The sequence below is a fragment of the Lepidothrix coronata genome, unplaced genomic scaffold (genome assembly GCF_001604755.1).
Source record: "Lepidothrix coronata isolate B3197 unplaced genomic scaffold, Lepidothrix_coronata-1.0 Scaffold107, whole genome shotgun sequence".
Classification (NCBI taxonomy): Eukaryota; Metazoa; Chordata; class Aves; order Passeriformes; family Pipridae; genus Lepidothrix; species Lepidothrix coronata.
This window is the reverse complement of record NW_016690287.1, coordinates 2,974,965-3,047,053: the sequence shown is the minus strand read 5'-3', so window position 1 is coordinate 3,047,053 and position 72,089 is coordinate 2,974,965. Positions and strand designations below refer to the sequence as shown.

At 40.2% G+C, this 72,089-nt stretch overlaps 1 long non-coding RNA gene across 1 annotated transcript; it reads left to right on the top strand.

Moving 5' to 3' along the window:
• The first annotated feature begins 20,088 nt into the window (after positions 1 to 20,088).
• LOC108501743 lies at positions 20,089 to 60,323 on the top strand. Its single transcript, XR_001876270.1, has 3 exons — positions 20,089 to 20,373; positions 55,573 to 55,638; positions 60,240 to 60,323. It is a non-coding gene; the product is annotated as an uncharacterized LOC108501743 (long non-coding RNA).
• Positions 60,324 to 72,089: the final 11,766 nt, after the last annotated feature.

Sequence of the window (72,089 nt, the reverse complement as noted above, 5' to 3'; positions counted from 1 at the left end):
CTCACTACCTGTGCTTAGTCCTCATGAACTCAACAGTGACATTTTTGTGTCATGGGAGGCAAATGGAGCCTTAAAATGGGCTGGTATGAAGTGGTGCCAACTTGTGACTGTAAATCTCACCAATGCATCTGGTTTAAATTGTAGCTTGAACTGACCTAAAACCACATCACAGAGAATGAGGGATGTCTCAAGATGGTGCTTACTCTGTACAGCTGAACACAGGCCATGGCTTGATTTCCTTAGGAAGATAATGCTTATAATGTGTCACTGAGCCTAAAGTATGTTTGCAGGTCTGCCGGAAGCTACAGAAACATTTTCTCCTGTTTAAATAGGTATAACCTGGAGATATTGAAACACAGTAAGTATGACTCCCTGGTACAGCTGCCTCTTGATCCTACCCCTCCTCTTGTTTTTTCCAACCGGATAGCTGAGCTGATTCTGGAAACAAGTTTGATTTGAGTCTAGAAAAGCCAGGCTGGCTAGAAGAATTAAAAATTGACTGATCTGCATGGTCATGCCCAAGAAAGATCAAAACTGAATTTCAGGGCCTTCACTGAATTGAATTGCACTTACATAGGTTAACACAACTTGTGACACTGACAGTTCTTAAATATTTCAGCTTTTTATCAGTGAATGTCTGACCTTGCTCATGATCTATTTAACATGCTTCTGGTATGCTGTAAATTGGTTTAAGAAGCATAAGCCACAGGTTGTAGATCTCTCTCCCCACCCACTGTAAACACTGGTTGAAGTGTGCAATCCTTTAGATTTTTAGCCCTGTAGTTGCAGCTGAAATGGTCTGTAAAGGTGGTCAAGAAGAGCAAGAGGGTAGGTCTGCATCTGGGAAACACAGCCAAAGGTTTCACTTCACTGTTATTTTGAAGATCTTATTCCAGGCTCAACGGGTTTGACAAACTCATGATTTAAGATTCCTGATTAACGGTCCAAGAAATAAAGCTTGCAAGACTTTGAGTGAATTAAATTCTGCTGATTTCCCATGTGGATGGGAAAAGCCCAGATGAGTCTGTCTCTCTATCGAATCTGAAACGTCCGTACTGTGAAGCCTGAAACTTCTCCATGAAGCAGCTGCAAGAACACTTTTCGTGTGGTCCAATATTTTACTCTAAATTTTGGAAACACCCTCAAAACCAACCCCAACCAACAACCCCCTTCCAACTGTCATCAGGTACCATGAAACAAGTACATAGCATGGAAACTTCTATTCAAACACTTAATACTGAGCAAAGTTATAAGCTACTGCAAAGGCAATCTCCTGTAATGGAAAATGTTATGCAGGATGAGCTAGATGAGAAGCTGCCACTGGTATGTAGAACTGTAAACCCACACGGGATTTGTTTTTTCTCTGCCTTTCCACCTAAGTTGTGCAAGAGGCATCTGCCGCCGAGGTTATTTTTGCATTAAGTTTCAAACTAAACGTAGAATTTACAAGCTGGTTTTCAGCTGAGTGTTTGGGCTTTTTAAATTGTAAATATACATGCTTTCAAGTGGCATCTTTCAAATTTAATGCTGGGGGAATAATTCATACTCAGATTCTGAAAAAGGATTTTTTTTTTTCTGAACCTGTATGCAAAATGTCAGCTCTGATTCCCTGACTTTCCTTAATCACTGGAATTACTCTCAAAGGATAGTCTTACCATTTTTACCTCAAGAAAGATGAGAGAGAGAGAGAAAGACTTTAAGTGATCTGTTTTTCTGTGACAGTAGTCTGCAGTTTCAACGTCTTTAGCTCTTGACTGTGAATCCTGAGAAACTAAACAGTCCAGGGATTAGGGACACCTTCACCCTTTCTGTCTTTCCCTCAGCAACTCCCCACACCACTGGACAATATCTAGGGAGAAGGTGGTGGAGAAGCAGCTGTTAAGGGAAAGGAAGTCCTGGGTAGAGTGGAGGGGCTTTTTTATTTGCCAGAGAATACAAACAGGCTCTCAGTGGTCCTTCTCACTTCTTTCTTTCCCCTCTCCATCACAGAATATGACATAATTTCTCTACAAAATGCCACAGTGGCCATTTTTCCAGCGGTGATCCTTCTGGGAATTTTTAGACCTGGTTTGAAGGCTCATAAAGGTTCCATTACTCTTCTAATTAGGAAATAAAGAAGGCTTGTTATTTTGTAAGGGGCAAGGGACTTAAGCATTTTAAGCATGGTGAAATACTACCCATAATCGTGAAATGAAAATTGAAGCCAAACAGATTAAAATCCCAACCACTGGTTTGACATGAAAAAGAAAGGGGAAAGCCCATAAGATTTAGGATTGTCTCTTTTGTAGTAGTCCTTCTTGCCAGAATGCAAAAACTCCCAAACATCTGGAAGAATTAGGTTAGCAAGAGTGAAAGAATTTAGGCACACGTGAAGGGTTATAACAATGAGCAGAACATGACTTGTAGAAACTGAATGTGCAAAATCCCCTCTGCATATGAACTGGGAAGGAGAGAGGTAAGAAAACAAGGACCCGGTTTTGCCAAAATATTAAAATTTTAGGTGTTGAGGAGTACAGATATTGCCTAATATTCAAACTTTCCCAGTTTATGTTTACCACTGCACTAGCTAAGTTTGGCTTTCCTCTGCTGCATTGGAGCATAATGAGTTACTTGTGCAGAAATACAGTGACTCTTCCTCATTTGAAGGGCAAAGGAGAATGTGGGAAGGGGTATAAAATTTATAGGATATCTCCAAGCCTAGATGAAACTTGCTTCTTGATTTTTTTTTTTAGAATTTTGTACAACTTCTAGTTAAAATAGGAACTGATTTAAAATTGGCATAATAAACTGATATATCATTGATTCAGGAACCATTCTTCCTGCTTTACTCTGTGTAGTGGTTTGGATGACCACCAGGGATCTAGAACTCCAAATAAGTCCTTCCTCTTTTGTTTTTCCTCTCCTTGGCCCCTCCAACAACGAAGCAGCAATACTGAGAAATATAAGTAAAAATAACAATTTGCTAGAAGAAATAGCTGTAACTACAAAGATACAGAAGAAAATGTTTTAAACCAACAAAACAAAAATAAAAAAAAAACCTCAAAACCACGACTTACCTGGTCCCCCCCATCACTAGGACAAAGACAGAATGGCTCCTGTCCCGTGCTTTGTGCGCCATGTGATCAAAAACGGTGGAGAGGCTTCACTCTCCCCCCACCCTGGACCACTGGGTCAGGAAAAAACAAAGAAAAACTGTGTCCAGTTCTGAGCCCCTCAGTCCGGGAAGGATATTGAGGTGCTGGAGCAGGTCCAGAGAAAAGCAACCAGGCTGATGAAGGGACTTGAGCACAAGTCCTATGAGGAGAGGCTGAGGGAGCTGGGGTTGTTCAGCCTGGAGAAGAGGAGGCTCAGGGGAGACCTCCTCACTCTCTACAACTACCTGACAGGAGTTGTTGGTCTCTTCTCCCATGCAGCTATCAGTAAGACAAGAGAGCGTTGTCTTAAGCTGCCAGGGGAGGTTTAGGTTGGATATTAGGAGGAAATTCTTTCCAGAGAGGGTAATCAGACATTGGAATGGGCTGCCCAGGGAAGTGGTGGATTCTCCATCCCTGGAGGTATTTAAGGTGAGACTGAATGTGGCATCAGTGCCATGGTCTGGTAACCACAGCGGTAGTGGATCAAGGGTTGGACTTGATGATCTTGGACGTCTCTTCCAACCCAGCTGATTCTATGATTCTATGATTCTATTATTCTATGATTCTATGCTTAAAGAGACAGTCCCTCAAAAATGATGAAATGAGATAGAATACATAATTGGTCACACCCACCTAATGCTAAACCCTGCCTCTTTTCCCTACAACTAGTACACTCTGTAATAAAGATAAGTTTGGGAGTCAAAAAGGTTTTAGTGGCCAGCCACTTGGCAGTGCAAGCTGTGAAGTGCACAATAAAAGCTGTGCATCTGCTTGAGAGAACATGGTCTAGTTGCACAGAAACTGCTGCCCACCAAAATCTGTAGCTCTTTATTTAGGGAAATACCTGCACTTGACTTTCTTGGGTTCAGCTCGTCCTTTGAGTTCAGTAGAGCTCAAAATCCCTTTGGGGGCTTCACATCCCAATTAGATGGGATTAGTATTTCAGTACTGCATGTTCAGTAGTTGATTCTGTGTTGCAGAGGATATGTGTGAGAAGCTAACATGTTGTTGGTATTGCACAAAAGAAATAACACACAATTTTATTAATGTGAAATGTTTACAGTAATTAAAAGAATTGGTCCAGACTTTGCAAACTCTATTGGAAAGCTGTTTGGTTTGTCTTCTCTTTACAATCTCAAGATATAAATACCTACTCTTTTTTCCTATTTAAAGAGGGGCTTGCTGAGTCTAGAGGCTATCTGTAAGGCCTGAATGATGCCCTGAAGAAATTTAAATTCATGATGAAGTCCTAACTCTGTGAGGTGTGATTCTAGTCCCCTTCATTCACTGTAGAGTCTCCTCTTGGGGTCTGCAATGGAGATAAACAGACCTGGATGTGACAGAGAAGGAGCAAGTGCAGTGAAGGATGAGAAATGGTGGATGGGACACATTCAAATAGAAGGTGTTTAGAGAGCTGATATTTGCCTGGGCAGGATGCACCTTTTATTAAAAACCAAATGAAGTTTTGGTGTGGCTAATGTCTGGAGGGAAGACCACTTGAAAAGTCCTATAAATTACAGGTGCTTATTAAGGAGAGTTTTGAAATCCGGTGTGAGAATCCGGATTTGCTGTTGATTTAACAGGAAAAGGATACTGTATGTAGAGAATTAGAATCAGTTTTCTCAGCTGTCATCATGTTTGTGTGTGTGTTTTATATAGAGGGAGTTAAATCTGAAAATATTCTTGAAAGAATTCAGGCACAGGGGGTAGGGGAAGATAAAAATCTAGCTTTTGGTTCACTTTGGAATATTCTACAACTTCAGAAGGGGGAATATAAGTGCCTTAAAACAACAAGGGAAGGAGTTCAGCCAGCTCCTCAGAGTTTTAAAATCCTTCATCACTCACTACTGTCCCACTTGATTTGCACTGCCTAAGGTGGGCCAGCCACACTTGAGCACTATGGTAGCCAAATACATAATAATAAAAAGCTAAAAAAATCATCAAAGTCTTACACAGAGTATATGATCAACATAAACAGCTCACAACATGTGTCCGTAGAGGTGTCTGTGGAGCAAGAAAACAGCCATTGTTTAAAAAAAAATCCTATGTTACACTGGACAGCATAAATGCATGATAGTTCTGACCATGGTGCCTCCTTCTGGTTACGTACTGGGATCTAGCAGCACAAAACAATTTCGCTCCAAAATTCTGGAACATTTCCTTTTTTGCAAAATGCTGTTTGGAGGAGACAAGCTGGGTTGCTGAGACAGTGGGAGAGACTGATTCAGCTCTGCTTCCTTCCTTCAAGTCCCAGTTTTGCTTCCCAGATTTCTCCTGACAAATTAGGGCAGGGAGACGAGACACCACTTGTCTACACTGACGGTAGGTTTAGTGGTTTACTTCTGCTATAGCACAGAGGAAACCCAACAACATTAACAGGAAATAAAAATTTAAGCTTCAGTGAGTGAAGTGATAATTCATCTGAGAATTGCCCTTTTGTGCTCATTCCTACAGAAATTTGTTATACTAGGAAGCCTTCACTCCTTCCCTTCAACACCTCTTGTTGTAGATGAACTCGCTGTTTGTATGTTTGGGGAGCACAAAAGCCTTATGGGGGAGTGAAACCCGCTCTCCAGTGTTATCTGTTTACTCATCTGAGCAAAGCCTGCTGGCTTGTAGGATCTGCTGTTGTTCTCTAGAAAATATTCACTGGCTAGACTTGTTTTTTGAGCAAGTTGGCTTTGGTTAGGTGTGAGGTCTGGAGTACCTGACACCTCATTAAGGACTGCAGTGATCTGAGGCACAGTGTTTTCTGTGTGTTTTTATTTACAGTGCTGTATATAGAATGTTTTTTGCCTGGTTTGGGCTGCAAAGATCTTTCAGGTGTTTGTTGTGTCCAGAGGAAGCCTGCAACACAGAAGAAGCAGAACTATGCATTTTTGAAGGGTTTAGGTGAAGGCTTTGCACCTCTGGGTAAAAGAAAGACATAGTGACTTTGTAATGATGACAGCAGAAGTAAAATGCTACTTTTTTTCTTCACTTTAGCAAATACAGCTTGACCGTATTAAAAATGAAAGGATTTGGAATTGCCTGACTTGACTGGTTTATTCTTGTATATGAGGTCTAAGGCTATATCTGTAAACATTTTCTTGTATGCACTGGAGATGCTGTACAATGCCACCTTCTATAACTAGTTAATTCTCAGTAATGCATCTACAGTCTTACACATCCAACTGCTATGTTGAACTTCAATAGTTCATTGATCTTTAAACTTGTTCCTGGGTGATGTTCAGATTTCTTGGGTCACACACAGCCTTTCAGAAAATTTCTGGGGGTCAGGATCTGTCTCCAGTTCCCTTCTGGGATCCTAACTCTTGTTTTTTTTGGACTACTGTTTTCTCCTGTTGGGACTGCTTGATGAATGGTGAGAGCAATAAACATGGATATTTTGCAAAGGCACTTTCAAACCACGTGTACACTGTACTTATGGGCACAGCTCGTGGTAGATGCACAGCTATAGAGAAAAGCAAATCCTGACCATATTATATATAAACTTAGTATCCCTGACTGCCATATAAGCTAAAAAAGATAAAGACTGGCCTATGCTGGTGGAAACCCCAAAGATCCTATCTCCATAGAGAGTGTTGGGAATATTTGCAAACTATAAAGCCAGGGAAGGTAACAAAAAGTGGTGAATGAAAACTTTGATCCGTGGACACGTGGATGGATACAGCTGTAGTATACAGCTGGTGCAAGCATTTTCCAGGGGGAAAAAAAAAAATCTAATGATGTTTGAAAAGTGACATTGTGCATAAATTGTCAGCACTGTTTAGAAGTGATGAGGAATGGTAAACCTGTGCTTCAGAAGACATAGCTACTGGTAAGGCACTGCTTATGGCATGTGGTCATGTACCAAACTTGTTATTCTGAGTCAAAATGCCATGCCCTTCTGAGTCCACATTCCAGGGTTTCCAGCCCTATGTATACATAAGGACTGCCCATTGTTTGGATCTGAGCCTGTAAGAGTGTGGTGGGACAGATGCTTGTAAGAGTATGCAACTTTAAACAGGGATGATGTATTGAAGCACATAAAACATAGGTAAAATAAGCAGCTCTATAATAACAGAAAAATCAATATAACAGGACAGTAAAAACAGTGATACTGGAAAACTCAAAGATTGGTTGATGACTGAAAATACTTGGACTAGCTCAGCAAATTATTTATTTTCTGTATTTGCATGTTCCTTCATCTGATATTTATATCTCAGATAAAACCAGGAAAAAGCCTGGAGAGATATCTTGTGAGGTTGGGATTGTTTTGGAGGGGTTTTTGAGGCTTTCCATGGAATTGACTAAAATTTGCTTACAGAAAATGTTAGGAAAGCATGATTTTCAGTAAAAGTAGAATCAATGCAGAGACTTTTTGAAAAGGTGGGCATTTAAAAAATATCATTCATCAAAATGAAAATGCTGCTGTGTGAGTAAAGGCCTCTCTGATGTCATTGCCTTGTAACTGAGGAAAGCATAGCCATCTGGGTTGTTTTTGTTTTGTTTATCTGTCAAAACAGTGTCATGTGATACTTTCTGAAGGCTGCCAAATCCTCTTAAATCTTGGGTGGCCTGGGCCTGAAAAAAGAAGTGGTCCAACTTCCCATACTTTTGCAGTATGTAGCCACCAATATATTTTTCTTCCTGATTGAATTTGGGCATAGTTTATAAAAAATATTCTCTTCCTTGGAAAAAATTATCAAAATACATTTTACTAATCCTTCTGAGCCTATGAAGTTGATGTTCGTAAGCTGGAACTTGTACCATAGGATTTTTATAATTAATTACAACTAATCTGGAAGATAAGCTGGAAAAGCAATAGGGAAATTGGTCACTGTATGAAAAAGATTAAGCTTCTGGATATTTACCTGTGCTTTTTCACATATCCTTGATGGCTTCCAAAAGAGATCATAACAGTAAACCATGAAGGAATAATATTACTTCAGAAGCTAAAATTTCTTCCACTGGAGTCTTTATTTACAGATTTGCTTGAATATATGTCATCAGAATGTATTTCATGAGAGGGTTTTTATCTCTTTTTTGTTAAATGTTATAAAAGGACTTTTGAGAGCACTTGGTGCACATTATTTGAGCATCCATCTCTATTTCTGATACTTTATTATGAAGTTCAGTGGAGAGTTAGAAAGGACATTGTCAAGAGAAGGTATACACGAAACTTGATTGGAAATATTTTTCTTCCTTCAAATTAAATAATTAACTCAAGGATCTATCTTAAATGACAGAATTTCCCATGAGACAGGCATTTGGGACTTTGACCATCCCAGTGAAGTGCTTGAATAGACTTTTGCCTGTTCATAGCATTATGCAAATATTATTTAGCACTCAGCATGCATTTGGCCCAGGTAGGGTATGGAACAGTTCACATCCACTGCAAGGGAGAGGGTGGCTTCTTTGCATAACTTGGATTTCACAACAGCTCTTCGTGGCTTTGGGTGGGTGCTGAGCCCGCTGGGTGGGATTCTGCAACTGCTCACAGTGCAAACTGAGGAGTAATTGCCACTTCTGTGGGCTGAGGAGAATGAGCAAATCCTCTCACTGTGATTTTATGAGTTCCTGACACACACTGGAGGCAGGATGACGCTGGTTTGAAATATAGAGCTATACATTCCAGTGTGTAGTTATCCTGCTGCCTAGCTGTGCAGTCAGCAGCTTAATGGTTTTACAGTCTGGCTCAGGGTCTGTCAGAAATGGGTCTGATATCTCACTGAAGGACGGTGAATTTATCCATGATCTAATCAGAAATGGGAAGTGTTGCCAGTTGGACTGTACAAGGACTTAGGCAAACTGTTTCTTTGATTTTTGATTTGCAAGCATCTGTGTATGGAAACCCTTTGTGATTTTGAGGAAGCATTCAATTGTACGTAACTGCTCAGAAGCCGAATTACATAAACCAAGTGTCAGTTTTTTTCAATCAGATATGGAATATTAGAGGCTTGCTTTGAATACTAAGATTTTTTTTTTTTCTTCTCCTTGTAGTGTTATAGTGTGCTAGATTCTGGAAAAATCAAACTCGTGATATTTCTTCCAAGGGATCCAAACCATAGCCATTAGTTAGGAGTTCAGCATGCATTCTGACACTCAAAGCAGTTCCAACTCAAGGTGTATGTATGTTTATCTTGATGGTTATATCACCATATGTGGTAGATGCTGGCAAGGTCAACCCTTTCCTTGACCCAGAAACATTTAGCAGTGGTGAAAAGACACTTATCAAGGTAGGTATAGTTTTTTTCCATATTTGTGCTTTAAAAATGTTCACTGATTATTTTTTTCTTATTTTTTGTTTATGGATGTTGTCTTTGTAGCTGAAAAATGATAAAGATGTTAACCATGAGCCACTGGTGACTGGTTTACATCATCAGTATCTAAACTTGCAGCACTGGGGATTGCTACTAATGACTTGTGAGACTGAGTACTAGAAATGAGATGAATGTGGCAATGGTGCTACCTTAATAAAGGATAGCATATGATAATCTACAGAGTTTCATGGAAGAATAAGTTATTTTCTTTATAGGAAAATGTAATGAATCCTCAACCAAATGTTCTTAAAGATGTTTTTATCTATCTCTAATTGGAAAAAATGCAACCTTTTGAAGACTGGGTTTTTTTTTAATTGATCTTTTTATCCTGAGACTCTTATCAAGCCACCTGCAAGATCTGTTTTGAGAGGGATACTCTGAACATGTATCACTGACATCCCACGCTAATCTTTTTTTGTGGCAAAACATAGATCAGGAATACAATGCCAGTGATGGCAAAAAACATGCTTCACACCCATAGAAAACTATGATCTGCTTGCATTACTAGGTTCCCACTGATGTGGCTAAAGAAGATAAGCAGTGCTTCCTTCCACCCATCATTCAAGGTATCTGGAAGCATTTCTTGTGTCTGCTGTTACCAATGCAAACAGAACATAGGAGCATTGCAGCCTTCCCTGATGTTATGTGGCTTGTCTGAGGAAGTGTTATCTGAGGAGATACCATGTCTTAGAAAAGAAGAATTCCAGACAGCCAGTTAGGAGCATTAGTATCACATTTCCATTTTTCCTGAAACAGAATAGGAGCAAGATCATTATACACACTTAAAAAAGCATTTCCACTATAAATTCAAAGGACCGAACAGAGACAGGATGGAATTATTCCCCCAGGATTGTATATTTTTAATTTATATCAGTGTACCTCATACAGCTCACTTGGTGCTCAATTGCTGTGAATTATTCTTGAAGGGAGAAGGGAAAGTTTGAGTTTGTGACATTCATCTGTTTTAAAGAATAGGAAAAAGGATACTTATACTGTTTGCAAATACCAATACACTGAACATTATACTAAACTTTAAGATTTAAGAGCTTACCACAGGAGATGAACACGAGTCATTCTGGTAAGTGAAGGGACAAAGAGAAATTGGAGCCATTTACATGACTAGATATTTTAATGAGTATTTGATGAATGCTGATCATGGGAAGGTCAGAAAGTAATTTCTTCAGGTAATTGTAAACCCTGCCTAAAGAATTAAACCTAGTACTTTAAATTTCAGGCCAAAGTAGATTTGATATAATGTACAGAATGCCACATTCTACATAAACCTCAATTTTGCCATAAACTGTGGCTATACCACTTGCTCAGCAAAGCACAGGGATTTAATCTCTTGGAAGCAAAGTAATTTGGAAGTGCAGAGGAACTGGAGACTGGAACTGTGAGAAACATATGAGCTGTTACTCCTTTTTTTTGTATACTTCTGTAGTTACCTCATCATGTGTTATGCCAATGATGTAGTTTATATAGATAAATAGCATAGCTGTCTGCTGTTCAAAACCTCAGCTGCCCCCTTGAGAAATTCTGTCATGCTACTTCACCAATACAAATGATTGAGATGTTCTAGGAATATTGGACAATAGGAAGCATAGAATGAAATGTAATTAAAAAATATTTAGCATGGAAGCTTCCATACTGGTTCTGGTTTTTTTTAATTAATAGTGAATTTCTTTTTTTTTGATGAAGCTGCTGCAGGAAGTTGCCTGTCAGAGGACATAACCCAGAGCACATCACAGAAATCTGTGTGTGTCTAGATTTGGAGAGGAGTAAATGTCATACTGAATAGTTAGCAAAAACCCACTACCCCTCTCTTTCCTTATGAGAGGGGACAGGGAAAGTCCACTATTGCACTAAGTGCTGCATCCTTCAGAGAAACTCTTTCTGGGGTTTGAACTCTCATAGGATTGCTGGCATGGAGAGCTGCCTGCACATGAAGGATTTGGCACACAGAGGTCCCACCAGCACAAGTGCCTTCCACCTCTTGCTGCTGTGGTATAAGCAGAGGGACCATCTCATGGGAACTTGGATCCTGACTGAGATAACTAGGTGATGTTGCAATAGGAATAATTGTAATTTTGGTGGGGCCCTGTTCCAACCCACTTAGGTACAGAGAGGTGAAGTGTGCCTCTATCCATAAAAGTGGGTGGGAATTTAAAGTTTGAATATACCTGAAAGAGAGATTAAGACACAAACGCGGTCAAACGTTGATATCCAAAACAATAATTCAACTTTATTAACTATAGGAGAGGCAGAATGAGAAAGAAGGGAAAACAGAGAAAAGTGGGAAAAGCTAATTATTAGAAGCATAGGAAAGTGTGTTACCACCACCATGAGTGCCGGATCTCATCCTTGATGACGGGAATGGAGATCTCTGTCAGGTCGTTCTCTGGTCTTTTGTCTGCGGAGCCTCAGCTTTGGGACAAGATGACTTGGCAATATATGCTGCTAGATGAATGTTAGGGACTTGGTGGGCTCCTATATCCTCTTCTCAGATTTGGTCTGTGGTATTACAGAAGGCATATTGCTAATGTTTCGTCATTTGCTTCCTCTCCTGCTTCTAATTATTTAATTTCTTTTAAGGCAGATATTGCAGTTCCCCTTCCCTCCATTGGATAAACTCAAGGGCAGACAGAGGTTTTGGATTAGCAAAATGCCTGGGACTGCTGTTGAGACTTTGTCTGCTGTGCCTGCTCCTCTTAACAGATTTCTTATCAGTGGTGATGACAGAAATTGGACTTTTCCAAGAAAGTGGCAAAGTCTTGTTCTGTCCAGAGGGGACTGCATGGCTGGAAGATTGAGGGAGGGATGTACTCTGATGTGTAGCTCTTTCCACAAAGCCACTGTGTGACTTTGGCACACCCACAGGCTGCACTAGTTGGCTTCTAGTTGTGGCTCTGCCATTGCATCACACAGTCTGACAGGGTGTGATGCTGGGCACTACAGATCTCATTCTAGAAATGTTGTCCACTAGCACAAGTAGCACTTGCACAGCACATGCATACTCAGATCGTGGCACAAAACTGCAACTGGTTCATTTGTTCTGAGCTGGGACAACACAGCTCTGCCCTCTGTGTGACAACAATAGGAGTGTGAATGCAGAGGCTGTGTGCTTGTCTTTCCCACTTTTCACTGTCCTGTTATTCCTAGTGTTGTCTCTTGTTTTCCAGTCTTTTGCCATACACCCTTCTGTCTGCTTTCTCTATCCCCTGCAGTGTCGTAGCTTCTTCCTGCCTAACACAGTCCTTCCTCACCCTCTTTCAGCTCTCTAACCTGCTGTGCTCTCTTGCAGTGAGTGAAGCTACATGCTGGTAGCCTCGTGAGCTGCTCAGCACAGCTGGTCAGCTGGTCTTTCTGTGGGATACATCCTTCTTGATAGGGATCTGGCTAAAATGCAGAACTTCTGCATTCCTTTCTTGGCTGTGCCAGACACTGCCTGTGGGATGTTATCCAAGTCACCGAAAGCCAGGACTGGACAGAAATCTTAAATGATGGGAGACTTACTAACTGTGTAAATATGAGCTGAGTGTCTGAATACCTGTGTGGATCTAAGCTGGATCTGTATGGATCTTTTCAGTACCTTGTTTTCATCTTTAAAAAGGGAGAAATACTCCTTGGTTTCTATCATTTTAGTTTTTACCTTTGTGGCACTGAAATGCATTAATGTACAGCAACAAAGTTCGGGTCCTCTCTAAAGGAATGAGACGTGGCCTGAACCAGTTAGAGCCTGAGTTTGGAGGAGGGGTAAGGAAATCTATGGCAATAAAGTACGGTGTGAAGAGGCTGGAAAGTGGTGAGTGTATTCACATTCTTCCCCTTGTGCATGTGTTGCATGGATAAAATGTGGACAGGAATAAATTCACTGCTTGAAGCAAATGCTAGCAGAATCAGGTATTCTTGCCAGCAGCCTACCAACCACCTCTATTGATTTTGCTGAGTAAGCACAGCCTTCAGTTGCCTGAGGTGCCTTTCTCTCTCTGTTGCTTGCCATCCCTAGGGACACGGTCATGGAGAAGCAGTTGAATTCTGTTACAGCATGCAGAGCTGCACAGGAGACCTAAATGAAGACCACAAGTCTTGTTTGCAAACCTGGGCATATGTGGGGCTTAAATGGGCTTAGCCTAGGAAAGTCATGTTGTTCATTTGAATCCAAGTTAATGACCGAGGCATAACCTCTGCTCATTGCCTGAGCCAAGCTCCTGAAGCTCAATAGTTCATTAGCATCAGAGCACAAAGGGGCCTGGTTCTCACATTGCTATAACAATAGGATATGTGAGAGAATATTGATTTGATTAGTCTAATGCTCGGTTTAGCCTAGTCTAAGTGAGAGGAGAATCAAGCAGAGGAATATGCTTCACCCTCAAAATGTTTGTACCAGCACCTGTGTAATTCGTAACCCAGTTGGAAAAGTAGATGATGGCACCATCTTTTCTGCCTGGAAAACAATGCTCAAAGAAAAATTCACAAAGGAGGAGTGTGCACAGTGCAATTGTTTCGGGTGAATGCACTAATTTTTCTCAAAACAAGGCAAATTGAGAAAGTGTGCAAATTTCTGAGCACTGCTACTTTCACTGCAGGTAGTCTTTTATGACTGGTGATGGAAAATGGACATGTTTGGAAAATTATATACATTTGCTGTTCATAGTTTTTACTCTGTAAGAAGTGGGTATGCCTTTCAGGAAAAGAGGTCCCTGAGGGCAGAGTTCCCTTACCATATGTTCGCCTGCAGAAAAAGTGTATACAAGTCACACTTTCCAAAGCAATGCAGAAGAGCTCTTTTTTTTTTTACTTTTCTACTAGTGAGTGAAGGTGCTGTGAAATCTCTGCTCTTTGGGGGGCACTGTGTACTAATAGCTAGGCTTAGTTTTGTAGGGAAAAAGTTCGGGTGTTGTTTTCTTTGGAATATGGGCCACTATATTGTTTGTCTTGCTTTTAGCAAGGTAAAGTCACTGTGCCCCTAATTAGTTCTTTCTTGTTGTGGGTAAAAATATCTTTTTCCAGCAGGTTTTTGGGTGCCATTTTAGTTTTGATTTTTCTTTTTTAGTATATAAATGCACTTTACATATATTTAGCTCTCTAAATCAAGAGAAATTAAATACTTCACCTAGCAGAAATGAGCAGATATGCCACAACAAAATGGATGGCAACAAAGCATAATGATATGCCTGCTTTTTAATTTTTTTAACCCAGGGGGAGGGAGTGCTGCTCATGGAAACACTTGACTAAACCCAGCTATGTGTGCTAGGTAAGTCTCTCATCCTCGTAGCAGTGGGGGGCTTTCTTTCCTAATACTGTCATGCAAGGTGAAAATTTCTGCCCTGCATTTCTTGCTTGGCTTTCATGGATTAATGCATGGTGTGCTTTTTGACTCCTACACCTTAAACAGGATCCATTGTTTCTTCATTTATTACTTTTGCTAGCACCCAGAAGAATCGTAATACCTTTCAGGTAGAAAGAAAACATAGCCCTTGCCATTCATGGGGGGATTTGGGGCACTTCAAGCGAGAGGTTTGGTGCCCTGGGTGCAGCTCTTCTGGATTTGCTGAAAATTTGTGATGTGAAAAGCTCACTGGGGGCTCTGTCTCTTCCACTGGATATACATGAGTTCCAGGGAGACTGAGGGGAGCATCTGTGTTAAGAAAGATGTGCATTCTTCTTGTTACTGTGTCTAAGCAGCACTAGGTTTTTTGTTTTTTTTCAGCTGACTGACATTGTACTGCACGCAGCCCTGCGTTTGAAGAGATGCTCATATTTCTCTCCTCTCTTTTGTGGTAGCTTTTACACCCTCTTTGGGTGCACTGGTGGCTTTGAAGTCTTATGGGTTGCGCTGTTTCAGGCCAAAAGGCCCGAAGCAGCATGTGTAAAATTTTCCTAAAACGTTACCTCTGCCTGTCTAACATACAAGCAGCTTTTCTGTGCCCAGGAGGTAATCATAAGGATGATCAAATCTCGTGGTGTGTGGGCTTCTCCCTCATGCCCTTGGAAGCAATCCCCCAGACAGACCTGCCAGCTGGGTGGCTCGCTCACAAATCTAAGCTTACTCACCTTCATGTCAGATGGCCACAGCTGTGAGCACCACCATCTGGGCTGTAGCCTCTGTATATAAGATGAGGCTAATTTCAGATGAGCTGTGGAAATGGCCTAGCCATAGCATCATTTAGAAATCATCTGCTGGGTCAGGGAAAACCCACACTGTGCTCTCTTTATGTTGTGAGGAGGTATGAGAAAATGTGCAGAGCCAAACGATGAGCTTCTGCTCTGGCCTGGAGCAAGAGAGGAGGTATGAGCCAGTCCAGGGTACATGGCACATTTCCTGCTCTCTGCACTGGGAGAAAAAAAGCAAAGATTGCTGGAAAAGTTACCCCTACTTATTGCCCTGTGTTTGACAGAGGGCAGGCAGCATAAGTTACACTGGTGTCCCATCTCCTCAACTACTGATTTTCTCTGCCTATGCTTCTTATCCAACTCAGTTGTGTCCTTTGGGGGCTAGTGGAGGTTTAGTCCTTCTTCCTTCCTCACCTTTGATCATGATATTCCACTTGGCACTGGAGGGACTGAAAGTGAAGAACAATGCAGTTGTGCCTGGTATTTCAGGGGTGCTTAACACTGTGCTGAACACTCCAACATGCAGTGAGGAAGAGGAAAATTTTGTTTAGTGTTGTCAGGAAAGGGAGCCCTATCTCTCTTCTCAAGGTCTTTTGATACCTCCTTTAGCTCCCTAGAGGGTTTACTGGGTAGGACCCAGGCTCTGCCTCAGCCACGTGACCCTCCAGGGATATATTTTGTCATTGGAAGTGTTCAAACTCCCTTCCCTCCTCGTCCTGCTCAAAGACGAAGAATGACAGACTTTCATTTACAATGAACTGTTGCACTGCATAAGTGTGAAGAGTGCTGTGAAGGGAAGTCAGACCTGTTGGATAAAAGCGCTGCTGGTTGGGTCTGAGGGCATTTGCTGGAGTGAGAGCTGTGTTCAGATGAAGCTGTGATTGCAGACTAAGTGGATGCTGACCCTTGCTGCTGGCAGGGTTATAACCTTTTGTGTCTCTGACCTATGCCAGCTCTCCAGCGTGTCGTACCTTTGTTACTGGCACCAGGATAGCAAACAAAGACTGCTTTCTTGTCATTCTTGATGATGTATCTGAGTGACACATCATCATTACCCTGGAGCAGCAGGAATCCTGCCTCTTTGTGTCAGTCTCTGTGCTAGGGAATAGGGTTGGTTATTCCCAGTGCAGTCCTCACTACTGTGATTCTCCTAAGCAGAGATTTGGTCTCCCAGCCTAGACATGGAGCATCTATGCCAGCTGCAGGACAGAAGCTCCTTTCTGAAGATTTCTATCTTTATGCCATGAGCACTAGAACAGTTTTGACCCACTGTTAGCTGCAGAGACAACTAAAAAAAATTAAATTTTGGGGATGAGAGGCAAGAACCAAATTAGTTTGGTACAGATGGGAAGAACGGCCTTCCGTGTGGTGTATTTGATGCTTTATATGCATTTTGCTGTACTGTGGGAATGTGCAGGGGTGGGGTGGTTCAGAATGTGTTTCTGAAATGGTAGCTGAAGACATTGCAGTGACAGTGGTGGCAGACAGTTCTACTCAGTAATGATCAAGGTACACCATGTCAAATAAAGAGAAGAAAAATAATCTTGGGAAGCTCAGTAATAAAAATAATAAAAATGGCTTCATTTTGAAAAGCAAAATATTATCCCTCCCCAAATACTCCAAAGACCTTTTTTCAGGTGGGGAACATAGCTCTGTCACAGCTGCTTCGGGAAGAAGGTAGTCAGGGGCCTGGACTAGCAATAACCCAAGTGGCCTCTTTGGCCAGCACTGCCTGCCTAGTCTTGAGGGCTTTGCAGTGCCAAAATGCAAGTTCCTCAGAGTGGCTGCATGCAGCAACCAGACCCACCTCTAGGGGATGATTTATAGTGTACTTTCTAGACCACAGCCTTACCTCATCTTTAGATTGTAAATTTTGTAGGAAAAGTTGATAAACTTGCAAGAGCCACAGTCTCGACAGAGATTTCCAGGTACTTCTAACATGATTCTTCTGAGGGACTGACTACAGGCTTAGGGTCTCCAAGAATGTACTAAGAGCCCAACATGTATAAGCACTTTGACTTTTATCGTGAGCAGTCCTGCCCTTGCCCCAAGTTGTTGAGCTCAAGATCTCAGCAAGGAGCACTTGCAGGGCTCTTACTTACCATTATAGGGTATTGATATTAAAATTGTACTTGGTTTGCATATAGTATTCTTTCTATGTCTTATATGTGCAATCATAAACTGGGAGCTGGGTTATTTAACTCCCAAAAAAGGTTTGTAACTTTGTGCTGTGCCAAAGGGTCTCTGATTTGTAAAGCAAAGGGGATAGGAAAGCGTGGCTAGAGTTGCAACCCTGGGGATGAGGGCAAGGACTACCATGATAGTTCCCTAAATTCTTACAACTGTGGATTTAAGCATGTTATAGCTGTGTGTTTACAGCAGACATATTTAGAGCTATATATTTAGAGGTGGCTCCCAGGCATAGGATGCAAAGGGGCACCCATCAGAATTTAACTCTGCATTTTTCATAGCTCATGTTTCCAGCAGTATTTCCCAGAAAACTATGGTATCTGTGACAGTTTGTTGGCTTTGAAGTTTCAAGTAATGGAATTCAAAAGTTTCTCTAAGTGAAATTCAGCTTAGCAAGAAGGATGCAAACGTTACTTTTCACGACATCATTTCCCCAAAGTAAGATTGTTGGGGGGTTTCCGGTGGAATTTTCATGGAAAATTGACTTGGAACACAGAGTTTGGGTTGATTTGACAAGGGAATATCAAACTCATGGTAAGTGTCTTTAAAGAGTGAAAAAAACCCAAACAAACCAGAAAACCACAACAACTCCCAGTTGCTTTCAGCTTTAGGTGGTGTATCCCTCCTAGCTCCCTGTTGCAGTAGACTCTGAGATTGCAGGAGCTGATGTCCGTGCTGGAATGAGAACCTGAGGGTACTTCTTCAGTTTTCTTTTCTAGCATCCCTTAATTGCACTTTCTCCTTAGCCTGGATTCTTCAGTGTTTTACATCCTGAAAATCTAGGGGATGGTAAGACCCAGTAGAGATTTGTAATTCCTTCCTACATAACGTCACTACCTCTTTTTATTTGGTCATGGATACATAAAGGCTAATAATTTCTGTAGTTAGTGGAATGACTGAGAACAAGGATTTTGTTCTCTCTTGTCTAGTAAATCCTGCAAAACCTGTAGGTATTACTTTTAATATTTTAAACCATCGTAGCCACATCATGGGAGCTGTCTGGTATTAGAAGAAGTTTCCAAAGGGCTGTTAAAATGAAGGAAAAAATGCCTTCCAAAAACAAACACCACTTTAAACAAACACATTTGATCTAATAAAGCTGTGAAATTTAAAATTACACCAGTATAATTATGATTTCTTGCTGTAAATGTGCGTAGATTTGTCTCTCTTTGATTTTTTTCACACTATAAAGATTAGTTTACTGTCTATGGACTGAATCCTTCTTGCATTACACATGACTCAATCCATGGGGCCCAGTGGCCAGAAAAAAAGACCCAGAAAGGCATTAAAATAGTTTAGCCCATTCAGTTGCAAAGTCATCTCACGCACAGTTTCCCCCTAAATGGTTTTGTGTATATTATTGCCAAATATGAATCTGCAGAATATCTCCTGGCCTGGAATCTTGCCCCCCTAGAGCAGTCAGGTGTTGTCCTGCATCCTTGCTTAGTGGCTGGTACGTGTTAGGATCTGTGTACTGTGCTGTTTTCCTAGGCAACAATTTTCAAATTTATTTTCACAATTCATTTATATACTTTGTATGTTTCCAGAGTCAGTCTTCATCTGTTTGTTCATTTTTTTTAAGCTACCTACATAATTTGCAAAGTTATCCATAGTGTGCAATCACTAAAGGAAAACAGATTTAAGCTTACTTTATCAATAATATTTAAAGACAGTGAAAAGTGCTGGTCGGATTATGCAGATGTGGGGCTATTTTCATAGTAAATGAACCAGTTTTAATGTCTAGATAAATAACTGGATGCCTATAAACTAAACCTCTGCATCCAACTAGTCCAGCTTGCCAAGGATCATCATCAAAGTTTTAAATCTCTTTAAAAGTTATATTTCAGAACACAGCTCTTCTGTCTGTAACTTCTGTTGTACTGTTAGAAATGGAAAGGGGCTGTGAAGCCTGCCGACTCAGCTTTCATGTGCCCTTCCCACTGGTGTTTCTCTTTTCCTGCAGAATCAAGATTGTACAGCAGAGCGTTTCTGCTCCCTTTTACATGTGGTCCTTGTTAAAAAAAAAATACAGTGAAGTTTAGCTGTAGTAAAATTATTTATTTGATCTTTTTTTAAACTGGTGCAAAAAGTAAATATGTTTACTGTGTCTCTTTCCATTCAGTGTATTTCCTTTTTTAAGCTCCATTTGTGTTCAACAAGACAGCCTCTTTCTCCAAGATTAACATTTCTTATGATTGTTCCTGACAGAGGATTTACTTTCAGAGGCCCTGCTAAGGATAACCAAAAAAGGGCATGTAGCAAGACAGTTTTGGCAGCTTGCACGAATTTTCGAAGCTTTTTAGGTCTTGGTTTTCTGATGAGTGGCTTCCTGAGCATGCCTAGGGAATGACAGGCATCTCTGCAGGCAGGCTGAACCCACCTTGGCTTGTGCACAGCCATTGGCTGTCTATTAGAATAAATTGAGGACAATGCATACCGCTGCCTGCCAATTGTAAACATAAGGGATATGTATTCACTTAGCATTGACTTTTGGGAGGGGCCAAGGAAAAGCTGTAGTTTTATTGAATAGGGCTGTGTGTGAGGCTGCTGGTGTGTCTTTCTTGCTGCGCTCCTGCCCAAGCAGCAGTTATTCATTTCCTTCCTACTAGTTGAATACTTTTCAGCCAGAGGTAAGGACTTAACGATACGTATTTGTTTGGGAGTGAGCCGGTCTGACTGCGTTTGCGTTACAGCTACAGATCAGGCAGCATGCAAAATCTAACGGGCTGTGGGAATACTGCGAAAAGTGTCAGAGACTATTTCTGCTCTCCTCCTCTCTCTCTGTGCCTCACCCCCACCCCCTTTCCAGATGTTCGTGGTGAACTAAGGGAGATCTCTGTGCCAGGCGGGTGGAGGGGATGCCTGCTTGCCCACCCCGGCAGACCTGAATGAGGAGATGCAGGGCAGGATCTGTGCTGGTCCTGCCACTCCATTTTTGATCCTTCAGTGGGCTTGTTAGTGGAGCAATAACCTATCTATCCTTTCTTGTTTCCCCTCTACCCCCCCCCTTTTTTTTTTTAAAGGAATTGCAATAAGAGTTTTTAGTTTATTAAGGTCTGCTGAATTGCTTTTAATTTTGCATCCTAATACCTGGGCTTTCAGGGCAGCCTGACTATAAAGGCAGTCTCTGGGCGTAACTGATACAGATACAGTAAAGCTCTGGTTAATGTAAGTGATCTGATACTTGCTGAATCAGATGTCCCTCGTGGCAGCCTTTCACAGAAGTATTGTTGACAACAGATGGCATCTGTTTTTGTTTTCAGCCTTCAGCATGTGCAACAGCATATTGCCAGAATGTTTTTGTGAAGTTGTCTTTCCTGTTAAAAGGGGGAGAAAAATGCGCTTGGGTGCGACTGGAGCTCTTAAAAGTCTGGGTCTGCATTTCTGTCAGAGCGGTCCTGGGGAGAGCCAGCGAGCAGGCTCCCCTTCCCAGCTCCTTTCACACGCTGGGACAGTTGGAAATCATTGTTCAAGGTTGTCTGCTGATAGCATGACATTCTGCATAGCAGGAAATTTCTCAAAGAAAGAGCTGGGAAAAGGAAGGGAGGGAGGAAGTTAACTGCAGATGAATACTTGATAGCAGCAGACATTGACCAAACTGCTAATCTCTGCCCAGATCCACAGAAGTAGAAGAGATTTTTCTCATATGTCATATGCAGTTTGGAGGAATGAAAACATAACTCTTTTTAAAATTACTTTTTGTGGAGTGTTTGCTTTCAGAGGAATATTTATTTTCAGAGTGTGCAGTTTTTGTGCAATTTTGCCTGAGAAGGCTTCTCTTGCTAAAAGGCGGGCAGGAGAATAATTTGGGAAAATAACACATTCCCTCCTTGGAAGCAGCTCAAAGAAAATAAGGAGCCAGTTTGTTGCTATTTTTTGGGTTGGTTTGTTTGGAGTTTTGATTTTGTTGTTTTGTTTGGTTGGCTGGTTTGTGTTTTTTGGTTTTTTTTGTTGTGTTTTTTTTTTGTGACAACTGTCTATTTAGTGTAATTTATCTGTTTTAGATACCATACTGTGAAAGATTTGTGCTTGTGTGATTTGCCATCAAGGAACTCTGGGACCCTACCTCCGTTCTTTCTCTGTCTCATTAAGTGTAGCTGTAGTTTCTCAGTAAGCATATGCATCTGCAGCATGTCTCACATCTTTTTCTCCTGCCATTGAGATGGAATGGGATCCTAAAATGACACATACCAAAATCAATGGAATGGACTTCTGTAACATAAATTACAAATGGAGGGAAACTTTCAGTAGTCCATTTGCTTAATTAAATTGCCTTTAAGGTAAGGCAGGGTTGAACTTTTCCCAATATATTTGAAGAAAGTGTAGGTCTGCCTTTTTTAGGGAAGCTTTTTTGATAGGTGAGTATCTTAGTCAATAAAACCTGCATACCTTAATGCAGTATCTAAATCATAATGGCAGGGAAGAAATACCAGACAAGATATCTGTGAACAAGAGACTCAACTGAAATAATTTGTATTTCCTGAAAACTCCTCTTTATTGCCACCTGCAATGACAAGAGGATCAATTCCACAGCCTTCATTCACACAACTGGTCCTGGTGAAATCAATACCATCATTAATGGATTCAGGGTCTGATGCAAGGGTAGTCCCGTGTACTCTAAATACACTTTGACACTGAGTGACGTAAGCATGTATTAGAAGAATAAGGGATTTTCCACAATTGCTACTTCATATACTCACAGCATTATTATGACATGGAGCAGCCTGAGAAAGGGGTAATTTCCCTTGTGCTTTTATTTCTTGTCCGACATCGATACCCATAATGCAACAGTGACACTGAAAGCTGGGTTATTTGAAAGGAAAGGAGGGCATGTAAGTTCCTCTGGCTGTCATTAGAGGGAAAGTTGAAGTGCATTAAGATGATTTCTTATTCTTCAGTGTCATTCATGGGGCCACATGCGACATGCCAGTCAGCATCTCAGTCCCATACAGGTTTAGGGCACAGTGCTTCTTGTTCCAGGTGGTGAGACTAGAAAGATAGGGCAAGGCCTGCAGGATGTCCTTTCTTCAGGACAAATAGAACATGAATGCCCTGGGACTGTTTAAGATATTCTGTTTTCTCAGTAGTTGTTTACGTGAGACCTATTCTGTGGGCTGTCTGAATTTGAATTTGTATTAAAGATCCAACTCCTGTCTGCCAAGGGTACAACTTGGTGCATTTGATCACTGTGTGTGAACAAAGGACAGGAAACCATATATGCCTGAGAGGACCAAGAGAGCAGCATTAACTGTCCATCTGCAGGGCTTGTCTGGACTCTCCTGGGTATGGGAGAAAGCACCCAAAAAGGCAACAGGGCAGAATGAGAAATGCAGTCCTGTGAATCTTTTGTTGCCTTTGAGAGGAGCTTCGTAGGGAGTTTGCAGGATTGGGCTCCAGGTGTACAAAGCCTGAGGCACGCAGGCCTGTGACTGCAAAGAGTGGGAGTCTGCCTTCAAAGGAAGCTTTCATTCTTTAAAAATTGCCTCCTCATAGTAACTACCCCCTGGCACCTTCTAACGAGGAAGCTGCTGCCTTACTAGAGCCTTCAGAAATATGCATGTGCAGGGGATGGTTTGAGGGTTTTGTTCATAGCTTCTGAGCGGTTAAATGGATGAAAATAGGTTTGGGGGGCAACTGTAACAAGTCACCTACGTATGTGTAGGTACTTACTCTTGGAGTGCTGATTCTTGTTGGGAAGATGTAGCTGGTCCATGCTTCTAAGCTGCTTGTCAAGGATTTGGTTAAGGCTGAAATTTGACCCAGAGACATGTGAAGATCAGATTAGATCTGACCATTCTGGATGAAACACTGAGGTTGCGGGACAGCTGAATTATGTGACTTTCTTCCCTTTTTTTTTTTTTTTTTTTTCCTGATGCCTTGGTACATTTCAACTGGCCCAGCAGGGAAGGATGCTCAATACTCAGTCATTTGGGATCACTCCCAGTTCTGGGGGAGCTTGCTCCTGCTTTTCTTGAAACAGATTTGATCAACCAAAAAGGTTAGAGAATGTACCACTGTTACGCAGCTGCTAGCCCTGCTGTGTTAGCTGTGTGGTTTCCATCCTGCATTAACAAAGTGCTGCATTTCATGTGTTTTTCCTTTGGAACTGTGCTTAGTGCTTACAAATGGTGTGGGACTTGCAGCCTGATTGCTGAGCAGACACCAGCGTTGGCAGTGTGGTCCCTACTGTGTCCCTCTCCTGGAGCATCAGGGGAGGGACCTCAGCTGCCCTTGCAAGGAAAGCTGCTTTCCAGTCTTTCTCACTTGAAAACCTCTTGACTGTTGCTTTGTTGTGCAGAAACTGTTGTGCATCCAGTGACAGCAGTGCCCAGACTCGCTGGGCTCCCCGGCAGTGAGGCAGGTAGGCTCTGAGCTGGGTCACCCCTCCACCAGTGGTCAGTGTCTCAGTTCAATGAGACTGAAGTGTTTTGTTAAGGATGATGAGTTATGAGGAAGACCAAACTCCTCCCTCTAAGCAACTGTAAATCTGAAATTAAGAGGCTCCAATTGAGGAAGTATGGAGAAAGGAAAAAATAACAGCCCTTTATTAAAGGATATATGTGTATGGGCAGAACAACAAGAGAACACAAAAACAACTAAACAATAATCCTGTACCCAAAGTCCCCTTGAAAAAGGAAACAGTTCAGTACTTTCCACCTTTTGGCGTAATTCTAACCACGATCAGCAGGAGGCAAACCACCCTCTCCCATTCAACATCTTTCTTTTACAGGGATGCAGGGGAAAGAAAAAATTAGAATTCCCCCCCTTTTTTTTTTTTAGAACAAGTAAACCTATGACAGTCAGGAGCCACCACTGCAAGTTTATGCCTCTTTCCCCCTTCCTGCCCCTTTTGTCTGCCCATTAAAAGGGAAAAACTCTGTCCATGAAGCATAGGGGCACCTCCTAATCAGAAAATCTTGTCTATGGAAGTGTTTATGGGTTCAAGCTAGGAAGAAGTGCTTATGGAGCCTGTCCTGCTGGCTTGCACTGAGGGCAGGACCAAACAACTGAGGAAGCAGGGGAAAGAGAGAAAGGGGAAAAGCAGCTGTATCTTAAGCCACTAGAGTAATTTTTCCTTTGAATTTTTTTCTATGGTCTTAAATACCTGGTGAGTCACTTCATGATCATGTGTCTGTTTCTCTATCTCCAAATAAAGGATAATCTGTACCTTTCTGTATTTAGCCCATTGGGTTGCTGGGGCTTAGTTCATTAGTGTTCATAAAGAACTTCTAATACCAAAATGCCAAGTTTAAGCACTTGCTAAAACCTTGACTGATTTCCCAGCACGAACTCAGACTTTTTTTTTCTTGGTTTGTTCACACAGACGTGTATTCTACTAGAAAGTAACTTCTAGATTAAGGGTATAAAACTGCTGAAGCCCAGTGAATGAGGTGGAAGATGTGGACCAGGCTCAGTAGTGACAGCATGCTGATGTGTCTGGAGGGAATTTCTTGGGTGCTTGCAGATTGCTTGCTGCACCTGAAACAATCTTCCTGTGAAGTTGTCATGCATGTTCCAAAACTGAGTGAAGACAGGTTTTGCATACAGATCCACCACAGTGTCATAAGCTTGGAAGCAAAACTCTTAAGGAAGCTGCTGAACCTTATCTGCTTGTTCAGTTTTGTGTCCAAGAAAGCATTTGAAATTGTAACCCCTGGGGCAGGCCAGGCTGCACTGGGGAAAACGTTAGGGAAAGATTTCAGGCAATGAAACAACATTACATGTTTTCATGCCCTCTTGTATACAGAACACAAATAAAGAGCATTCCCCTTGAGGTTTGCTGTGGAGGGTGTGAAGCAAAGTGGAACCCACCCATTTGCACACTTTCTGGTTTATGTCCTTAGATGGCAAAAAAAAAAAAACCTTTGGAGTTTATCTTATAGAATAGCTTATAGAATAGATAAATAGATTTGTGGAGATAAAGTTTTGCTATAAATGTGCTGGTTTGGGATATATTCAGAAGGACAACTCTGAAGGCCAACAAATATAAAAGGGGGGGTGTGTTCTGCTAAATGCAGGAAGACAATGTCATTGCACATGGATGTGCATGTGACCTTCCCAATCTTCCTTCAAGCATGAGGAAATCTAAGGGGCATGGAAATCACTGTGTCAATTCTAAAATTTAAATGACTCGGGGTGAGGGAGAACTAGCATTGATGATTAATTAAATGGCTGAGGGAGCCTGAACCTATGACAGCTATGTAAATAAAGGTCCTGAGATTTTGGCAGCTTGTTTTATGTCCTTGTCTGAAGTAACTGATTTTAGCTAGAGAGAAGCAGCTCAGGGCTGGATGAACCCTCATCAAGGGAGTGCAGGAGCAGCAGTTCCTGGGCTCCTTCAGAAGTCAAGGTCGGAGGATCCTGCCCCTTGGATTCCAGTCATCTTCAAAGTGATCTCTTCCCCAGTGAAGGAGTCTGTGATCAGGCCATTGTTTTTTTCTTCTTTGCAAGGCTTTGATGTTCCCTGCTGCCTTTCTGACTGCCACAGGGCATGTTACCATCCTTTTCTCACTTCCTTCTTTTTTTTTTGACACTGAGCTCTCTAATGAAATGACACTCTTTCTTTTTTTATTTTTGTTTTGTTTTTTTTTTTTTTTTTTTTTTTTTTTTTTTTTGTTTTGGGTGGGGTTTTTTTGTTTGAGTTTTTTTTGGGTTTTTTGGGGGTTTTTTGTGTGTGGGTGTGGTTTTATTTTTTGTTTTGTTTTTCTGAGCCACAGTGCTCACTCTGATAAAATCTTTCATTCCAGAGGCAAAGGTATGACCTTTTATAACTCCTCAACATTCCAGAGGACCTAGCAGTGCTAATTTGATAGCCTGGATCACCACTAATACAAGCTGTTGTGCTGAGGACAATTCTGCCTCAGTCTTCTGGGTTCAGTAGACAGAGAGAGTAGGCTGAGGACTTTGTGTTAGCATCTTCCTCATGACTGTGTGATAACCTGCTTTCTCTCAGCAATTTCAAAAGCCATTAAGCCGGGGAGAATTTGGCTTTGCTGCGGCCCAGTCAAAACTCATAGGTTTGGAAAAAAAATTCCTGGAGCTTGGCTACAATGTGTGGAAATTAGGGGTGGGTTGGGTTCGCTCTGAGATCTGGAGAAGTATTTGGTCAGCTCTCGTTTACCTGCATAGCTTAACCTGCTGGTGCTGCAGGATGCCTCCAGCCAACATCGTTCATGGGTGGCTTTGGGGTGCTGCACCCCTGGGTAGGCAAGAGGAGAGAGCTTGCTGCTTTTTTTGGCTTTGGGAACAGCATATCCCCATGGCAGAGCCACACCCCTGCCATGAAAATGAGGAGTTTAATTCGGATGTCTGATAAGCCACAGCTGCTGCTTTGCCACTTCAAAGAGAACTTGTATTATAAAGATTGAAGTGCAGCATTTTAATTGCCATAAATATGAACAAGAACGTTTAGGCAATCCAGATGATATGGAGCCAAACATTTCTGTGGCTAATATATATTACACTGGCAAAAGCAGGCCAGCTGAGAATTTCCCTACCACCATGCCAGTAATTTAAAACACCAATTGTCTCTTTTCTGCTACACTGGTGAAAATGAGGGAGAAGATTTGACCTGGGCATCAGTTGGTCTGAATTTGAACTTGATTTCAGGAGCTGTACAGTGATGCAAACAGTATTGTGAGAGGTTTTTTTAAAAATATAGATTGGGTCTAATCTCAGTTACCTTAGTAACTGGAAATCTGTTTGATTTCCTTGAGTTACTCAGAATTTGCTGTAAGCTGCTTGCTGTTGAGAAGCTGGCCCTGTTTGTTTGGCTTTCTACCCGTCCCCTAAAGGACAACGACAGCAGGAAATTGGGTCAAAATCCCAGAAACAAACATTCACTGGAAAATAGTATTTCATGCAAGAAAGGGCACTGCAAACCCAGAAAGCCAGTAAAATTCCATTGCTTGTTTGCTCCCTGGTGATTAAAAGCCCTGCCATATATGGGAAAGATCTGAGCTCCATTCACTCCAATGACAATAGTAAGTGGCTTATTCACTGGACACAGTATGGAATCAAGGAGCAATGCATTATGACAATAAAAGACAATACATTATGACAACTTTGCTTGTAGTTTGCTTGCAGTTTGCTCTGCTGCGTGTTATTGAAAGCTCTGTGACTAGTTTTTTTCTTGTTCCTTTATTTAGATCCCTGTAAACTACAGCCAGTCTGGTTTGCCATTTAACCCTCCTCCATAAAACCAGACACACCAGTCTATTTCCTCTCCTTCCCCCTATCAACACAAGCAAATAAAAAACATTTCTCCAGCAGTATACATAAATGTAGCTCCTTGGTCTTCAGTGCATCTAGCGTGCATTTATATGACTGAAGGTTTGGATTAGAGGACAAAACCTTATTCTCACTGAGTATAAAGCACTAACTTTAACAAAAGCCATGACTAAATGCGAGTGTTTCAGAGTCAGGGATGGGACCATAGGATCGAAGCAAATAAGAAGTGTGTGCATATAAATAGGGATGAGTTTTGGGCGGGGAGGAAGGAAGCAGCGTGCTTTGGATGGGAGTTGCAGAAGGGATCCCTCCTCCTCACAGCTCTCAGGGATTTTGTCTCCACCACATCAGTTTCTGGATAGTGAAACCCTACACAGATGACATAGGGACACAAAGTCATTGAAGCACAGTCGTGTTTACATTCTTGCTTTTCAGTTTATTTCATTTAGGGATCAGTACTCTCTACCGTCAAAATCACAGGGATAAAGTAGTTGGTCTAGTTGCATTTTATTTCACAAGGAAAGAGACAGTTAAATGCAAAAATGGAGCTAAAGAAGGTTTTCTGCTCGCTGGAGATTTTCTGGAGCTTTTATTGTTTGTGTTACATTGAGTACCTTAGAAATATGATGTTTTTGCCATACTGGTAAATTTAGAGATTGTCTGGGATCCCCTGCATAACTTTGCTGAAAACCCACATCTTTGTGGCCAGAAGGGCTGATTGATCAGTTGGATCTCCCAGATTATATGCCTTATTGCACACCATGCTCATGTTTTGAGGCCATGTTTAAAATGGGTGTTACAGTCAGACACAGGACAGGTTGGCTGGATTTGAAGCCAATCTTCTGCTCCTCCAAATGCTTTTCGTGTCTGGCTGGCAGTAATTCTAAGGAGATGTTATTTGATCATTATCATGAAGTCATGCTATGACACACCCACTGAGGAACCCTAATATGGCCAAAAGAAGCACTGTCAGGTTGTGACTGTTGGGTCATGCGATAGTAACACATGAATAGTTCCATCTTCCAGACCTTAGAAGAATCAGAGATAGCCAATTTGGAGATCAAAATAACTACTTATCTAATCTCATTCATATTTTTTCATTCAGGGTTTGGATTGTGAGAAACCAAGGCAGTGATAGATCAAGGGTTGGACTTGATGATCTTGGAGGTCTTTTCCAACCCTGTTGATCCTATGATTCTATGAAACTCTGTGTTATATTGGCTTTTTAAATGGCATCTGGAGCTCCTGAAAAATGTTCTTGAATAACAAGCATATTGAATGCAATATGTATTATTGCACGTTCAAAAATGCCTTTTATTTCTTCTATTTTTACTATGTTCCTGAGCCTAAATGGAAGATGGGAGATGGCTGTGTTTTTCTTTTCCCTCTTAAAAGAAGAAAGGGTAAATGATGCATGCTCTGGAGCAATTTTTCCCCTGCATTTCCCCTCCTCTGACTGATTTATGACCAAGCTCAGTGTTTGTGCAATCTCGTTTTGGCTGCTTGTAGAGGAGCATTGCAAGAGTTCGTGGTGTTCAACTCTGCTGCTCTGCACTGTCCCCAGATGGGAGTTCCCCTTCCCTTTGTTGTGGTCCTTCAGTAAAGGCTGTCAAAATCATCAACCCCCTTCTCTATTGTGCTCGTGAACTGCCTTAAAGCCTCAGTCCATTGTCCAAGAAAGGATTTCCATGGTCAGCAAAGACATTTATTGCTTCACCTATCAAACCAAAAAGCTAGTTTGTCGTTCTTGGGCCGTCTACTATAACAACCAAATTGCTTTTTCAAAATAGGCAATTTGTTGGGGTTTTTTTCCTGCCCTCTCTAAGTAGATGTGAGCTCCTTCCTTGGAGCTAATATATAGTAGACTTAATATTAACAAGAGGGGAGGTAGTAATGACGTATTTGCCTTCTGTGTCACAGTATCTGATAAAGATCATCTCATCTTAGTAAAAAATGAAAGGAATTTACTGTATGTATGGGAAATATGTTTTGTTATAAATGAACAGATTGGAAGTGGAGACAGATTATGAATTTGACTTATGTGACAAAATACAGCTATACGGTTCTGAAGGCCAGGAGACTGGTGCAATGAACTAGAAAAAATCCTTATAATCTGAGCACGTTATTTCTGTCTCTCCTGTGACCCTTCCAGACAATGGAAAGTCACTGATGGAAAGGTTGTTGGCATGAGCAGGCATAGCTGTTTTCACTGATCCTGGTTCAATGTCTACAGGTCACCAAGGCTGAATTTAAACATTTGCATTCAAAGTTTTCCCCCAATTTAGAATTAAATACCAGAAACTGTAGGCATGAAAAAAACCCATACCCAGCACCAACCTCCTCCCACAAAACCAAAAATGAAAAGCTGTGAAAGACATATTTATCTTGTCCCTATCCTCTAGGCAGCACAGGATGATTCCCAAAAGTATATTCACACATGTTTTGTCCATAAATGCCTCTGTTTATTAACAAAATACAGTAGTTTTTCAGTGAAGACTGGGATAGTTTGCTGCACTTTCTAGTTTTTAGCAAGGGGAAATAGCTGTCTTTCTAAAATGTGTTTCTTGGCCCATGGATATTGCTCATGTGAATTTAAGCAAAGAAAACCCTAATGAATGGAAACTTGTTGAAGAGTTAACAGCAGCTGGTTTTATTATGGACCACGGCTCTGACATGATCTCACACAGGTTTAAGACAAGTGTTACCTCACTCACTTCAATGGAACTGCTTTTCATTTGCAAGGGAGTAAATGAGGCCAAAATCAGACAGAGACCTAGGGAGACTCTCTGGGAGAGGGTTTTAGTCTGGGAAATATGCTTTACATAATATAAAATATATGGACATATCTACACATCGCAGTAAATGTGTCAGACCACCTGAGAGAAAGGAGCCGAATTCTGCTTTGAGTAGCACCTGTGTAAATGGACTGTAGGGATAATGTGTCAGGGAGGACCAAAGAAGTATCTGATTTTCTTTCTGAGTGCAACAGTGAATTTCTTTCTTACTAGATTGCTCATGTTTCCTTGATGGTTAGGAAATATGGCAAAATAAGACTGTTCTGCAGGGAGCTTCATGTTTTTTGCTCCTTAATTTCAACGATATCAAAAGAGAAGTTATGTTGATTATTGTAAGCCAGTTCAGACAGAAGCACCACATGTAGTTGCTCTGCCTTGAAACTATCAAAAGAAGCAGTGAAATAAGAATTGTATATTTCCCAGGTCAAACCTCTCATCAGAATTGTATAATACTACCTCTTCCTTCAAGCTCAACCTTCAGCTCAGCTAAATCATGCAAAATTGGAGTATGGTGGCTGTGCTCTATTGAAAGGGTAGCTTTGGTCTCAAAGAGACAGCAGAGCTTTAAAACTTCTTGAAATCCAGTAGAAGTGTTATTTAAGAAGGGTGTTTGGGTACTACAACAATCTGCAGCTGCGAGATGGGCTTTGCTGTTTTTCTGGATATGAGGAAGCTCAGTTGAAGATGTGACAGGTATTGATTAAGAGTAAATGAAGGCCACAGAGAGAGGGGTTTGTTGTCTTGTTTTTTTTTTACTCCTTATGTTTTGGTATTTCTTCTTGCTGCTCTCCTGTACAGCAGCACCTGAGGTACAGGCACATCTAGAACCAGAACCTCTGAAGTGTGAGCTTTGAAATGTTGTTTTAGGCTTAGAGTTTAACACAGCTCCCGTGATTTTAGCAGAATTTCCCACCAATAGAACCACTGGTTTCAGATGCTTTTTGCTTTAATCAGTCTTTGAAACAGTGACATTTACAGGTGTGTGGTGTAAAGTTTCATTGTCATGGGGTTTGCAGCACGATGCTGTGCAGTCCCAGTGTTGGAGGGAAACCATTTTAAGACCGTGGAGTTCAGTAGTGTTAACTTCAATTTTTACTTTCCTCGAGGACTTGAAGGAAAGCAGAATGATGGTAATTAAGCTTGAACTGTGGACCAAAATTGAGAGGGAGAAGGCAATAAAGTATGGAGAATGTTTTAAATGGCCCTACCCCCTTATTTAAAGTGAGCTCTTAGAGAGTGGGGTTACAAGTCTCTTCTCAGCCTATTACAGGTTTCTTACTGCTCACTGTCTGAGACAAAGCTAATTATACTGTCCACAGAAAAAGCAAAGCAGAAGGTAGTGTGTCTGTGTTTCAGAGAACTGCTAATTATTCCCAGTGGTGTTGCAGAAATGTGTTCTTACATAATTGATCTGAGATCACCAACTTGTTTCACACAGGATGCTGTTCTGCCATCACACACAAATGACTTCTGTCAACTGCAGTGATTTGTCAGATTCACTGTGGTGAGCCAGGAGTAGAGAGCCTATTGCTCAGAGGATTTGAGATGAGATTTTTAGTCCTCTCTGGATCTTCCTCCTGAGGAAATGAAATGCTGCCAAGAGAGAGAAACTCCAGTGGGAGAGCTCTTGTTTGAATACACAACATAAAAGTTTTACTTCTGCTTGCTTCCAGCATGCTTCTGTCCTAAAGGATACCCCGTATTTCTATCTTAATACTCTCTTTGGCTGAACAGTGCTTGCCAAATTCAACCTGAACTGTGTATGCTAATAACATTGTGCATGTTATAGGTCACTTTACTGAGACAAAAATGGCCAAGGTCATGTGTAAAGTAAGTGAGAGAGGTAGGGACAGAGATCAGGACTTCTGTTTCCTACAGCAAGACACACAGGTCTAAGCCATGCTGTCATCCCAGGATGTAATATTCAAAGGCCTACTACTTACTTACCTTTCTTTCATGTGACTCTGGGACTGCCATATTAACCACAAAGGAAGAGATAAATAAGCAGGGCAATTTTTGCCAGTGAAGAAGGATTAAAATTTTAGAGCAGTTTAAACATATTTAGAGGTGTTAGAGGAGAAAAAACAACCCAAGGTATTGAATGTAGGATTATCAGCTGAGCGGTTTTCCAAGGGAAAAAGACCTAAATAAATGTTGTCTGGGGACTTGGATGTCAAGAGATATGATGCCTTTTAGTGTATGCTGAATTTCCCCTTTGCTATTTAGTTAAGTGCAAGGCTGTTATGGGGTGTTATGGTATTCTGTCCAAAGCACCTGGCCACCCTTGACCAGCTTTATTTTTGATCAGTGAAAGCATAGGGTAAGTGATGCTGTTCTAGATTTCTGCTGCTGGATACTTTCTGCTGCCTTACATCCATGGGGTGGTGTTAGAACCACACTTATTGTATTGGGCTGCTTTTGAGAAAGTTTATTCATAATTTACTGAAGGTATTCTCAGCAAACGGGCAATAAATCCCCTTAGGCAGTGTGTCTGTCATGGTGGTTTCAGAAAGCAGAGGTGGCACAAAGTTCTTTTGTGCTAGACCGAGTGCACCCTCACCAAATTTGCAGATGACACCAAGCTGAGTGACGTGGCTGACACACCTGAAGGGGGGGATGTCATCCAGAAGGGACCTGGAAAGCTCAAAAAGTGGGCCCATGGGAATCTCATGGTGTTTAACAAGACTAAGTGCAAGGTGCTGCACCTGGGTTGGGGGAATCCCAAGCATCAATATTGGGTGGGGGATGAACAGATTGTGAGCAGCCCTGCTGGGAAAGTCTTGGGAGTACTGGTGGATGAGAGGCTGGACATGAGCTGGCACTGTGTGCTTGCAGCCCAGAAAGCCAATTGTATCCTGGGCTGCATTCAAAGCAGTGTGGGCAGCAGGTTAGGGGAGGTGATTTTTAGCTCTCTGCTCTGGTGAGACCTCACCTGGAGCACTGCATCCAGCTCTGGGGACACATGAAGGACATCCAGCACATGAAGGACATTGACCTGTTGTAGTGAGTGCAGAGGAGACCACCAAGAGGATTAGAGGGATGGAGCACCTCTCCTATGAGGAAAGGATGAGAATTGGGTTTGTTCAGTGTGGACAAGAGAAGGCTTTGGAGTGACCTGGATTTCAGTGCAGAAATGAAAACTGTAGGAGGGAGAGATCAGACAGACGGTGTCACATCCATTTTTGTCATGCCTGAAAGTGATGCATTAGTTGAAACGAGTGTGTCAGAAATGAACAACTACAATTTTATGCTGGAACATGTCTGTGACAGAAGAACAGGAGGGTACATGGAAACAGCTGCTTCTCATACAACTTTTGTGCCTCCTGCTACACAAGGAGCATAAAAGTATATCTCTGAAATACCTGAAAGACAAGCTTTATGTACTGCATGTGACTTTGCATTTATACAGGTGCAATTACTTCAACTGAAGGGCCATTTTGATGAGAGATAGACTGTCTCATTTGCATTTTAGACATAAATCATGTTTTGACATTTACACAAGCGGTAGAAAACAAACACGCTCCACTTGTGTTGGCATTCTTGTTATGTGCATAAAAGATGACCTACCCTCCTTACCCATATGCATTTTTTGCATGGATATAATGCCCAAGAAACATGTACCTGCCTTTAAATTTTACCCTTCTGAATCCACTGTGGCTTTACATTTCCTAGTTTGTAGTTGTGCTCACCATTGGTAACTGAGGGGAATGGGACCTGAAATTTCATTTTGAATGCTGTTTTGCCTTCAGGCAGTTCAGTAACCCGTCTATGGCCAGAAGAACCAGATTTTGTTAGGAACGTCAGCTGTTGACATCAACCTCAAAATAATGTCATGGTGTGAGCATAAAATTATGTGGATTGAGAAAAGCTTCATTTGAAGGAGACCAAAGATTTGGACATTTAGGTAATTGCCATCTAATTATCATAGCCTTGTTAATGTGGCAAGGAATAAGAGAAAAGGATATAAGGTGCTTTGAGCTAACAGATAAGAAATATAGATCCTGTAGTACATGGTAGCTACAGTACTTCAGTTTTTAAAATGTGTGTATGGTTTGCACCTTTAGGTGCTGGATGCTGTCTTTGATTATAACAGTGCTGAACTTCAGCTGCAACACCGAAACTTCTGATTTTCTAGTGCATTAGTAAGTGAAATCTAAGCACATGTAATCTGTAAAAGTAAATGTAATTACTTTAGCAAATGTATTACAGCTGGCCAGGTTTAACATTAAGGTACCTGTTTCTTATGGCTGACTAGTGTCAGAAGACAGGTGATGGCTTGAGCTGTGCTTTGCAGAAAGGATGGAAGAGAAAAACTATTGTCTTGCATTCTTCTGTGTGTGAGTTAAACAAAGTTGCAGATCTGACCTATGACACCTCTTCCCACTATTTTCTTTTGTTTAAAACTTCTTGGTGAGACTAGCCTTTTTTAATTTCAAGGTGTCTGGTAAAACTGTAGCTAAGTGGTCTGCTTCAAAATTGAACACTTGATAAAATCTTTGAGAACACCTAAGGCATCTGACAGTATCACTAATGTCTTTCAAAGTGGTAGCCTGCTAGAGCAGGAGATGGGACTCCTGTTGCACTCCATTTCTGGTGCTGCTTTGGTTTTGCTTTGGCAGACTTTTTGTTTAATTATCTATAAAACACATTTTAATTATCTATAAAACACACCTCGGATTTCTGTAGTAGCACAGAGGCAAAGGGTTGATTGCAGCAGCACTTCAGCTTTGGTCGATGATTGCTATGGTGAAAAAGATACACTCCTGATATGCTGTAGGAGATCTCTCTCTGGTCAGACCACTGTCACAAAGCACTGCTTGCACCGATGTAGGTCTCTTCATTATTTTCCAGACTTGGGTGTCATTTCCTATTGTGGACAGGACCTTATTAATCTGCTACAAAATTATACTTATTTCCCGATCATTTGGAAATTTCAGCAGCTAGAAATCCAGTTTTTCACAGGAATGTTGTGGCTTGAGATCTAATTAGGGTCTACAAAGTGTTTAGAGGTTCTTTAATGAAAGGTGCCCTGAAGGTGTAAGCACATTGTGATATTATTAGCTAAAGTGATGCCTACCAAGAACTAGTGGCTGGATAAGGCTGTCATCAACTGCTAAGCTTTTTCTGTTCCTGTTCTTTGATCTTGCAGGTTTTTAATTCCTCCTTTTCAGCATTATTAAATTCCCCTTTACAAAGAATTCATGTTGGTGAAGTAAAGTGGACCAACTGATTTTTGGGTCACCAGTCCAGACAATTGGAGCAAATTATTAGGTTTACAATTTCAGTCTTAATTTAAAGCACTGGGGTGTTAAGAATTGCTCTCTGTGAGGTTTAAAAAAATTTTAGAAATAACCGTCTTGAGTAGCCAGTGTACATGACAAGACTACTAATAAATAATGAAATTACTCCGTGGATTAATTAATTGCTTTTCCCCTTCTTGCCTAGAAAAACAAAGTCAGATATAAAATAGTGAAGGGCCTCGGTGTTACAGCCAGGTCCAGTTGAGGTGTGACAGCTAGAGGAAGACAGGGCTCAGAGGGACTTCCTTTGTGCTTCAGATCACTGCAAGAAGCAGCTGTAATCTTAGTGCTTGTGCTTCTGTGGACAGATGTGTCATTGTTCCTCGGCTTTACACTGGGAGGGGGAGGCATCACGCCTGGTGTGTGGTCCATGCTGAGGTACGAATGCCGGGAGCTGCAGCCAGTTCATCTCCCAGCCCTACAGTAATTCTGTTCCTTGAAGGGGCTTTTGGGGCAGTAACATGAGCAATGCCAGTCCTTAGGGGTCCTCTCTCTCCGATTCAGAGGTGCATAAGTTGCTACCTCTCTGTCTTTGCTCCATTCTCGGCTCTAGGACCGGGATGAACTTGGCCTCTGGTGCATTCAAGTTGAGGTGTATGTGGCTCATCCCCCTGTGGGCTATTCTGTCCCCAGTTAAAGACAGTACACGAGACCTTGCTGAGAGGTGACCTCATTCTTGTTCTCACATATTCCAATCTTTCCAAGACTTGTTTTTCTCCTGTGAGATGTTATTGGTAGCATTTTGTGGCATTAGTAACAACTTTGTATCTTGATCTTAAGCACCCCGGCTCTCATGAAATATCTGGGAAGAAAAGCTGCAGTGAAGGCCTAAACTTTGTGGATTTTTTTTTTGTTTGTTTTGCTTCGGGTTGCCTTTTTTCTTTAAGAAGCAAAATTGTAGTTTCTGAATGACCTGCAGACATTACGTTGGCAAAATTCCTGCTTTGAATGATTCACAGGATACTCTGCATTCTGTATGTCCCCTAACACCAAGCAGCTTGTAGCTGAGATTTGTTTTGTTTGCCTGCAAAAGAAAATTAATATATCATGATGGGCAATGCACGGCACATAATTCAAACTGCACAAACAGCTGAGGATATTTGTGTTCTCAAATCCTTTGAAAACCTTAAGGAATATTGGCTGCCTTTCAGAAATGGTAGAGTTAAGTCAATAAAATGCTCAGTAGAGATTGTATGTCCCCAAACATATTTTATCTTGACAAGTTATATACTGTTGAGAGCTGCAGCCGTGACTTGAAGCCAAGTTAGAAAGAGAACACTTCTGTTACAGGGCTGCATTTGGTGGGAATATGAGGAGGGGAAGGGGGGAAATAGTGTGTGCTCTGAGAACGCCAAATGCAGAAAGCTTCACTAAGCTGAACTCTTGGGTTGTATAAATCATCATAACTCTACTAGCATCAGTAGGTCTTTAGTGATTTATGTCTCTTGGGCATCTGGTTTGCTTTTTATTTTACACAAACCTAATTGATCTGGATGCATCTTTTACTAGAAGTTATACTGATGGGCAGTAGGTTGGAGTTTATGTATTAAAGTTTGTTACTGGTATTCTTTACCTTAGGGGGAAAAAAATTAAAAGATAATAAAATGGGCAAATGGGATAATGTCCAGCCTCCATGACCTGAATCAAATCCACACACTTCGTTTCTCTGCACTGAGGAGGCTCTATTGAAGTTTGCTCATCAAAGAGCTTGCTTTTATACTAGTATATGACTGGAAGCAGTAGGCTTTCTAGGGAGGAACCTGGATATTACGAGTTACGTGACATCAGAACACATACTTTATTGCCCTTTTGGTCCTCCCATTTGAAAGAAGCATGAAAAATACATTCTAATAGCAGGCAGGATAAAGTCTGGCTCTCAGTGATAGCTGTTGAATGAGACTTAATGCATCTAGTCACACTATTGCATGGTTGCAACTCTTAGGGCGTATGGAGACAAGAAAGGTGGTGTCTGTGTAGCAGCAATTTGCCTAATCTCTGTTTTGGTTAGCCTGCAAATTAGTAAGGTGGAAGCCTCCTCTTTTATCCCAACGACAGACTTAATGTAAAGGTTGTGGTCTGATGCAGGGTGTTGTGTCTATTGATGGGAAGGTGTTTCTTCATCTCTTTAAGAAGGCAAAATTCACTTTGCAGGTACTATAGGAAACTTATAGGCAGGCAGTACAGAATGGATATTGGCTACAACAGCTTCTGTCAAGGGTGGGGAAGAGTAACTTTGAAATGAGTTTGGATGGTGCTTTTGACACAATTAGCAGTAGATGGAATGCTTTGGGGTGAAACTAGTGAAAGAACTACAGAGGATTTAAATTCACTTTTCAATCATCCTATATGAGCATTGGCAAGATTTTTAAGAGGGGAGTTTAAAAGGGTCTGATTTTGAGAAACTGTTCTCCTGAAACCTTTGCTTGGGAGAATCTTTAGTATTATATAGATCTTGTAAGAAAACACAGTGGACCATTGGTGGTTGGTGACTTCTTTTGCTTGTCTGCTCAGAAGACTGACTCCTAAAAGATCCCAAGCACTCTTAAAGTAAGGAGGAGCTACAATATGAATCTTTGTCAAGCTGAGCATCTTAAAAATAGGTATGACTGTAAGTCACACAGCAGTATGCACTGCCTAAAAGGGTTAAGTGTAAAAGTTTGTGTTAAATAGTTAAAAAAATTATATATAGACTTGTAGGTTGAATTGTTTTTCCTTCATAGAAAAACCTTGAGAAGATATGTTGTTGTGTTGCTGCTATTAAAATAGACATTTTGGACTGTTATACTTCAATTGATTTTAAAAGAAATGGAGGAATGTTTATTTTTTTCTCCTTAGATGTTCTGTCCTAGAGGCAATGAAGAGTGGCTTAAAGCTAAGGGATGCAGTTCAAAATGCAGCTCTTGACTGCAGAGTGGAGGCAGGTGTTGAGAATTAAAAACCCAAGAGGACCAGCAATTCAGCTGGCTTAGGATGGCAACAGATTTTGGTGGATTTGCAATGTAAGTGCAGCACTCGGTATTTCCCTGTATCCCTGTATTTACAGTTCTTCCACATTTTCAGTTAAAGGTATCTTATTATTTATTTGATTGGAGGAACTTGGTCTCTTCGGAAATCTGCTGGTGAGAAGATGCTTCTGTCTTATGGCCTTTCTTTGTCTGTTGATTTGAAGAATTGCTAATGTGTTTTTTCCCTCCCACACCCTTCCCCACCATGGCTGTATGTGTTGGCCTGATAGGTTTAATTTGTACTTAGAAGTCTTTCTTTATCCACTTAGGTACTGTCAGATAAATTATGCTGGGGAGGGTGGGGTGGTGTAGTCTGCACATAAAGTGAGATTGACCACTGTGAAATTATTTCTCCCTTACCTAAGATGAGAAAGCAACTCATAAGGGAAATGTATCTGAATTAAACACAGCACATATCCATTCATTACTTAAGGGGTGGAGGGCATTGAAAGCTGGGGGTGAAATGATTTACAGGGAGATTTTAATGGGATACCAAGAGTAGCTTTCTCCACCCTCCCTAAACCCAGCTAGTGCTGCATGTCATGGTGCACTTTGTGCCATGAGAGATGTACCAGACAACCTTTTCTTTTTCCTTTCAATCTTTGTGCCATGGGGGTGAAACTGGGCCATGCCAGAGCCATTTTGCAAGGGCTGGGGCATTTGTCTTGTACTGTACTCTATTGACTTCAGATAATGCAGGATCAAATAAATCCTTAAGGTTCAGCATTAGCAAATATGAAGTGTAGCAAGTTCAGTAAAGTGGAAGCTACATATTTTTTTTCTCCATGAAGGGGTTCTGCATTTGGATCAGAAATTTTCACTAGCCAAAGACTTTAAGACTCTACTGAATCTTCTTTTTTTTTTTTTTTCCTTCTAATGACTCTTGATCTTGAAAAATATTTATTCGACTTAGGCAACTAAAAGATATTAAAACATACCAGGAGCTTGTAATTAGATACTTATTTTTAATTGCATTCCTCACCTCTACTTGATGACTCATTTTTAGAGAGACATCTGCTAAATGGGACTACATGACCTGACATTCTGGGGACTGAATGGCACAGTGTGATGCAGAATTGTGAAGTTAGATCCAGCTGAAGTCAGAGAAATTACCAAAAGTTGTTGCTATCTAACAGCCACACAGTGATTTAAGGCATGCAAAGCAATATATTCCAGCAATGTTTAGGAAATGCTCTTCAATTCAGTTATTAAAACATGTTCTTCCACCTGTATATAGTAATTCTTATCACTAGTAGATTATAACTCAGGATTTAGTTTTGTCTTTAGGGAAGCATAATGAAATTTGCATTACTTAGCCTCTGCCATAACTTTTTCTAAACAGAGGTCTTCGCATTCAGATCTGTCTATCCAGCATCTTTCATCAGCACTGAATTCACTCAGTTTGTCATGCTGCAGTAACTTCTGAAACATGCATGTTCAGTGAGGGTGTTTTCAACATTGTGCTGAAAGAGTGAAACCTGTAGTGCTATTAAACAGTGACATAAACTCAGGCAGGTCCTCCAGAGAGAAAAAGAGTTTATTGTAATGCATATACTTAAACAGACGTGACTATGGTTGCATAGGCCATGACTGCCTTCTTTACTCTTGAAGCAACATACTGTTTTTTGTTTTCACAGTGCCATTTGAACTGATTTCTTTAAATGCTGAACCTTCCACTGTTGGACAAATTTTGCACTCTGTTAAAAATGTACAAATATTGTCACTGTGAACCAACTGAAGGTAATACTGTTATCCCTGAAAGGATCACTAAAAGAATGAACCAGTTTAAGTGAAGTGGCATTTTGGGAGTGAAGAAGTCAGTGTTTTTCAGAAGTCACACAAAAGCAGACATTCTTTTTTTGCTTTCACTGGTAGAAATCCAGATGCATGCTTTAAAGTTCAGTTTACTCTGGATCTGTACTCGAGTAGGCAAAGACAGAATATTGGTCCAGATCAGGATGCTTAAATCACCAACTCGTGTCTTAATTTCTCTTCTTTTTCTTCATTTTAAAACCTCCCTTTAAAATCTGGTTAGCCAAGAAATTTTCTGAACGCCGTGATCTGGAATATTCCCTCAAAGCAGTATCTGTTAAGTTATTTTTAGATTGCTGATTCATTGCCACCCTTCCTATGTCTACTTAGGTTTTCAATTCTTTTTGCAATAATTCTTGATCGCTGTCAAGCCCAGGGCAGTAATAAAAAGAAGCCTCTAGTCTTGTACTCCATGCTTGGTTTTCCCACATCCTCTGATTTCTGTCATGGCAGGACATGCTACTGACAATGTACCCTGGTATTCAGCGGGATCATTCATGTTGTGTTTCTTGAAAAATATTATTTAACGGAAGCTTACTTGTAAGAAGTACTGGACGAGCTGTGTTGAAATGAAATTAATTTTTCTTCCAGAAGAAGATAGCCTAAACAGAAGCTTTTATCAGACTTCCCTCCTGCTCTGAGAGAGCCCAGCTGTTAGGAAGAAGGAAGGGATGTGTGCAGGCTTCATACTCGTGCCATGGTTGGCCTTTTTTTATGCAGACTGTTGGTAGGGCTGCTCATTTGTAGTAACTATAGTTGCTTTTCCAATCAAGTAAAAAACTGTCAGGGTCATGGCTTAGGAAATTTTGTTCCACTGGCACAAAGCATCATCAGGTATTGTGAGGCAGATTAGAAAAAATAAATTTGTGAATTTTTCCAGCCATGTAGTGCTTGACTGTTACTGTACAATGAGTAAAGGTACTCAAAATACACATTCCTTTGGGTTTTATTTCCAAATCTGAAAAAACAAATAGTCTATCTACAGCCTCTTTAATGGAAAATGATTCCCAAGGGATCTGAGAACTTCTGCTCTTTTTCCAGTAACTAAAAAGTTAGCACTGAAACAGGAAGTGCATATAAATAACTATTCAGCAAACATGTTACATATTTATATAGCAAAGGGTTTAGAGGTTAAAAGTGTCCAGTTGGTACTGGGAATGCTCCAAATTCTCCAGGCTTAAAGTTTCATTTTTGTATTTTAAACCACAGAGAAAAATATAAGTACTTATCAAATATTTGCATTTATCCACATTCTTTCAAATTACATGTAAGAATGATATTTTAAAGGTTCCTTGAACTTACTCAGTGGTTGTGGAAATTCTGTGGTCTGCCCTGTCCCATAACTACAAGTTTTGGTTGTTACTTTTCAATTTTCCAAAACAATTAATTAAAAAAAGAACAAAAATTAACACACTGTAACAAGGAGAGAAGAAATTTCCTTACCCATGTCCCTTCCTGAAAAAGGTTTTTACAGAACACGAGTGGTAGGAGAAGTAAGGCTTGGAAACTTTGTGCATAAAATCAATGGGAATATATTCCAAGGTCAACAAAATATACTGTGGATCTAATTCTGTAACCTGTGACTCCTATAAACATGCCTTTCCAACATGGAAAGTACCACAGCTCCAGTGGGAATACTGAAGTGAAATGGGTTAACAGGGGAGGCTTGACTCTTTCTCTTTGGTAATCTTAAAGCGGATCATCCCTCTGGAATTCAGATGTGATTTTGGGAAACATGTATCAAACATGCTAGACTTCTTGAACACTTGTTATGACAACACACCAGAACTGGAAAACTCAAGAAAAAATGAAGCAAAGAACTTACTTTGCAAAGAGTGGAAGTTAAGGAGAGCTACTACTGGCTGATACTACAGCTGCTGCTACTTATAATTCAGATAAAAAGCACAGATGATATCGGGATCAAGCCAGTGGGGGTATAGTGAACAGTGATGAAGATAAGACAGCTGTATAGTGCACTATGTATCGCTCAATAAAGTGACTCTTTCAGATAAATCGTTGTAATGCAGCCAAAAGTAAAAATCATATATTAAGTAACGAGACAAATGAAATGAAGGATTGTATTTATGGTGCATGAACAATATAAAAAACTCTAATAAAAATCAAATTTTGGTACCTCCTCTGGGACAGATATTGGCTACTAACAGGCTCTATGATTCTAGTAGAGAAAATCCTATCAAATAGCTGGAATCTGAAGCCAGACAGGTAAATTAAACACACATTTTTACACTTAGGGCGATGAAGCACTGGAAGAATAAGGTTTGGTTAATTCTTTGTCTCTGGGTGGTGTTAAGAAAACATGACATCTACTTTATATCACAATGTCCCACAGTTGTTTTTTTTTTTTTCTTCTTTCTTCTAGTTCACAAGTCCCCTCAAGAGTGCTATCTAAAAAGTGAATTGGGGGTACATGTGCACTAGGGTCACAACTCCTGCTAGGCAATTTAGAATCTTTCTGATCACACCTGAAGTGAGAATGTTTTGCAACAGGAGTGTTGAGGTTGTTTAATTAAAACCCCAACAGGAATAACTTTCTTACAGTGATTAAAAAAACTGTGCTGTAGAGCCTGTCCAGAGGAGTTCTCAAAGAAAAGTTCTCTGGAGGTGTCTGGAAAGACAAGAAATACACAAAATAGAATGTATGGAAAATAATGAGTTCTTACAGAACAAATATAAAGGCTGATACTGGCTTATTGCAAAATGGCTTTGGAAGTCCTGTGCATTAAGGAATCAGAAACTGGGAGCAACCAGCAAGATACGTGCCTTTCTGAGTGGGTTCTTTAGTGGGAGACTTTTAGGCTGGAATTTATTGTAGGTTTAACTTCATATTAATGACTCACATAAATTAGAGAAAAACAACGTGATATAAGTGAGATGTATTGCTCTGCTGCATCTGCAGAACGAGAGCAAGCCATTTAAATAACTAATAATGATATAATCTCAAATTACTTCAGTAGACAGTAGATACCTCAGTGACATAATAGTACAAGAAAATGTTATTTAATGCTTACTTTAATCTACGGTTTATACAGAATGGCATGAATTCACTTTGAGCTATTTCTGCCTTTCATGTTAATTTTGCTTTTAGTGTTTTAAGAATAAAGAAGTACGAACTTGCACTCTGTATTTAGACCAAATTAGTGACAGTTGATTAATGGTTTTGTAGGACATTTTGTGAGCTTGACTTAAACAGAAAACCAAACCTCATTCCTTTTATTATTTATATGACTTTTCTGCAGAAATCAGGATGGCTGCATGTTTGATATATTTTTTCATGTGTGATATGGTCAGAAAATGGGTGTGAGTGAGAAGGAAGGCTAATTCTGCTGTGGCATTTGTAATTCCAAGAAGCTGGGAAGGTCACAAAGAAAAGTAGATATTACAGAGAATCAGCAAAAGCCTGTGGGTTTCTTTTTTGGTTTGTTTGGTTGTCCTTTTTGTTTATTTGTTTTGTATTTTTTCAAGTTTACATTCATACTCCTGAGGAGGAATAAGAGACAAAAATTGTGAGAAATGGCAGTAGAATTTAGCAACTTGGGAGGAAATGAGGGAAAGAAATGAAGATAGCACTGGATCTGCAAGTTTGAGATGAGAGAGAGGAAGGAGGGCAGAGATGTGAGGAGTGATAGAGAAGACAGACAGAAAAAAAGATGAGTGGAGTTTTTGAAGAGCCAGTTTGAAATAACACTGTTAAAAATAGGGTAGGAAGGAATGAACATGAGATGAGCAGGTGATTGGAATGACAGTCGTGGAACTGAGATCAGAAATACCAGCTTTGGGTACCACTGGAGGTGACAAATTGTTTAACACAGATTTTGAAGGCTGTTGTATTTCCATTTAGGTGTGATGTTGTTTAGTATGTTGTAGACTAGTAGTTTATCTTGTTAATTTCAATTTTGTTAACTGCAATAATTAAAGGCAATTGTGTTGATTCTGGCACTGTTTCATCTAGTGGAAAATAATTTTTTCCTGTTTAGCATGGACACTTCATGTATCTGATGGTAAAAAGTGACTGAGTGGAAAATCCCACCCACAGTATTTTAATGGACCAAAAGAAAGTAATTACACTTTTCAGCCCTGGGAAAGAAAATGTAGTGCAAGACACTTATATGTTACATGTATGTTTTTATATAAATTCCCTGCTCTCCAGAAGCTTTTGGTGATTATACACTCTACCGTCCTGCTCATCAGTCTTTTGGTAATGTAGGTTCATGTGTTGTACCATCAGTGTTGCCCTTATATATCCTTACCATAACAGAGCTGATCCTTGTGTTCAGTATTACTTGTTATTTAATGCTTGGTGTATGTAGGCAGCAATAAGACTCTCAGTCTTCTGTGACTGGTCTGGTTATAGTACCAGTGTTTGTCTAAGCCCAGAAAAAAATTGTTCATAACACTTCTCATGAGATTTTAGGAGTTTGCTGCTTTTTATCTTTTTTTTTTTTTTTTTTTTTTCCTTGAAAAGCATTAAAATATGTACAGGGTAAATCATTGACTCTGTTTCTATGAATCTGGCCCCTGGTCAGTGTTCCACTGCGTTGATGTCCTGGGTAGGACACATCATGTATTCAGCTCTGATCATGATTAACTGGCTAAGTGTGAACCTTGTGCAAAGTAACAGAAGGTGGATCTGCCATCACATGAGCCTTTAGAAGTAAGTTTTCATCTGAATGGTTTTGGGTTAGCTTGAGAGACAGATCCAAGTTTAATGCAGAATTTGCGTCTTTTTATATCCAGCACTTTTACTTTCATTTTCCCTGCCAATAAATTTGATGAGGCTTGACTTCTTTATAGGACTCCATGGCACATTTTTAAACTGTTCTTTTGTGACTTGAAGTTATATTTTCAAACGTGTGCTTGTATAGGCTTCTCTGTTGCATCTTTCATCCCCTTTTCTAGATGTCTCCCTGTACATGTCAGACACTTCATCAGTTCTATGACTTCATGTACCTTCATGTAGCGCTGGTAACCCAGGATATTTAACAAGTCTGCATCTATCTTGTCAACACCAGTCGTGCTTTGGACTAGGCCAAAGATAGATGGCTGTGAGTGACTGCAACAGAAGAGTGCCATCCCACTGCCTAAACTTTGCCTCCCTTTGGACCTGACAGTGCCATTGTCCCAGGAATAAGGACAAGGGGAATATTATCTCCCTGTGACCATTGGAGAACACATTTCCAAAGAAGTTTCTGGCTGCATTAAATATGATATCATCTTAGCATCTTTGCAAGACCTGTCACTCCAGAAACTTGCAATGCATTGAGGTTTCTTTTTGGTCGTCTTGCTGTGAGCTCTCTGTTCATGAAGACTTTCGTCAAGATGATTCATCTTGAATCCACTGTGTGTTGTCCTCTGTGTGGTTTTGGTAGGGTATTGCACTATGATTGGCAGGGTTACCTGAGTGGTGACAGTATGATAAGATCGATCTGATCACGTGACTCGGGTTTGTGTGGTCACTATCAGCACCTCATGATGCTTGTGTGCTCTTTTTGAACATTAGGAAGCTGCATGGCTTTAACCAGTAATAACTGGTTAAACTGGTAATAACTGTAATAGCCAGTAATAACTGATACAACTCAGTTGTACTCTGTCAAATTCTCCTTGTTCTCTTCACGTACTGCCAAGTAATACATGCAGTTTTATAGCCATCTTCCAGCTTATATAATATGTCTGGGTCTGTGTACTATATTGCACTGTAATATATATGACATATATATGTATATATACACCTTTCCAAGCTTTGTAGTCTGGCCAAAACAGTATTGCAATGTGGATTGGCTGGTGGCTTGTTGGGTTGGATGTAGTGAATAGAGATTGACCATGTGAGGCAGTGCTCTTCCCTACAGACTGTCAGTCAGGTTTGGCAGTGTTGTCTCAAGTTGAAGTAGCAGGCAAATACTTGCTGGACTTGAAGTAAGTGACTGACACTGGTATCTTCTGTTTTTAAAGAACATTTAACTATTAGGGGTAAAATGAAGACAGAAAGTGTTAAAAGATATGATTTCCCTCTGCTGTGGTGGTTTTCAGTTCACATAGGAACTGTAGTTGACCCTGACTGCAATTAGTCTGGATTAAAATTTGGACACTGCAGTCCACATGCATGGAAAAAAATAGAGAAATAAATTCCTTTGTGAGAGCTGATTTTTGCAGAAATGCCTTTTGGTTGAAGTACTACATGCATTTTACAAAGTTCATGTACCTCTGCTGTTTATTTTAAGAGATCTGAATTTATTTGGTGTAGATTTATTTCAATTATCTAATCAGAAGCAGACACATAACTTCTTAGGCTATCAAAGGTATTCAGGAATGTATGACAAGTTTCAAAGGAATGCATAAGATCTTGCTACACATCTTACTATACATTTTTGTAGAGAAGAGTTAATTAAATTTTCCCTTTCTGCCCAGAAATTACTTTTAGGCTAAATTAAATATGTGGGGTTCTAAGGCTTTTGAGTGTTCTCTCTTCTTGCTTTAGCCTTGTGACTGATTAAACAGCCAAATGCTTATCTGGATCAAAGAAGTAATAAGCAAAGGGGCATCCTTAGGCCACTTATCAGTTGAAAACAATTTTAACTGTCAGGTATCCAATTTTCAAAGCATATAGCCTGCCAAATGGATTAAGCAGTGAGGACTATGTATAATAGTGTTTATTTGCAGTGAAGAAACTTCCAGGGGGAAAGAAGTGCAGTTTCCTAGAGAATATTTCTGCAGGCATGGGTTTGCTGGGGAACAAAAGGATTGTACCACCCTTGTGAGTCCTGCTTGGTGTGGCATGTGGTCCCAGTCATATGAGACATGAATTACCTTGTTATAGTACAGCCTTCTTCCCTGCTTCCATATTGGGAATTCAGCTTATTCTTGGGTTAACTCCTGTGGAGACTTAATTTATGATCACTCGCTGGGAGGGGAAAAAAAAAAAAAGCTGTAGTTATCTGAATACACAGCATTCAAGTATGTTTTCAGGGACAATATATCAAGTTATTAGTCTTCATAATTTAGATAAGAACATGTACTTTCTTAGGAAAGACAAGGCACAGTGTCTGTACCACATTAATTCTTGACACAGTGTAACCCCATGTGATAAAGTACCTTGATAGTGCAACAAGGAGCGAATTAGAAATGCCCAGGAAGATGTATGATGCCATTCGTAAAACATAGAGATTTATGTATGACATTAACATCTCTAAGGTGGCAGAAACAGAATTGTACTGCTAAAGCTGCATAAACGGTTTTTTTTTTTTCCTTCCCTCCAGATGCAGTAACAAAGAGACGTCAGAGAAAGGGTTATTTAACGGGAAAAGCACTGCCTACAATTTGACAGACCAATTTTTTCATGTGTATCCTCTGGGTAAATGATTAGGATTCAAATTTTTGAAATCTATGGTTGATGGCCATAATGATAGTGGCATCTTGGGGGTTGTTAAATGCAAGAGTTGAGTCGCCTTTTCTTGATGTTCAGGTATGTTTTTACCTGCTGGGAATGCTTATGTACATCATGGGTAAGAGTTAAGCAGAAGGAAAGGCCCTAGAGGAGCAGGACTGGCCAACAGCAAGCACTAAGCATAGAGGTCTTCTGAAATCCACTTATTGAGCTCTTTCACACCAGTGCCAGGAAACAGATGAATGTTAACTCTGCTGAGTCATCTCTTGTGTGGTACACTTCATCTCCCATAGTTGCATATCGAGGGGTATAAGAGAGCTGGCTGAGTGAGCCCTTTGCTGTTTTGTACTGGCTATTGCTGCTGTGAATTACTCTTGTTGGTTTTGTCACGCCCTGTCAGGCTGTGTTTTGCATGCACATAGAGCTGGGACAGCAGTGGGGCATCCTCATTCAGCCATGGGGCAATCCTGTTCCTCCTGCCAAGGGGAAGATTTCGTTGTCTCGGATTCATTATGTTACAGAGAGATGGAGCCACATTTATAATCCTTGCACAGCCCTGAAATTTGAAAATGTCCTATTGCCTGTTGGGAGTTTCTTGCTGTACAAAGTGAATTCGGTTCAGCAACAACTCGTTTTTTCAAAAATTCTTTTTTAACAATGCAGGAAGTTCTTAGTTGTTGAGAGCCAGTGTGAAAGACAGCAGTCAGTCTGTGTCATCTTAAAAGTGGAGAAGAAAAACTGTCATTGTGCACTGAGTATGGGAAACTCGAGGAACAGCTCAATTTATAAGTAGAGAAAGGAAGTTTCTCTTGATCAGACCATCAGTGTGTAATAAACTGACGGGGTAATAAACTGATGATGTAATAATTATCTATTGAAATTGGGTTTTCCTCCTCTTTAAATGAACTGTTAGCATTTATATATAAATAGAAGTTCTGCTGTTTTTGAGGTAAGACAGTTTAATTTTGATACAAGGTATTGATCTTTTGGGGAAAGTCACCTGATGCTATGGTAGGTGTGTAACATAATGAAGATTTTTTTTGGAACAGTTAGCAAATGTCCCCAGAAATTTGGGGATCAGAAGTTAAAGCTGACCACATCCTTTCAAGGAGATGGTTAGTTTGCTGAAGGAAAAAAAGAAACATGCAAGTATAATCTGGCATTCAAATATGGAGTCCTTTTATATTTGGTGAAATGTCATTAATAATAATATGTTACATGTAAAAACACTTTTCATCTAAAAGGTCTCCAAGATCTTTTCAAAAGTACCAAAGCTCATTGAAAGTATCATTTGGATTACACAGATTGAGGCGTAGTGAGCCTGAAGATTTTGTTTTAATTTACATTTGAAATGGGACAGGGAAAATTAGAAACCTGATTGAGGACTAGTAGGCTAGCTACCTGACAATCTTTTGGGGTCTTTGTCTGTCAGATGGAAAACAACACTGACATATGCAACTTCTGCATACAGAGGGAGTACAGAGAAGTTGACAAATGTCAGAGATGCTGACTTTCCACTTTTTGACGCGTTTTTCATTTTTATGAGGAAGGTTGACCAGAAACAGCTCCACAGTGCAAACTCTTTACTGTTTAGGGATTTGTCAGTTCCATTTTATTGTTCATGGCATAATTTTTTTAATCTTGTAGTTTAAAATGAAACAAAACCTCACTTTTATGATGTGTGAGCATATATTTCACCCTGATTTTCATAACTTCCATTGGAAAGAAGTCCTCCAAGGGGCTGTAGTCAGGTTAATAGAGTTGGAGTTCGAGGCTCCACAGAGCAGGGAAGTCCTTTAGCTCTGTTTCATAGCATGGATGCTTCTGGCTACTTTACAGAAACAAAGATGAAAGGGTGTCATTTGGTAGCACTTGTTTTCAGTAGTCACACGATGAAGGGCCTGATGGAAAGTCTTCAGTGAGTTTTTGATCAGATTGTGAAACAGTTTACCTATGAAACACCACAGAATTTAGATTTAAGAATAGATTTTGTTGGAGACCAGGCTCTATATACATATAAAAAGTCTTCAAAAATACAGTTGGAATAGGTGTTTGTGATTGGTTTAAAATCAAGAAATGAAACTGTTGTAGTGATTTCTAAGAAAGTGAAAGTTAGCATGTAAGGAAACAGATGCTGAGGTTTTGGCCCTGTCAAAGTTGATGACGAAGCTTCTCTTTCTATCCAGGTGTAGTTTGTCCTCAGATTTGGCAGACTCACTGATTTTTGGGCTGTTGACTGTTTTTAACAATAATCTCTGGCCAAAATACACCAGCTTTCTGGATGTCCAGTATCCTAGGCTACTAGATATCTGTAAATTCTGTATGAATTTTTAGTTCATAAATGTGGAGTGTTTTCATTCTACATCCTAAGTATGCCTGATGCTTCGGTTTGATTCAAATTGAATGCTATGTAAATCAGTACAGTAGACAGTAATTCTACTAGAGAAACACTTCAGACCTACTTATTTTTACTTCTCATTGTTGGCAGATAGGAGAAGTTGTAGTGGTTTCATCAAAACTCATTATTCTTCTGGAATAAAATGGACCAGTTAAATAAAAATCTTGACCCGATCACAATGAGTGTGCAAGCATAATATAAAAAGTCCTCAAACAACCTTGTTAAGTTCACATTTTATACTGTCACACAATCATGGGATGTAAAACAATCGTCTGGCTCTTGTAGTAGATCAAAGTTGTGTTTGCTCTTTCATATTTCTCCTTAATTTGTCAAGTGGCACTAATTGTAAGCTTAGCGGGGGAGTCATGTCTTCTGTCTCACATATCAGTTTTTAACCAAAATTAAACGCGTCCTTTGAAGTGCTAAAGGTGAGACCTGTTCTGACACACATCCTTACTTTTTTCTGTATTGAAAATTTGTTTCTATGCTTGGGTTACTTCCTCTTTTATGTGTGTGTAATAAGCCAAATAATGATGATCTGTGTGCTGTGCTTGCCTGATATTCACATGAGATGGGAATTGAATTCTGTGGAAGGTTGAGCTGCAGGATCCAAGCTGGGCTGTGTGCTTTCCCCATACTCCATAAATGGTCAGGAGTAGTTCCTTCGAGTGGAAGCAACTTCTTTGGTGTAAATCTTGTCTGCACTGTCAGGACCCTACTGGAAAATGTTTCTATTAGCTCAGATCTGTCTGATGCTTGTGACATGGATTGTTGGGTGACCCATGAGTAACATCACTGTAATCAAAGAAGATTTTCAATAGTTCATTTGTTTCTTTTCTTTTATGCTGGTCCTCAAATGTCAGCCTGACTTGTCACAGATCTGACAACATAGTCCTGTCCTGCATGTTAAAACAAAGGTGGTTCGTTGAATATATTTTTCCACAGACTTTTTTTCCTCAGTATTTCCGCAATGTTTTGCTTTCTTTGTGTGCCTTTGACATAAAAACATGAAACTGAAAACTTTAGTGAGAATTATTTGTTGGGGAACTGGCAAAGCAACCGTTTATTTGAGATACTGTATCGAGCTCTCTTTTGGGGCAAATGTTGTTACAGTCAATATCTTGGAGTTTAGAAAATTCCCTATACACTGATGCCAGTTTATATGGCTTTGGACTCTGTTCGTCTTTCCCAGACTGAGGCTATCTACCTGCAGAAAGTAGATGATTATTCTGAATGACTTTTTACCCTGTGTAGCTCCAAGATGTTAAATAGCTTTCTTACTACTTAGTTTTAAACAAATCTTTAAAAGATACCTTCCTTCTATAGTAAAAAAAGGCATTGCAATCAAGCTCAGGCATTGCTTTTTCTGTGTTGATCTCAAAGATCTTTACAAAGTAGTTTGGCGTTGTTTTCCCTTTTGCCACTGACAAACTGAAGCACAAAAAAGAATTACTCATGAGACAGCACCAAACTGGAGGTGATGCCAGCCAAGTGCTCTGCCACTGTGTCATGCTGTGCTTTGAATAGCACTAATCTCACTGTCCAGCTAGCACCAAACATGTTACTAAAACCATTGAAAATATTCTTCATCAAGAAGATGGATGGGATATGAAAACAGAAAAAATACTATTAAAAATGGTTGATGGCGTCATAGAGCCATAGCAATCTTTTGAAAAATCCAGCAGAGGGTAGAATTAGATTAACTTCTTAAAAGAGACTCAAGTAATAGCATAACTCATGCTCTGTCACACGGCATTTTAGCATGCACAAGTGAGCCAGACAACTGTGTTATTTTAACCCATATTCAACATTCCTATCAGGAAATCTGCTCAAAGGGCCCCACATCCATATCTTGTGTGGTACTATCATTAAATCTCTTTTTTTGCTATCGCCTGGAATTTCATTATGAACCATTAGTGATGTAATACTAAACCTATGGAATCTTAAACGTGTCTTAAAATCTATGAAATAAACTAGACTCCTAACAAATGAAAAAGATGCAGTATTTTTTGTTGGTACTGCATTTTTTCAATTGGCTCATTATAATTTTTTCCCAAGCATATTTCAACTAAAATGTCTTAAAATAAACTTGCTTCAGTAGATATATTTTCTGATAAATGTTGTTTCTCTTTGCTTCTCTCTTCTGTTTCCAAGACACAATTAGCTGGTTCATTTAAATACAAAATATGTGTTATATGTTGCCCTTTATTGCATGAAGAGTGTTTGAGTTGCTACTGATTGCTGTAGGAGCCTGTCTTTGGATTTTTCATGGAATTGTGGGATTCTGTGAGAGTCTCTCTCTATTCTGAGATTTCCCAATGTTTCATTAATAAGCTATGTGAACTATACCAATCTCAAACAGAGTGAAATTTGCATTTCTGAGAAGCTCCCAGGTTTGTAAAGGAGGGTATGATTCCTGCTATACCTAATGGCAAAAAGGAAAATAGCTTTAAACTCTGACAATGTACCTTTAGTTACACGAATGGACATTGTAGATCTTCTGTGAAATGTTTAACTAGCACAGAATCATGCTTCTATTAGGATTAGGAGTGAAAATTGAAAGGTGTGCTTTAAAAGCAGCAGATCTTCAGCAGCCAAACAAGCAAAGAACTGCCTGCTTCTTATCTTTAGTCTGTCAGAGGCACGTGCATGTGTTTCTCTGGAAGTGCTACAGAAGCTGTTCTGTTGGTTTCCAGCATGGAAACAGTGCTGGCTAGAGGTTAAAAAGCAGGAGCCCAGAATGCTCGAGGGGGGGTGGTGTTCAAAGTCCTGCTGACTAGGGGGAGACACTGCCCTTGCAGACCTTCCTTACACTGTGCAAGAATGTGACAAAGGACAGACCACTGGCACGGGAGTGTGTTGGGCATGTTTAGGTTTTTGCTTGGCTGCTGGGATCGATTAGGATCGATTAGCCAGGAGTGATTCACTGCTGGCTCCCTGACTGCCCTGTGTGGGAATGAACTGAGGGCCAGAGAGGGCTCAGCCAGACTGTGAACACCCATTGATGCTCTGTCTTCAGCGTGCTCGCAGTCATATCTCCTTGTCTAGCTGTCTTCCTTGCTCCAGAACAATAAGTTGCTGCCTTATCTTGGATTTTATCTCCAAATGTGTGGCTTTGACAGCTTTGTGACAGTTTTATGCCTTCATATTGCTGACATAACCTTCAGTCCCATCCAACTCTTAGCCTGTCACGAAGTCATGTTGGGTGTACGGTGACAACACAGCTCAGTGCATTGCCCACTTGTAGAACTGTAATTGTCCTCCTGATGTCTATCAGAAGACCTTTGCTGTGAAAACCTATTTTTTTGAACAAAGGGTAAATTGCAGCCGTGTAGCAAAGTCTCTGGCTGGGCAAAATATTGTTTGGCTTGTATTTTATTCCTTACATCAGCACACATTGAAACTCCAGTGAAATAAGTTAGGAAAATGTGGTGAGGTAAAAAATATGTGTTTTATAAATATAGGCTACCAATGGTCAGTTTAAATGTTCAGGGAACACTCACTAGGTCTGCCAGTGTGTACTAAAATTGGAGTAACCTCAGGGACGGGAGCTGAGTGTAGGTAAGGTGTTCAGCATAGTGAGACTGGGTTCTAGAGATCCTTCAGAGCAGATCATGCTTTAAATTCCACTCTTCCTTTGTGAGTCTGATGACAAACTTGTCAAAAATAGTTTCGCAGATTTAAACAATCAAAACCAAACAAAACCTTCCTCCCACAGACCCCTGTCTCCTCAGAGTTTTCTTTGAGCTATAGATTCACTGCTGATATTGGCTTAGGAATGGGCTGGCTGCCCAATACAGTTGTCCCACAAAAATGTACAGAATCTCTATCTTTTAGTCTCCTATAAAGAAAAACATGGAACAAAAATGTCAGAGGGAAAATATAAGTAAAATAGGTCATGACCTTCTTTGCAGTAAATATATGCAGGAATTAAAGGTTCTTCAAAAAGCCATTCTTTTCTAAAATTCTAATACTTATGTTGATGATCGAGTCCAGAACTGATAGAGGCAGTAGGACAGATGGGTGAATGGTGGGAGTGTTAACCAAAAATATCTGATTTTGAAAGAGGGTTCTGTCTGCACATGCAACATTCACACACACATTGTGTTTTTGAATGCTGACAAGGAAACAACAGACAACCTGCCTTACTTTTTTTTTCCTGTTATGTAATGGACTATCACACATTGTCATCAAGGTGTTGTTAACAGAAATCATCAGAAATTCAGCTTCATGTTTGAGTTATGAAGGGGACTAAATGCTGTACTTTGAGCAAGGCTTATGGCTAACTGTGCTTTTTCTCATCACTGGTGAAAAATACTGTGGAAAAACTGTGCTGCTCTATTTCCAGTTAACAGACAAAACTGCTTTAGGTGTCTGTGCTGTTAAAGTAGAAATTCAAAGACTTACTCTAATAGGTAAGGTAAAAGTGTAAAAGAAGTTACCTTGTTATAACAGGTAGAATTATTGCTTTGCCATTTTAATATAATCCTTTCATCAGTCATATATATTTATATAAAAAGCTTGTTAAAAATAACATCTTAAGGGAGATTTTCAAAAGCACACAAGAAGTCTATGAGCTGCAACCTATTACACCTTTCTGTCAAATTTTAGTCTTCAGCCTGGTTCAGCTGTAATAGTTAGGAATTTTCATCTGAGGATGACTACCCTATTGAGCATTTCAATGTGGTTTTCTATATATGTGGTTCTTCACTGTGGGTTGCTTGCTATTAGGGCATCAAGGAGATTCTGCTGTGGTGGTTTTCATGTTGCCTCTTCAGGTAAGAGGCAGAAGATGATATATCTGGTTGCACTGAAAGATATTTTTTGCCATTTGTCTCCTTTAAAATGTCTGCAGCCCAGACCCACTTATTGGATGCCTTTTGATCCTAGGAGCTGAATAAAACCAGACCAAGTAATCCCTGGGAATTTCTGCAACCAGAATTGCTGGGAAACAAGGTAATTCAGCACATCTAGTGCTTTCCTCTGAATCAGCACCATACCAGATAAGGTTTCAATGAGTTTTTTGGCTGCTATTCATGCCTCATGCCCTAAGCCAGGGCTCCAAAGACGTTCAGAAATCCAGGTTTGATTTCTGTAGGTATTCAAATTTTTGTGCCATAATGGGAAGAGTTGTCCTCAGCATTTTGGTCCCCCAAAGGTTATGGTCTTTCATGGCTGTTGCAATGAAGTAAGTAATTTTGTTTCTTTGTTTCTGTTATAGAAAAGAGGACCAAGCTCTTTCCACGAGAATGGAAATAGGTAGCCCTCGTGCCATTGGTTTTTTTTTGCTAGTGCAGGCTCTACCACCTAAGTGTTCCCACATTTAATATCATAGAACAGACCCACCAGGATTGCCCTGATGTGAGAGACTACAGAGCCTCAACCCAATTTCTAATCTGTGTGTAATGTCCTGGCACTGTTACTTACTGATGTGGGAAGGCACCTGTTGTCAGCAGGCCCCCGACTTTGTAAAACGGGATGTGTGTGCAAAATTGTGCAACTCATCTTCCTCAGAGCTCAGGCCTGATTCTGCAGCTCCTGTGCTCGTATCACCTGGGTTGATCTGATATCAGATAACCAGCAGTGTAACAGTGAATGAGATCTCATGTTCAATCATTCATGTCACCGAAATGGCCTAAACCATTAAGAAGTTGTGCTCTAAAATGATCCGGACAACTTATAGGCACTCCAGCTTTTAAGGACTAGCTCAGAAAACTTACAGTTTGGTGGTGGTTTTTTTTGGGTTTTTTTTTGTTTTTTTTTTTTTTTGTTTGTTTGGGTTTTTTTGTTTGTTTGTTTGGTTTTTTTGGTTGGTTTTGTTTTTTTTTTCTTTTGTAATGTGCCATCAGTTTTTATTTTGAGGAAGGGGAGAGAGATAGACAACATAGATTTGGTTATTTTGCTTGGCCTGCAAAGAACTATCATCCTATACCGTGTTTACACAAAGCTTGTTTCAGTATGAAAAAGTAAACTGCAGATCCCAGATTGCTTATTATAGTGGTCAAGTTAAATTGAAGGGCAGGAATTTCTCAGAAATTTATTAGAGTGATGCCTTGTGTTCCAAACTGCGATGACTTTATTTTCTAACAATGATCATTTCGCCCTTCCTACAGAGAACAGAATTTCACAGTGGAAAAGAGCAATAGAAAAACATGATTTAGTTTGCTTATAAAAATGTTCAATGGTCTACTTTTTTGTTTAGAAGTAGCTATCTCTAGTTACAGAGTTATGAAAGAAAGACAGTACTGACTACTTGAAGAGCAAGAGAAAGTTTGTATTTCTGCAGCTGTTTGGGTTTGGTACCCAAACCTCAATTTCCCCAACCTGGTTGATCAGTATGTAAGTAAATATAATGATGAGATGATCTATAGGAAAGATTAAAGAAATAATAAGGTAAATTAATTTGTGTTGCACTTTGGCCTCCTTTAGGAAAGAAGTGCAAGAAATGCAACTTTTCTCTAGGTATGTCACCCAGAGATTGCTTGAGTATGAGCCAAATAGATTAGTTGTATACAAGCTTATTAGTTGATGGTGTCACTTGACTTTGATATTTTGCAGGCTATACGGTATAAAAAAGTATGAAAGTACATCAAAAAGTGGATAAAAAAGCTCCCCTGACTCAATCCTGTCTAGTTGTTAGTATTCACTCATTCATAGTCTTCCATTTCATAGATCATAGAATCATAAAATGGTTTGGGTTGGAAGGGATCTTGGAAATCATCTGGTTGCAACTCCTCTGCCATGTGCAGGGATGCCATTCACTACATCAAGTTGCTCAGGACCCCATTCAACTTGGCCTTGAACACTTCCATGTATAAGGCATCCACAACTCCTCTAGGCAACCTGTTCCAGTTTCCAGTGGTTCACCACCCTCTGAGTAAAGAATTTCTTCTTAGCATATAACTTAAACATGCCCTCTTTCAGTGCAAAACCATTGCCCCTTGTCCTGTCACTATCTGGCCATAACTGGGGAGGCACAATTTACCCTTAGTAAAGCCCTGCAGGCTGTCTTGGGTCATCTCCTTACATAACATATCTTCCAAGAGGATAAGCTCTATAATCCTCCCAGGCACAGGGAAATGAGGCTCACCTGTCTGTAGTTCCCTGGATCTTCCTTTCTCCCCTTTTTATAAATGGGAGCGATATTTCCCTTTTTCCAGTCACCGGTCATTGACTTTGCTCGACCACCATGACTTTTCAAATATGATGGAGGGTGGCTTGGGAACAATGTCAACCAGTTCTCTCAGGACTCAAGATGCATGTCATCAGGTCCCATAGGCAAGTTTCATTACTATTCTGCTTTTAGGAGATAATTCAATTTTTGATAGCTTTGAGGGCACAAAGCTAGAGTTTATGCACCACAAATGTCATTCTAAGTAGGAAATGGTGTGAAATATATTTGTAAATTTTGTTTCAGTGAGGAATCCTTGAAGATATGTGGCAAAATAGATTCAGTTTTGTTTTAGGGTTTTTTTGGTACTGTGCTTTGGACTACAGAGTAAAAAACAGGGCATGAAAGGAAAAAGTGTCCTTAGTCAGGAGTATACCTGTGTGTGTGTGCTTTGGCTTTGCTTTAGCAAATGTGTGCCTAACTTAAAGAAGATGAGTAATCTTGTTTGATTGGTGAGAAGAGTGCTTAAGTACCTTGTGAATGAGAACACTTAGGAATGAGGTGATGTTAAGGTGTCACAGGAAAAAAGGCTAAGTGAAGGTCCTAGAAAAGATATTCTTCTGATTAAGACTAATGTCTCTGAAACATGTCAGCAGTCAGGAAGTTAGAGAATTTAGTGCTGCTTAACTGTACTATTGCACCTTTGAATTTATTTTCTTTGTTGTATGTAAATGGTGGTGTATTTCTTTTTTCATGGCTACAGAAAGTTGTGCTGGGTGAGTGGTGTAAGAGCTGAGTATCTGCTTGAAAGGACTGGCTCACCTTGTGTAGCTACATGACTCCTGAATGTCATGTCAGTCATTCCATTTTACTAATGATTGGAGTAGTTTTGCATTTTACTGATGCAAGGATAGATCTAGATTTTTCTCTGGATTAGAACATTCAACTGCCATTAACTTTGATAGGAGTTTTATTGAGGTTGTAATAGTACTGTAACTCGGACTTCTGCATTGATCAAAGGGAATCTGCATTCCTTTCACCCGATCTCCTGGATTTGGCAAACCTCAGAAAAAGTGGATTTTTCAGTACTTACTGTGATGCAGTTTTAGGTCCAGAACAGAGTTCCCTGTATGAACTGTCATCTTAGCTGGACACAGCTCTGGTTTTCCATCTTGGTAGTGTTGCCTTCCTAAGACCTCATTTGGCAGGCAGTATAAAATTAATATGAACACCTTAAAATTCTATAAGATAAGCAACCTCACTACTGCTTATGGGTTTAGAAGAAATGGTGCAAAAATGCAGTGTCAGTTGCAAAAGTGTGGTGTATTTTTTCAGAGTTCTGTCTAATCTCCTTCTCAAACCAGTGACTAATGAATAACCTTGAGCCCACCTGATGTTTGTGTTGATTAGGTGTAGAACAGGGAATAAACTCTGTCTAATTAAAGGCTGATTGTGAAACCAGCTAATTTTGGTGATCTTTCTTCACCTGGTTTAACAGATAAAGAAAATTTCTCTGCACCTGTAATTCCATCTTTTTTCTTCTGAGATTATGGACATTTGGAAATTTTGTCTTTTCACTGCCTCTCTAGGTGGAACTGGATGTGAGCCACCAGAGTCCCTGAGCAAGCTTCCCAAGTGGCTTATGTTACTTCTGGCTGGAGATCTAAGTCTATTCTCCCAGGAGCTCCCACCAGTTCTTCCTCTGAGACATGGCTCAGAGGCAATTTTTTCACAGTACACGCTGTCTAAACTGCTATCATTTATTCCAATTATTACTTGAAGGTGGCTGTTCCATCACTGCTGCAGTCACGAAGTGGCAAAGTACATGTAAGGGCAAACAAAAAACCTGTCACTGAAAACTGTGTGAATGCAATCCAGCAGCTATGCAGAAGTAGCCAAATGTTTTTGCATCTTTGACTGAAGGCAGCCAGCAATCAAAGAACTGTGCTGGTCTATAGCCAAAACAAATAGGGAATTCCCTCAGATTTTTTTTTTTCTTTTCTGAATTGACTCATGGGGTTTAGCTTAATCAGGTTTAGCTCCATATTAATCGGTGCAGTTTGGATATTAACATTCTCAGTTCTGCGGCTGATGTTTCCCAGGCTGTTCTCAGGATTACGTTACATTGTGATTGGGTTGAGGTCATGACAGGAGGATCAGGTGAATGGAGCAGTTTTCCCTGTGAGTGGAAGCCACTCTTTTCCTTAAGGGGACTCAAGATGCATGGAGAAGTCTGCCCTTTCTTGCTTGGGAGTTTCTTTGTCTCGGAGAAGTCATTGGGAAAAGAATACGAGCTGCAAGTCAGTTAAAGTCAGTGATGCATTAGTGTCTACCAACTGCAGCAAGGATCAAGGTCTGGTCTGCTTTCTAGATCATCCTAACTGGGAAGGTTTTCTGCCTTTGGTGCACTCTTCATTACCCCACGTAAACACTTCTGTCTTTCCAGTTCCTGTGATAAGTTTGGTTACCCAAAGAGTTCCTTGTGAGCTGAAGAGGCAGCATTCTTCCAGGCTCAGGGGCATCATATCTGGTGAGACATGCTATTAATGCTTATATTATGATTTATTTTTTTTCTGGAGCTATTTTCTGTTCAATTGGGACAATTGCTATCATAAGCTGCACTTTAATGTTAGCTTAGTTTCCTTTAAAGCTCAAAGTCTGGTGTGGGAAGGAGTCATTCTGGGTTAATGATCAGCCTGATTTGGAAGGTACTTTGTGGTAGTCCTTGATTAAACTGACTGTTAGAAATTACTTGTGTATTTGTGAATTTTCCACCTTGATCTTTCCTTTACTTGGTGTTTTGTGTGCTAAGGATTATAAGTATGTATGTGCATAGTAACCTAGCTCTGAAACACTGGAGAAATTCTTCCAAGTTGTGGCTCCACTGCTCCCTGGACATTACCTGAATGGAAAGGGAGAGTTTTTTCCCTTGAGAGGCCTAATTCTTATGTGTCTTTGTCATTAAACCTACATTTTGCACACACATCAGTTGTAGACTCAGGGTACAGACTGAGGTAATCAGGTCAGCTCAACAGCCATACTAGTCTTTCTCCCAGTGAAAAGTTTGAATATGGAGACTATTATATGTCATTAAGATAATAATATTGATGATATGTTAGCAAAGTCAGTGACTCTATATTCCCTAGGTCTTCTGGTTTTAGTTTGATAGGGACACGTAAAACAATTCTGCTTGCCAGGTGGGAGGAAATTAGTCTTTCAAAAGACTGTTGCTTCAGCACTTAATAGGAGTCTTGCTAAGCAATGATGATAATAAATGCTCCCAGGCTGCATTTGTTTTATAATTGCTGTTTAGCACAAATTGCTCCAAGCGGAAGAATGTGGAAACTCCATCATTCTGACTACACAGGTTGAGGTGATGATGTCATGCATAGCAAATTCACTGATCCGAGAGGGTGGAACATTTACATTAAATAGTGATATAATATACAGAGTTATTGTAGTAAAGACTAAGGAAAACAATTAAAAAGTATTTAAAATTTGAGTGAAGAAGCTAACCTCCATGAGGAGGTGATGAAAGGACTTGCCTTGAATGCTTACCCTGCTTGTCGAACACCCCTCTGAAATGACTGGCCACTGTCAAGGGCTTTGTCTTGGATGAGGGATATCACACATCTCATCTTGGCTTTTCCCGTAAGGGTAATGTTTTGTAAGCATCTTAAGAAGCCATGGTCATATATGTGGCAGAGCTGATGGTTATTGTGTCCAAATTCACTTTCAGTGAGTGAATAGCAGATAAAGGCTTGTCTCTGAATCATGTTGCCTATCTTGTACCATTTTTTTAGTTTACCTTTTATGATTACTGGTGTTCATCAGGCAAATTCAAGTGTCCCAAGCAGAGCAGAATCCTGAGCACATATTGAATTCGTGTGGTCAGCCTTAGCTTGCCTGCTCTTCTGGCCTCTGGGTGTCACAGATCGTATGAGAAGATGAGGGAAAGGCAGGGTGAGCTGGGCTGAAGCCAGGAGAATAAAAACCTAAAAGTTAGGTTGTTGGACAGTATTGGCTCCCAAATACATTTTTTTTATTTTCACACAAAAATGTAAAGGCTCCAGTTGCTGTCCTTGGGAATAATTAATCACTAAGCAGTGAAAAACCATGAAATATTCAATTGGTGAGCTGTCCTGACACAGGCGTGTCAAAGTAAATATTTTTTTTGAGACTGCTAACTATGCTGACAGAGAGTTGGTTAATTCTTTAAGAATAATGTTTTGGGCAAATTCCTAGTCTCCAAATGCCTGCAGGCAGACTTATCCATATTTGTGGTATACTTGAGGTCTAGTGTTCCTCTTTTGGGCCATATATATTTTAAGAGGGAATTTTAATGGAAGGAAATATTGCTGCAGGGCAACAGCCTTCTTTGAAACACTTTCCAAAGAAATGTTAAGGCCAAAGGTCTTGTTTTTTTTTCAGGGAAAAAGATGTGAATCCTCTAATATTTACTCAGTTATAAATAGCAACGAGCAAGGCTCTAAGGATGGATTCCCAGAAGATTGTACCAGGGCTAGTTATTCCACAAATGAAGCGAAGGCAATGGTTGTTTTTCAATTGTTGCATCCTCTTTGGCACAGCAAAACAGATAGCAAAAAATTATAATAAATCTATGAGGTTTTCATTCCTCTGCTCAGGTGCTTCTTATATCTCTCCCGTCCCAACAAGAACAAAAATGTGTCTTATTTCTAGTAAGAGATGGCAGTTTATTGGTGGGGGAATGTTAATTCTAAGTGTTTTGGTTCTCCAGCCATAGCATCAATGATGGTAGGAGAAAAGTGCAACTCCATGGGGGAAAGCACTTAACTGGGAGGCAAGAGGTGCTGCTCTTGAATGACCAGTTGGCCTTGGGTAGGTAACTGCACTTCATTTATCCATGCTTCTCTTCCCCTTCTGTAAATGGAAGGGAAGATTATAACTTTTCTTTGAGAGATGCTGTTTGAAAATACTGTGTTACTTTCAACTGAAAAATCTGCTAATACCATTGCTAACAAATAGGTGAAAGTTATCTAATTCCAGTAACAGGTTAGTTTGCCTCCCACAGTGAAATTCAGCCTCTCACAGTCCAGGTCTTATAAAGCTCAGCATGCAATTTATGCATCAGCAAAGAGTTAATATGAAACCCAAATGATACCTAAGCCTTGCTAAAGATCCTGCAGGCCAGAGCCTTCATAAATGCTGTCACACTTCCAGACAGAATTACAGCATTTGATGTGTGTTTATAGACTCCTGGGTCTGCTGAATCATTGGTGCATGTCAGGCATCTGCCTCATCCATGTGCATCCCCCGGAAAATAATGTCTAGATGTAAAATTCGAAAAAATAAGAAAATGCAGAGCGTTAATTCTTGGAAAAGGAGTGCAGTTGCTGGTGGGCTTTCTAATTTTTTACGTCAAGACTAAATGTATAGTAAGTGAACTGGCTGGAAAAATGTGTTTGGTAGTAAATACATCAGGTGAGGCTTCAAATAGCAAGAAAAAGTATTTTTCAAGCACGGATCTGGTTTTGTGTAGATCTACATTTTTCTGTTAGTACTTACCAGAGAAGAAAAAGGAAAACTGACTTCTAATAGTTATTAGGTATCATTCCAAAATCATGCAGTGTAGCACTTTTTATTTCTACCGAATAAGACAGGTATTTAACTAAAGTTGTAACTCAACTCTGTAGGATACTTGAAAGTTTACCACTGTAACCTCTTGTGTGCTATCTGCATCCCGAAAAATTACAATTCATACTCACTAAGCAAAAAAATAAAAAAAAAAAAAGTCACGGGGATTAAATGACAGAATTGCTGCTTTTTTTGGTGGTTGTTGGTACTATCATATATGCTTTAGCATTCCAACCAAGGGCACGTGGCTGCAATGGAATTTGATGTACAATCAGTTTTAGGGAACAGCTTGTACCTTGTTAATATAATCCATAAAAGGCTTCCAAACTTCCTGAAACTGGTCCCTTCTGTTTCCAAGTCTGCATATGATCTCATAGGAAATGATCTGAGAGAGGCCAGCTAATGCTTTTGCATAATCAAGGTAGTATAGCTCTTTTAAGGCCTGAAGGGAGTTGTTTTGCTGATATAAACTCAATGATCCACTTTACCCCTGTCACCAAATCCCTATTATCAGACTTTGCAATGATTTTGGTGCCATTAGATAAAAGAATAAGTGAGAAGACTGAAGTGTGACTTGAAGACTGACCTTAATAATGTCATTCATTTGCTTTGTCACCCTCTTTTGGCTTAACTGTTTCAAAAATTCTAAACCACTTGCTGCCAGGCAAAATTTGAAAGACAGAAAAGCAAACATGTAACACAAGGGGGCAAAATTCTTTTTACAGTGGGCTCAGAGGCAGGTAAGCAAACTGCACCTTGCCAAGTTTCATAAGTGGCAGCAGTAGCAAGACAGATAGTGAGGAAAATACCTGCCCTGCATACAGACTTGATATTGTAAAATATCTCGTGTACATTAGCAGTAGATTAAGAAAGTGTGTTCTTGCATTGGAGCCCTTGAAAACCTTGCTATTTACACAAATGCAGTGTGCCTCATACAATGGGTGTGCTTTTATATCCTCAGGATACCCAGGATTTCCTTAATATATCTAGCCCAAGAAGGGAAACACTCCAACGAGCTGCTGCCTCTGAAGGCCTTGTACGGCAGCAAGTGTTAATCTTCACTGGCAGGGGAGAGAGAACAAAAGGGTCTGGGTTGTGTAACTGTGCAGAAGTATAATTAGGGTCTAATTCATGAGAATAGGCAGTAACTGCACGCCCTGCACAGAGAGTCTAAGCAGAGGACTCTGTGGCACTCTGCTTGCTGCAGAGTTGTTAAGTTTGGCACTCTGCTCTGGGCTCCAGTCAAACATTTTCTTAACCATATTAGGATACGTGGAAATTAGCCAGCCAGCAATAGGCCCTTGATGTACTCATTGCCTGTGCCCATATTTTATGGAGTAGACAGCCACTGCTTTTCTTAAAAAAATATCAGATTTAATAAAATAAGGCAAATAGAACCTTTAAAAAATTGTCATTAAATTTTGGTAGGGAAAAAAAAAGAGCATTTCCCAAGACAAAGGACATTGTTATTGTGCTTTTCATCCGTAGATGTTGATCACTCTGTACATCAGATCCCAGTAAAAGCCCAGTAGTTATATACTGTGCTGTTATTCAGGTGAAAAAGCAGAGTGAAGTGAACCCAACTGGCTAAAAAACGAGTATACCCATTCCCTTTGCTAACTCATCCACGCCTTGGTAGATCCCAGTAGAGGGGCAGGATGAAAGGCTGTGTTGGTGACTCTCAAAGTTTGCTTGAGGTTGGCTTATGGAGCCTTTTGTGTCCTGACAGACTGTCAGCAAGGTCCACTTATGTGCCTGTCCTGTTTCTTGGAGAAAACAGAGGAGAAACAGAAAATAGTAAATATTGAGTTGTTTAGTTCCCTCCTCCTTGTGAATAATGCCAAAAGTCAGCTAGAACAAGATGTGACATTTATTGTCATGGCTATTTTTCAGGATGAGAGACGGGAGCCACCAGCGAATGCCCCACTGAGATATTGTTCATGAACACACAGCCTGGGTCCATTTGTGTCAGGGAGCTGCTTGTCAGTCCTGTACTTCATACCTGGAGCAGTGCAAAAGCAACAGGCCTGATATATCTGTGTTGCTTCAGAGTTAAGGATGATTGAAATTTCCCCAGTGGGGAATTGAATATTCCACTGAAGAAATTCCAAAGTAGAATGTTCTCAGGGTTTAGCTGACAATTTTTATGCTCTTAAGGGATGAAAAGTTGAGAAGCAGTAGTGTTGGTTAAGCATATTATCAGGTCCATCCTACACTCTAGTAAGATTTTGCTATTAAAATGACTTTTTTGATCAGTAAATGTTTTATTAATTTTTAATTTAATACTTCTCCCTGTAGCTGTAAACTCTTGTTTCACTAAAATGATTCTTTGCCCTTGTTAATATTCTAGTACCTGCAGACTGTTGTCAAGTCCCCTACTTAGGACTTAGTTGATGAATCCATAGCTCTTTTAATCTCTTTGTAAGTCAGTCCTTCTCTACTTGCTTAACACTTTTATAGCTTTCTTGTGATCTTCCTCTGGGTTGTTATTGTCATTCAGGAAATGTGTTCTCCAGAGCTGAGCGAAATATTCCTGGTATGCTCATCACAGAGCTGTGTTAGGGGTATTATCTTTCTGCCCAGTGAGATTGCCTTTGTATTTCATTTAATATTGCATGGACTCTTTCTGCTACCACATCATGCATTATTTGACATGTACTACTAAAACCCAGAATTAAACAAGGCCAAGTTTAAGCCTTTCGATTAAAAATTTTGGCAGCATTTTTCAAAGATGAAGAAATGGCTGAATCCATGCCAGTGTCTTGTAGCTAAAGGCAGCACTGTACTGCCAGGAGGGCTGCAATCACATTGGTTCTGACCCTTCAGCTTTTTGCTGATTGTGTGTAAGACCTTGTACAAATTATTTGGCTGCTTGACCCTCATGTCTTTGGTATGTTAGAAGGTGATAACGCTGTAGTAGCTGCATTTGGTAAGACTTGGTTCAAGTTTGTACATGATTTGGAAAACATAAAGTGGAAATGTAAAGTATTTGGGTAAATGGCTGCAGAAAACCACATTACATGACCTGTAAGCTTATGCTGTCCAGGCTTGTTGAAATTGAGGAGAGCCATTGTTAAAAATTCTGTTTGTATATAACAATTTTTTACTTTGCTAAAAAAAGAGGGAAACTGAATCAAGTGAAAAGGATGAACTTTATATTGAATGTAACCTCTGCAAAATTCATTAGAGACCCATTGAGAATATGGTTTTAACTGGTCCAAATTTGTTTCATTGGTTTACGCAGCTGTTGATTTTTATTTTGAGAGACCTGCACAAGCAAGAATACATTCGACTGACAGTCTTGGAAAAAGAAGTGAGCCTGCCTTTTGATTGGGTGTGTTTATGACAGCACAAAATGAATGCAATATCATGAAAAATGTAGCAGAGCTAGGAGTGGAACACGGAGAGATTTTTACATGTGCTCTGAACTCATGTAAACTGACACATCACAAATGATTCTTCTAAACCTGGGCTGATAATCCACTCACTGACAGAGCATTGAATTTACTGGGTTAAAGAAAACTGCATCATACACTGCTGCATGAGGCAGGTGCTGCTGGAGGCAGACTTTTCCAACTCTCCTCCACCCATCACCTGTGAGACAAAAAGCTGATGAACTTTTCATTGCAGAAATATTCAGTGGATGTTAATTTGTGAGGAACTGGTGTTTATTGTTGGTATATACCTAGTGAGGGGCATATCTGTAGCATTGTAGCATATCTGAAAGCCAGGCTGACTCATGGATAGTCTTTTTAACCAGTCCAGTACTGTTTATATTAGCTGAGAAATTCAGTTCCTCAGTTCCCTGAGGTTTACAAATCCATCCACGATTTACAGTTTTAGTAAGCTAAGTTTATATTTGGAAATGAATGCTCTGAGGTGGTTGAGAATAAACAGTTGAAAAAAGTGTTCTCAGTGGTAGTTGAACTTCTCACTGAATATATCTGCTCATAGAATTTGGTGTTTGAAAGATTGCAAAGCCATTTGTGTAAAAGTTACTGCCTGGGTGAAGGCTTTTGCCACAGACTGTAGCCATGGGCAAGGACTGAAAGGTGTGTGAGAGGTTTAAAAAGTATAAGGAGGATGTGCAAAGGTGCATGAGCTATTAGGGTAAGAGGAAGGATATTTTAGGTGACTGTTTTCCATGCCCACATAAGACTAAAACAAAATAAATGGAAATGCAGCCTCAGTACTGAATCCACTTGAGGGAAACTGGGAGGGCATAATAGGGAGGGAAACACTTCTGTTGGTTCCCATTTTAGATCCAGCACAGAAAGGAGCTCTGCTGCAGGGCTATAGCTCAATGCAAGAAGCATTTCTGTGGAATTTTGGCATTAGGTAGACTTCCCAAGAGTAGCTACTGTCCAGAAGATATTCCAGCTAAAATATTCTGAGAGCAGTTTGGAAATGTTAGCACTATTTCATCTGAACTCTGATCCAGCTTTAACTATGAGAGGAACATGGGAGGTTCTGATTTGGACCTAAAGGCCTGCTCTCTACACTGTCCAACTCGCACATAAAATGAGCAAGCAGAAAAACACCCCAGCAAAGCAATCCTCTCCAAATGACCACTTATAAAGAATATGAAAGTAAAAAAGTTGTATAGAATTTATATTTGACCAGACAAAGGCATATTTTTAACCATTGTTACTTATGAGCAGAGGACAGCATCTCCTGAGCAGTGAGAGGGGAGATTGTGGCAGGGTAACATGACACAGAAACCAAACTGACCCACAGTGCACTTGGGGAAAGTATAAGCCTGTGTTTTGGATGGCTTTGAGCAGCCTTAGGAGAAATCCTTCCTGCCATAGCATTGTTGTTGTTAGCACCACAACTAATTCAGTTACTGGCATCTGCATGTGGACCTTTCCCTGGCTTAATCCTAAACCACCAATACTGGGCTTGTGGATTGAGTTGCGTGAGCAGATACAGGAATTCAGCTTTGTTTTTCTGTACCTCTGTTTTGGAATGGCCTGACATGACAGAGTCAGGTCAGATTTTGTACTGTCATATATTGGGTTATACCAGAGGTGTATTTGTATTTCAGTGACACTACAGGATTCTGTTCATGTGAACACTTAGAGAGATGCAATTCCTGACTGAAGTGTTTCCAACTTAAAACAGACAAAAATAGGCATGTGCAGAGGAAGAAGAGATAGGGACTGACTTGTCTGGACATCTTAGAATCTGTTTAGAAGAAGGCTTTAGAAGAAGAGCTTGGTCTCCAGAAAAGGCTTCTGGCGGCTGACTTGGTAAACCCTGCTGTGGTCTAAATATTATCTACACTGATATAGGCAAAAGACAGTTTTGATTTGAGCTAAAGAGGTCTCAGACACTCAGAGATAGTGTCTTTTAAGTCCAGGTGACTTTGCTAAAGGATTCACCTGTATGAAATGAATATGGCTGTGATTGCTGGAAGGCTGGGATGTCTGGGATTGCAGAGAATCCAAACTCACAGAGAGTCCAAGCCCGAGCAGGAGTCTGAACAAGCTGGCTACAGCTTGGAGCTAAACTTGTAAGTCTTCAATGAACTTCCAAATAACCCAGTAGGAGATTTTTGGGCTTGATTTGCTTTCCTAGACGTGAGACAGCAGCGTGAAGCTGAGATTCGATTGTGTTCTGGATCCAGCCTCCTAGTTTGAAGCACTGATTGATTGTGGCCCATCTGTGTTGCACTTGGGACAGTATAATGGTGTTGCTTTTGATTTTTTTTTAATTTTTTTTTAATTTTTTTTTTTCCTATATGCCTCCTTCCATATGCCTGTGTTATGTAGCAGAGTGAGCTCGAGTTAGTACTACATTGACTTGTGTTTTGGGGCAGAAGTCTTCCTATTGCTAATTCCTCCCCCCCCCCCCCCCCCCCGGCTCATATCTGTTCCAGAATTTTAATCACCTTGCCAAGAATTTGATTATGTATCTTGGATATAAAAGAAGATTTTATTTTATGACTCTTTATTTAGAGTCATATATGTAGATGTGCATGTGATGTTAAAAGCAAGTAAATCTCATGCTCCAGAATGTAAGCTGAATGCTGAGGGATTAGAAAAAGAATTCTCCTGTCTTATCCTGCTTGTTATTGTGCAATTTGATAGTAAATTTTGGATTTGTTTCATCTTCCTATAGACATCTCATAGCCAGTGTTGGAGACAGAATGCTGATGCTGGCAGAGTAGCAGCTACAGCTGATATCACTGATGTTATGCTTATGATCCCAACAAAAGTTACAGACCAGAGTTGCATAATAATAAGAAAAGTAATTTTGTAAACAAATTAAATATGTGGGGAAATTCAAGTGAAAACAGTAGTGGTTAAGGGTGGAGTTTCTAGGACTCAGTTGAAGTACCTCTATAAGTATGTCTTTATGTATCTTGTTTAAATTTTCATGTTCAGATTATTTTGCTCTAAAGAAAAGAAATTTCATTAATGGACTTTAAAACTGTATGGTTGGCAAAAAAAAAATAAAAAAAATCCGCATCTTGAGTTCATTATACTCGTACAGCTATCCCAATCTGGCTTTAGCTTGGGATTTTGTATGTTGGTTTGATTGTTATCTATATTAGCAGAATGTCCGTGGTCAAAGTATCTTGGATTCTGGTTTTGTTACATCTGTCGTTGATTTTTGATACCTTTTGGCTATGAGGTTATGCTGCCTTACCAGTTGAATCCTTAGGAATCCTTCTCTGCCAGTGCTTCTGTGGACTGTGCACTTCCTTCTTCTTCCTGTGGTGTTTTGATGAGCTGCAGTTTACTGCTGTTCTTGCTGAAGCAACACACTTCACTTAGGCTGAAAGTACATAGGTAGTATTAAAAAATATAAAAGATAAGCTAGAAAAAACGTTGGCAAGTAATCCAGTTCATCTTATTGGCCCAAACCAGAGGTCATTACTTAAAATAATTTTTGAGTGATGTATTCTGTTCTGGAAGTGTCCCATTCAGAGTTTTGCATTTTGCCTCATTAGACCTGTAACAGTGCTTAATAATCCTTCCCTTTACACAGTTTTCCCAAGTGTCTCAATTGGTAGGGAAACTGCTGGTGTCAAGGGAGAAAATCAGTCTTCATTGCTCCATCCTGAGCACATTATGTCTAGTCCTGCCCTCAGTGGATGTGAAGAGTTTATCATTCTCTAATATATGTGTGAGACTTACTATGTTTTTCAGGCTCAGCAAGCCTGACCCTTCCAACTTCTCCAAGGAGACCATGTTTCCTACATCTCTGAAAACCTTTGTTGCCCTCTTCTAACAGATCCCCCTGTTCTCTGAAGTGATGTATACCTGCAGATGTGCTCAGGACTCCAGCCAGGAACTGACCAGTGCTCAAGAGGAAGGGAGTGCTGTTTGTAACTGCTGTGTTTCCAACCACATGAGGTTGTGCCTACAGTGTGATTCGCTATCAGCCCTGGATTTTGGTTTTTTTTTTTTTTTTTTTTTTTTTTTTTTTTTTTTTTTTTTTTTTTTGTTATGAGCTGTCAATTACTGGCTTATTTAGTAAAACATTATCTACCATTTGTGAAAGCAATTACCAAACCATTATTATAATTTTTGGAGAGACTAAGCCCAGGAGTTGAGAATGCTCAAAATGCTGAAAGTTGCCTGGTTTTGCATGTTCTGATACTAGTTACTCGTGCCTTCAGTTGCAATTCCTAACTTTCGTGGGGTTTTTAAGCTATTAATAGGACAATATTTGCCAATGAAGAATCTTGATCTTTTTCATCAATGGCTAAGTCTGTCTAATATTTTCAGCCACATTGGGACCAAGTGGCCTCACAGGATAGGTCAGTCTGAAAAAATAGACTGGAATAGGGAGGCAAGCCCTAGCACAGTGAGGGAACTGAAAATGCATGCATGAAATGCTTCAGTGAGGTTTTGCAAATGGTTAGAACAGCTATTAGAGAAACAATTTAAGAGAGCAGGATGGATCTGGAGCCAAGTTTGTTCAACATCTATGGGTGTGCTTCATATTAATTTTTAGTATCTGGTTTTAGAAATCTTGAGAAAGAGGAGGTAATGTTATGACAGAAGAACAAACATATTTTGTTGAAAGTGGAGTGAGTCCTGTGAAAGATATTATGTTGAAAGGAATTATTAGAATGGAAGCCACTTCCTTCCATATAAGATGAACAGCTGAAAGCAAGGTGCTTGCTCTGCCAATCCTCCTTGCTGCACCATGGCTGAAAGAATTTGGAGTCTTTGAAGTGAATTTACATAGCAGTGGGAGAATCATCCAGATCTCCTCCAGCTTGGCCTCATGGAGGTTTCCTAAATGCTCAGGTGATTGCTAATGAAGAGGACAGGTCTTATTCTATACATCCCCTAAAGGAGTGAATTGAGAAGGTGTGGATTGGTAGCAAAGAAGTTGTTAGCTCCTAATATCCATTTGCCATGCTTGGAGTATGCTGAATTTAGAACAGTGGTCTTACAGGGAAAGGTCCATAAATGTTCTTTAATGCTGCTGTACCATTTATTTCACTCAAACCAGCTTTTTCTATTTTGGAAAAGAGAGGAGGAATGAAAAAGAGTGTCTGTCAGTGTAACTATGCACTAGAGAAAACAGCCTTGGAAATACAAGGCTAAGGAAATATAAAATTGGACTTGTTACTGTAATAAAGCTTAATGGTAAGAATTCACAATGGGTCTGTTACTATAATCAAGGAGACAAAAGGCTCTAATCCTTTGAAGAATAC